This window comes from Triturus cristatus, chromosome 8, assembly GCF_964204655.1.
Source record: "Triturus cristatus chromosome 8, aTriCri1.1, whole genome shotgun sequence".
Taxonomy (NCBI): domain Eukaryota; kingdom Metazoa; phylum Chordata; class Amphibia; order Caudata; family Salamandridae; genus Triturus; species Triturus cristatus.
The window spans coordinates 57,466,553-57,537,660 of record NC_140591.1 but is presented as its reverse complement, the minus strand read 5'-3'; the positions used below and the strand labels follow the sequence as shown (position 1 = coordinate 57,537,660).

At 37.6% G+C, this 71,108-nt stretch overlaps 15 non-coding genes across 15 annotated transcripts; all 15 read right to left on the bottom strand.

The window, feature by feature from the left end:
* Window positions 1-4,347: 4,347 nt before the first annotated feature.
* TRNAF-GAA (transfer RNA phenylalanine (anticodon GAA)) lies at window positions 4,348-4,420 on the bottom strand. The gene has a single exon. It is a non-coding gene; the product is annotated as a tRNA-Phe (tRNA).
* Window positions 4,421-19,994: 15,574 nt separating this feature from the next.
* On the bottom strand, window positions 19,995-20,067 carry TRNAF-GAA (transfer RNA phenylalanine (anticodon GAA)). The gene has a single exon. It is a non-coding gene; the product is annotated as a tRNA-Phe (tRNA).
* A 4,592-nt stretch (window positions 20,068-24,659) lies between these two features.
* On the bottom strand, window positions 24,660-24,732 carry TRNAF-GAA (transfer RNA phenylalanine (anticodon GAA)). The gene has a single exon. It is a non-coding gene; the product is annotated as a tRNA-Phe (tRNA).
* A 1,684-nt stretch (window positions 24,733-26,416) lies between these two features.
* TRNAF-GAA (transfer RNA phenylalanine (anticodon GAA)) lies at window positions 26,417-26,489 on the bottom strand. The gene has a single exon. It is a non-coding gene; the product is annotated as a tRNA-Phe (tRNA).
* A 2,845-nt stretch (window positions 26,490-29,334) lies between these two features.
* Window positions 29,335-29,407, bottom strand: TRNAF-GAA (transfer RNA phenylalanine (anticodon GAA)). The gene has a single exon. It is a non-coding gene; the product is annotated as a tRNA-Phe (tRNA).
* A 1,675-nt stretch (window positions 29,408-31,082) lies between these two features.
* TRNAF-GAA (transfer RNA phenylalanine (anticodon GAA)) lies at window positions 31,083-31,155 on the bottom strand. The gene has a single exon. It is a non-coding gene; the product is annotated as a tRNA-Phe (tRNA).
* Window positions 31,156-35,745: 4,590 nt separating this feature from the next.
* TRNAF-GAA (transfer RNA phenylalanine (anticodon GAA)) lies at window positions 35,746-35,818 on the bottom strand. The gene has a single exon. It is a non-coding gene; the product is annotated as a tRNA-Phe (tRNA).
* A 1,096-nt stretch (window positions 35,819-36,914) lies between these two features.
* TRNAF-GAA (transfer RNA phenylalanine (anticodon GAA)) lies at window positions 36,915-36,987 on the bottom strand. The gene has a single exon. It is a non-coding gene; the product is annotated as a tRNA-Phe (tRNA).
* A 1,675-nt stretch (window positions 36,988-38,662) lies between these two features.
* Window positions 38,663-38,735, bottom strand: TRNAF-GAA (transfer RNA phenylalanine (anticodon GAA)). The gene has a single exon. It is a non-coding gene; the product is annotated as a tRNA-Phe (tRNA).
* A 2,255-nt stretch (window positions 38,736-40,990) lies between these two features.
* On the bottom strand, window positions 40,991-41,063 carry TRNAF-GAA (transfer RNA phenylalanine (anticodon GAA)). Its single transcript has one exon. It is a non-coding gene; the product is annotated as a tRNA-Phe (tRNA).
* A 4,579-nt stretch (window positions 41,064-45,642) lies between these two features.
* Window positions 45,643-45,715, bottom strand: TRNAF-GAA (transfer RNA phenylalanine (anticodon GAA)). Its single transcript has one exon. It is a non-coding gene; the product is annotated as a tRNA-Phe (tRNA).
* Window positions 45,716-46,811: 1,096 nt separating this feature from the next.
* On the bottom strand, window positions 46,812-46,884 carry TRNAF-GAA (transfer RNA phenylalanine (anticodon GAA)). Its single transcript has one exon. It is a non-coding gene; the product is annotated as a tRNA-Phe (tRNA).
* A 1,675-nt stretch (window positions 46,885-48,559) lies between these two features.
* TRNAF-GAA (transfer RNA phenylalanine (anticodon GAA)) lies at window positions 48,560-48,632 on the bottom strand. Its single transcript has one exon. It is a non-coding gene; the product is annotated as a tRNA-Phe (tRNA).
* A 14,526-nt stretch (window positions 48,633-63,158) lies between these two features.
* On the bottom strand, window positions 63,159-63,231 carry TRNAF-GAA (transfer RNA phenylalanine (anticodon GAA)). Its single transcript has one exon. It is a non-coding gene; the product is annotated as a tRNA-Phe (tRNA).
* Window positions 63,232-68,992: 5,761 nt separating this feature from the next.
* Window positions 68,993-69,065, bottom strand: TRNAF-GAA (transfer RNA phenylalanine (anticodon GAA)). The gene has a single exon. It is a non-coding gene; the product is annotated as a tRNA-Phe (tRNA).
* Window positions 69,066-71,108: the final 2,043 nt, after the last annotated feature.

Here is a 71,108-nt window from a genome sequence, read left to right as displayed (position 1 = left end):
TCATCTGAATACTGAAATCTGTGTTCAAGGAGAAGTGGAAGCTGATGCAGACAAGAGTTTACTTTACAAAAAAGCATGAAATAGGAAACATTTGTAGTCGAAGCTGAATGCAGAGAGGTGGAAGCAAATTTAGAAGGAGGACAGAAAGACAATTCTATGTTGAATTGATCATGTTGTCGATCAGTTGATCAAATATTTTGATAAATAAAGAAAGAAAAACTTGAGCTGATACCAAGAAATATTTTGTGAGAAGCAAGAAACCTCTCAGACTTTTCCGAAACCCAGCATTGAACAAGGGACTTTTAGATTTTCAATCTAACACTCTCCCAACTGAGCTATTTCATCCAGCTGGCCATTTTGGCTTTCTGTTGTATTTTTGATAATTGTTAAAGATAACTGCAGACCCTGGTCATTCTATCTGCATGTGCAGTTATGTGTTAAATTGTCCAATATTATTCAGCAGCTAAATTGGTCTGATGGGTGAATTTCCTTTTTAGGAGCCAAGTTAGTTAGAAGATGTTTGTAAACTATGAATGGACTTATACTCAGACACACAGACCTATATGGCGAGGGTAGGCAAACTAGGTCATCTGACTACTAACAGTTTTGTATAAGGGGAACTCGAGGCTGATGCAGGCAAAGCTTTACTTTCAATTAAAGGAAGAATTGGCAAATAAAGCAGGTAAAGTTGAATACAAGAGAGGTGGAAGCAAGTTTGACAGAAAGACAGAATGTAAAAAATATGTTGAAATGGTTGTCTTATCGATCAGCTTGATAAAAGGTTTTGATCATTATAAACAACGTCAATATGAGTTGACTCCAAATAGCATTTGTGGCATGCAAAGCAGAAGTTCAAAATGTGCCTAAACCCGGGATTGAACCAGGGACCTTTAGATCTTCAGTCTACTGCTCTCCCAACTGAGCTATTTCATCCAGCTGGCAATTTTGGCTTTCTGTTGTATTTTTTATAATTGTGAAAGATAAATGCAGAACCTGGTCACTCTATCTGCATGTGCAGTTATGTGTTAAATTGTCCAGTATTATTCAGTAGCTAAATTGGTCTGATGGGTGAATTTCCTTTTTAGGAGCCAAGTTAGTTAGATGATGTTTGTAAACTATGAATGGACTTATACTCAGAAACACAGACCTATATGGCGAGGGTCGGAAAGCTAGGTCATCTGACTACTAACAGTTTTGTATAAGGGGAACTGGAGGCTGATGCAGGAAAAGCTTTACTTTCAATTAAAGGAAGAATTGGGAAATAAAGGAGGCAAAGTTGAATACAAGAGAGGTGGAAGCAAGTTTGAAAGAAAGACAGAAAGTAAATAATATGTTGAATTAATTGTATTGTCGATTATCTTGATAAAAGGTTTTGATCATTATAAACAAAGTCAATATGAGTTGACTCAAAATAGTCTTTGTGGCATGCAAAGCAGAAGTTCAAAATGTGCCGAAACCCGGGACCTTTAGATCTTCAGTCTAACGCTCTCCCAACTGAGCTATTTCGGCCTGCCAGCAGCTGTAGTATTCAGCCTCTTTTTTTGAACAATCCCAGAACAGAGATGCAGAACCTGGATTTTCAATCTGAGGTTAGAGCTGTGTTTTAATGTGTCCTGCATTGTTCAGCAGCTAACTGGTGAAATGGGTGAGTCGCGTTTTTGGGATAAATGTTAGGTCGTTTTTCTTTTAAAACTCTGAGTGGACCAGCACTGTATTACACAGACGTATGTCGCCTGAGTAGGTAAGCTATGTCATCTCAATACTGACAACTTTGTTCAAGGAGAAGTGAAAGCTGATGCAGACAAGAGTTTACTTTGAAAAAAGTATAAAATGGGATAAATTCGTCATCAAAGCTGATGGCAAGAGAGGTGGAAGCAAGTTTAGAAGGAGGATAGAAAGACAACTTTTTGTTGAAGTTATCATGTTGTTGATCAGTTGATAAAATATTTTGAGAAATAAAGAAAAAAAAAATAGAGCTGATTTCAAGAAATATTTTGCAAGAATGTAGGATCCCCTCGCACTGTGCTGAAAGTCAGGATTGAATCAGGTACCTTAAGCTCTTCAGTCTAACGATCTCCCAACTGAGATATTTCAGCCAACAAGTCCCTGTGGCCTCCTGATGTATTATTAATAATTGTAGACGATACATACAGAACGTGGTCATTCTATTTTCGTTTATAGTTATGTGTTAAAGTGTCCAGTATCATTCAGCAGGTAACTTGGTCTGATGAGTGAATATCCTTTTTAGGGGACAAGGTAGGTAGAATGTTTTTTTTCTAAACTCTGAATTGACTTATACTCTGAAACACAGACCTATATGGCCAGGGTGTACAAGCTATGTCATCTGACTACTGACAGTTTTGTATAAGGGGAATTGGAGGCTGATGCAGGCAAAGCTTTACTTTAAAATAAAGCAAGAAGTTGCAAATAAATGAGGCATAGTTGAATACAAGAGAGGTGGAAGCAAGTTTGAAAGGAAGACAGAAAGTAAATAATATGTTGAATTGATTGTGTTGTTGATCAGATTGATAAAAGGTTTTGATAAAGAAGAGCATTGATTTAACTCCAAACAGCTTTTGTGACATGAAAAGTAGAAGTTGAAATTGTACCGAAGCCCAGGATTGAACCAGGGACCTTTAGATCTTCACTCTAACACTCTCCCAACTGAGCTATTTCAGCCTGCTGGTAGTTTGGGTCTTCATCCTTTCTTTTAAACTTCCCAAGAAAAGAGATGCTCAACCTCATGCTAGAGCTATGTTTTAAGATGTCCTGTATCATTCATCAGTTAACGGGTGCAATAGGAAAATAGCATTTTTCGGATCCAGGTTAGGTAGCTTTTTTTTTTACTCTGAATGGACTAGCACCATAGAGGTATTTGGCCTGAGTAGGTAAGCTATGTCATCTGAATACTGAAATCTGTGTTCAAGGAGAAGTGGAAGCTGATGCAGACAAGAGTTTACTTTACAAAAAAGCATGAAATAGGAAACATTTGTAGTCGAAGCTGAATGCAAGAGAGGTGGAAGCAAATTTAGAAGGAGGACAGAAAGACAACTCTATGTTGAATTGATCATGTTGTCGATCAGTTGATCAAATATTTTGATAAATAAAGAAAGAAAAACTTGAGCTGATACCAAGAAATATTTTGTGAGAAGCAAGAAACCTCTCAGACTTTTCCGAAACCCAGCATTGAAAAAGGGACTTTTAGATTTTCAATCTAACACTCTCCCAACTGAGCTATTTCATCTAGCTGGCCATTTTGGCTTTCTGTTGTATTTTTGATAATTGTTAAAGATAAATGCAGACCCTGGTCATTCTATCTGCATGTGCAGTTATGTGTTAAATTGTCCAATATTATTCCGCAGCTAAATTGGTCTGATGGGTGAATTTCCTTTTTAGGAGCCAAGTTAGTTAGAAGATGTTTGTAAACTATGAATGGACTTATACTCAGACTCACAGACCTATATGGCGAGGGTAGGCAAACTAGGTCATCTGACTACTAACAGTTTTGTATAAGGGGAACTCGAGGCTGATGCAGGCAAAGCTTTACTTTCAATTAAAGGAAGAATTGGCAAATAAAGCAGGTAAAGTTGAATACAAGAGAGGTGGAAGCAAGTTTGACAGAAAGACAGAATGTAAAAAATATGTTGAAATGGTTGTCTTATCGATCAGCTTGATAAAAGGTTTTGATCATTATAAACAACGTCAATATGAGTTGACTCCAAATAGCATTTGTGGCATGCAAAGCAGAAGTTCAAAATGTGCCTAAACCCGGGATTGAACCAGGGACCTTTAGATCTTCAGTCTACTGCTCTCCCAACTGAGCTATTTCATCCAGCTGGCAATTTTGGCTTTCTGTTGTATTTTTTATAATTGTTAAAGATAAATGCAGAACCTGGTCACTCTATCTGCATGTGCAGTTATGTGTTAAATTGTCCAGTATTATTCAGTAGCTAAATTGGTCTGATGGGTGAATTTCCTTTTTAGGAGCCAAGTTAGTTAGATGATGTTTGTAAACTATGAATGGACTTATACTCAGAAACACAGACCTATATGGCGAGGGTCGGCAAGCTAGGTCATCTGACTACTAACAGTTTTGTATAAGGGGAACTGGAGGCTGATGCAGGCAAAGCTTTACTTTCAATTAAAGGAAGATTTGGGAAATAAAGGAGGCAAAGTTGAATACAAGAGAGGTGGAAGCAAGTTTGAAAGAAAGACAGAAAGTAAATAATATGTTGAATTAATTGTATTGTCGATTATCTTGATAAAAGGTTTTGATCATTATAAACAAAGTCAATATGAGTTGACTCAAAATAGTCTTTGTGGCATGCAAAGCAGAAGTTCAAAATGTGCCAAAACCCGGGATCGAACCAGGGACCTTTAGATCTTCAGTCTAACGCTCTCCCAACTGAGCTATTTCGGCCTGCCAGCAGCTATAGTTTTCAGCCTCTTTTTTTGAACAATCCCAGAACAGAGATGCAGAACCTGGATTTTCAATCTGAGGTTAGAGCTGTGTTTTAATGTGTCCTGCATTGTTCAGCAGCTAACTGGTGAAATGGGTGAGTAGTGTTTTTGGGATAAATGTTAGGTCGTTTTTCTTTTAAAACTCTGAGTGGACCAGCACTGTATTACACAGACGTATGTCGCCTGAGTAGGTAAGCTATGTCATCTCAATACTGACAACTTTGTTCAAGGAGAAGTGAAAGCTGATGCAGACAAGAGTTTACTTTGAAAAAAGTATAAAATGGGATAAATTCGTCATCAAAGCTGATGGCAAGAGAGGTGGAAGCAAGTTTAGAAGGAGGACAGAAAGACAACTTTTTGTTGAAGTTATCATGTTGTTGATCAGTTGATAAAATATTTTGAGAAATAAAGAAAAAAACACTAGAGCTGATTTCAAGAAATATTTTGCAAGAATGTAGGATCCCCTCGCACTGTGCTGAAAGTCAGGATTGAATCAGGTACCTTAAGCTCTTCAGTCTAACGATCTCCCAACTGAGATATTTCAGCCAACAAGTCCCTGTGGCCTCCTGATGTATTATTAATAATTGTAGACGATACATACAGAACCTGGTCATTCTATTTTCGTTTATAGTTATGTGTTAAATTGACCAATATTATTCAGCAGCTAAATTGGTCTGATGGGTGAATTTCCTTTTTAGGAGCCAAGTTAGTTAGAAGATGTTTGTAAACTATGAATGGACTTATACTCAGACACACAGACCTATATGGCAAATAAATGAGGCATAGTTGAATACAAGAGAGGTGCAAGCAAGTTTGAAAGGAAGACAGAAAGTAAATAATATGTTGAATTGATTGTGTTGTTGATCAGATTGATAAAAGGTTTTGATAAAGAAGAGCGTTGATTTAACTCCAAACAGCTTTTGTGACATGAAAAGCAGAAGTCGAAATTGTGCCGAAACCCGGGATTGAACCAGGGACCTTTAGATCTTCAGTCTAACGCTCTCCCAACTGAGCTATTTCAGCCTGCTGGTAGTTTGGGTCTTCATCCTTTCTTTTAAACTTCCCAAGAAAATAGATGCTCAACCTCATGCTAGAGCTATGTTTTAAGATGTCCTGTATCATTCATCAGTTAACGGGTGCAATAGGTAAATAGCATTTTTCGGATCCAGGTTAGGTAGCTTTTTTTTTTACTCTGAATGGACTAGCACCATATTACACAGAGGTATTTGGCCTGAGTAGGTAAGCTATGTCATCTAAATACTGAAATCTGTGTTCAAGGAGAAGTGGAAGCTGATGCAGACAAGAGTTTACTTTACAAAAAAGCATGAAATAGGAAACATTTGTAGTCGAAGCTGAATGCAGAGAGGTGGAAGCAAATTTAGAAGGAGGACAGAAAGACAATTCTATGTTGAATTGATCATGTTGTCGATCAGTTGATCAAATATTTTGATAAATAAAGAAAGAAAAACTTGAGCTGATACCAAGAAATATTTTGTGAGAAGCAAGAAACCTCTCAGACTTTTCCGAAACCCAGCATTGAACAAGGGACTTTTAGATTTTCAATCTAACACTCTCCCAACTGAGCTATTTCATCCAGCTGGCCATTTTGGCTTTCTGTTGTATTTTTGATAATTGTTAAAGATAACTGCAGACCCTGGTCATTCTATCTGCATGTGCAGTTATGTGTTAAATTGTCCAATATTATTCAGCAGCTAAATTGGTCTGATGGGTGAATTTCCTTTTTAGGAGCCAAGTTAGTTAGAAGATGTTTGTAAACTATGAATGGACTTATACTCAGACACACAGACCTATATGGCGAGGGTAGGCAAACTAGGTCATCTGACTACTAACAGTTTTGTATAAGGGGAACTCGAGGCTGATGCAGGCAAAGCTTTACTTTCAATTAAAGGAAGAATTGGCAAATAAAGCAGGTAAAGTTGAATACAAGAGAGGTGGAAGCAAGTTTGACAGAAAGACAGAATGTAAAAAATATGTTGAAATGGTTGTCTTATCGATCAGCTTGATAAAAGGTTTTGATCATTATAAACAACGTCAATATGAGTTGACTCCAAATAGCATTTGTGGCATGCAAAGCAGAAGTTCAAAATGTGCCTAAACCCGGGATTGAACCAGGGACCTTTAGATCTTCAGTCTACTGCTCTCCCAACTGAGCTATTTAATCCAGCTGGCAATTTTGGCTTTCCGTTGTATTTTTTATAATTGTGAAAGATAAATGCAGAACCTGGTCACTCTATCTGCATGTGCAGTTATGTGTTAAATTGTCCAGTATTATTCAGTAGCTAAATTGGTCTGATGGGTGAATTTCCTTTTTAGGAGCCAAGTTAGTTAGATGATGTTTGTAAACTATGAATGGACTTATACTCAGAAACACAGACCTATATGGCGAGGGTCGGCAAGCTAGGTCATCTGACTACTAACAGTTTTGTATAAGGGGAACTGGAGGCTGATGCAGGAAAAGCTTTACTTTCAATTAGAGGAAGAATTGGGAAATAAAGGAGGCAAAGTTGAATACAAGAGAGGTGGAAGCAAGTTTGAAAGAAAGACAGAAAGTAAATAATATGTTGAATTAATTGTATTGTCGATTATCTTGATAAAAGGTTTTGATCATTATAAACAAAGTCAATATGAGTTGACTCAAAATAGTCTTTGTGGCATGCAAAGCAGAAGTTCAAAATGTGCCGAAACCCGGGATCTAACCAGGGACCTTTAGATCTTCAGTCTAACACTCTCCCAACTGAGCTATTTCGGCCTGCCAGCAGCTGTAGTATTCAGCCTCTTTTTTTGAACAATCCCAGAACAGAGATGCAGAACCTGGATTTTCAATCTGAGGTTAGAGCTGTGTTTTAATGTGTCCTGCATTGTTCAGCAGCTAACTGGTGAAATGGGTGAGTCGCGTTTTTGGGATAAATGTTAGGTCGTTTTTCTTTTAAAACTCTGAGTGGACCAGCACTGTATTACACAGACGTATGTCGCCTGAGTAGGTAAGCTATGTCATCTCAATACTGACAACTTTGTTCAAGGAGAAGTGAAAGCTGATGCAGACAAGAGTTTACTTTGAAAAAAGTATAAAATGGGATAAATTCGTCATCAAAGCTGATGGCAAGAGAGGTGGAAGCAAGTTTAGAAGGAGGATAGAATGACAACTTTTTGTTGAAGTTATCATGTTGTTGATCAGTTGATAAAATATTTTGATAAATAAAGAAAAAAAAACTAGAGCTGATTTCAAGAAATATTTTGCAAGAATGTAGGATCCCCTTGCACTGTGCTGAAAGTCAGGATTGAATCAGGTACCTTAAGCTCTTCAGTCTAACGATCTCCCAACTGAGGTATTTCAGCCAACAAGTCCCTGTGGCCTCCTGATGTATTATTAATAATTGTAGACGATACATACAGAACCTGGTCATTCTATTTTCGTTTATAGTTATGTGTTAAAGTGTCCAGTATCATTCAGCAGGTAACTTGGTCTGATGAGTGAATATCCTTTTTAGGGGACAATGTAGGTAGATTTTTTTTTTCTAAACTCTGAATTGACTTATACTCTGAAACACAGACCTATATGGCCAGGGTGTACAAGCTATGTCATCTGACTACTGACAGTTTTGTATAAGGGGAATTGGAGGCTGATGCAGGCAAAGCTTTACTTTAAAATAAAGCAAGAAGTTGCAAATAAATGAGGCATAGTTGAATACAAGAGAGGTGGAAGCAAGTTTGAAAGGAAGACAGAAAGTAAATAATATGTTGAATTGATTGTGTTGTTGATCAGATTGATAAAAGGTTTTGATAAAGAAGAGCATTGATTTAACTCCAAACAGCTTTTGTGACATGAAAAGTAGAAGTTGAAATTGTACCGAAGCCCAGGATTGAACCAGGGACCTTAAGATCTTCACTCTAACACTCTCCCAACTGAGCTATTTCAGCCTGCTGGTAGTTTGGGTCTTCATCCTTTCTTTTAAACTTCCCAAGAAAAGAGATGCTCAACCTCATGCTAGAGCTATGTTTTAAGATGTCCTGTATCATTCATCAGTTAACGGGTGCAATAGGAAAATAGCATTTTTCGGATCCAGGTTAGGTAGCTTTTTTTTTTACTCTGAATGGACTAGCACCATATTACACAGAGGTATTTGGCCTGAGTAGGTAAGCTATGTCATCTGAATACTGAAATCTGTGTTCAAGGAGAAGTGGAAGCTGATGCAGACAAGAGTTTACTTTACAAAAAAGCATGAAATAGGAAACATTTGTAGTCGAAGCTGAATGCAAGAGAGGTGGAAGCAAATTTAGAAGGAGGACAGAAAGACAACTCTATGTTGAATTGATCATGTTGTCGATCAGTTGATCAAATATTTTGATAAATAAAGAAAGAAAAACTTGAGCTGATACCAAGAAATATTTTGTAAGAAGCAAGAAACCTCTCAGACTTTTCCGAAACCCAGCATTGAAAAAGGGACTTTTAGATTTTCAATCTAACACTCTCCCAACTGAGCTATTTCATCTAGCTGGCCATTTTGGCTTTCTGTTGTATTTTTGATAATTGTTAAAGATAAATGCAGACCCTGGTCATTCTATCTGCATGTGCAGTTATGTGTTAAATTGTCCAATATTATTCCGCAGCTAAATTGGTCTGATGGGTGAATTTCCTTTTTAGGAGCCAAGTTAGTTAGAAGATGTTTGTAAACTATGAATGGACTTATACTCAGACTCACAGACCTATATGGCGAGGGTAGGCAAACTAGGTCATCTGACTACTAACAGTTTTGTATAAGGGGAACTCGAGGCTGATGCAGGCAAAGCTTTACTTTCAATTAAAGGAAGAATTGGCAAATAAAGCAGGTAAAGTTGAATACAAGAGAGGTGGAAGCAAGTTTGACAGAAAGACAGAATGTAAAAAATATGTTGAAATGGTTGTCTTATCGATCAGCTTGATAAAAGGTTTTGATCATTATAAACAACGTCAATATGAGTTGACTCCAAATAGCATTTGTGGCATGCAAAGCAGAAGTTCAAAATGTGCCTAAACCCGGGATTGAACCAGGGACCTTTAGATCTTCAGTCTACTGCTCTCCCAACTGAGCTATTTCATCCAGCTGGCAATTTTGGCTTTCTGTTGTATTTTGTATAATTGTTAAAGATAAATGCAGAACCTGGTCACTCTATCTGCATGTGCAGTTATGTGTTAAATTGTCCAGTATTATTCAGTAGCTAAATTGGTCTGATGGGTGAATTTCCTTTTTAGGAGCCAAGTTAGTTAGATGATGTTTGTAAACTATGAATGGACTTATACTCAGAAACACAGACCTATATGGCGAGGGTCGGCAAGCTAGGTCATCTGGCTACTAACAGTTTTGTATAAGGGGAACTGGAGGCTGATGCAGGCAAAGCTTTACTTTCAATTAAAGTAAGAATTGGGAAATAAAGGAGGCAAAGTTGAATACAAGAGAGGTGGAAGCAAGTTTGAAAGAAAGACAGAAAGTAAATAATATGTTGAATTAATTGTATTGTCGATTATCTTGATAAAAGGTTTTGATCATTATAAACAAAGTCAATATGAGTTGACTCAAAATAGTCTTTGCAGCATGCAAAGCAGAAGTTCAAAATGTGCCGAAACCCGGGATCGAACAAGGGACCTTTAGATCTTCCGTCTAACGCTCTCCCAACTGAGCTATATCGGCCTGCCAGCAGCTATAGTATTCAGCCTCTTTTTTTGAACAATCCCAGAACAGAGATGCAGAACCTGGATTTTCAATCTGAGGTTAGAGCTGTGTTTTAATGTGTCCTGCATTGTTCAGCAGCTAACTGGTGAAATGGGTGAGTAGCGTTTTTGGGATAAATGTTAGGTCGTTTTTCTTTTAAAACTCTGAGTGGACCAGCACTGTATTACACAGACGTATGTCGCCTGAGTAGGTAAGCTATGTCATCTCAATACTGACAACTTTGTTCAAGGAGAAGTGAAAGCTGATGCAGACAAGAGTTTACTTTGAAAAAAGTATACAATGGGATAAATTCGTCATCAAAGCTGATGGCAAGAGAGGTGGAAGCAAGTTTAGAAGGAGGACAGAAAGACAACTTTTTGTTGAAGTTATCATGTTGTTGATCAGTTGATAAAATATTTTGAGAAATAAAGAAAAAAAAACTAGAGCTGATTTCAAGAAATATTTTGCAAGAATGTAGGATCCCCTCGCACTGTGCTGAAAGTCAGGATTGAATCAGGTACCTTAAGCTCTTCAGTCTAACGATCTCCCAACTGAGATATTTCAGCCAACAAGTCCCTGTGGCCTCCTGATGTATTATTAATAATTGTAGACGATACATACAGAACCTGGTCATTCTATTTTCGTTTATAGTTATGTGTTAAAGTGTCCAGTATCATTCAGCAGGTAACTTGGTCTGATGAGTGAATATCCTTTTTAGGGGACAAGGTAGGTAGAATTTTTTTTTCTAAACTCTGAATTGACTTATACTCTGAAACACAGACCTATATGGCCAGGGTGTACAAGCTATGTCATCTGACTACTGACAGTTTTGTATAAGGGGAATTGGAGGCTGATGCAGGCAAAGCTTTACTTTAAAATAAAGCAAGAAGTTGCAAATAAATGAGGCATAGTTGAATACAAGAGAGGTGGAAGCAAGTTTGAAAGGAAGACAGAAAGTAAATAATATGTTGAATTGATTGTGTTGTTGATCAGATTGATAAAAGGTTTTGATAAAGAAGAGCGTTGATTTAACTCCAAACAGCTTTTGTGACATGAAAAGCAGAAGTTGAAATTGTGCCGAAACCCGGGATTACACCAGGGACCTTTAGATCTTCAGTCTAACGCTCTCCCAACTGAGATATTTCGGCCTGCTGGTAGTTTGGGTCTTCATCCTTTCTTTTAAACTTCCCAAGAAAAGAGATGCTCAACCTCATGCTAGAGCTATGTTTTAAGATGTCCTGTATCATTCATCAGTTAACGGGTGCAATAGGTAAATAGCATTTTTCGGATCCAGGTTAGGTAGCTTTTTTTTTTACTCTGAATGGACTAGCACCATATTACACAGAGGTATTTGGCCTGAGTAGGTAAGCTATGTCATCTGAATACTGAAATCTGTGTTCAAGGAGAAGTGGAAGCTGATGCAGACAAGAGTTTACTTTAGAAAAAAGCATGAAATAGGAAACATTTGTAGTCGAAGCTGAATGCAAGAGAGGTGGAAGCAAATTTAGAAGGAGGACAGAAAGACAATTCTATGTTTAATTGATCATGTTGTCGATCAGTTGATCAAATATTTTGATAAATAAAGAAAGAAAAACTTGAGCTGATACCAAGAAATATTTTGTGACAAGCAAGAAACCTCTCAGACTTTTCCGAAACCCAGCATTGAACAAGGGACTTTTAGATTTTCAATCTAACACTCTCCCAACTGAGCTATTTCATCCAGCTGGCCATTTTGGCTTTCTGTTGTATTTTTGATAATTGTTAAAGATAAATGCAGACCCTGGTCATTCTATCTGCATGTGCAGTTATGTGTTAATTTGTCCAATATTATTCAGCAGCTAAATTGGTCTGATGGGTGAATTTCCTTTTTAGGAGCCAAGTTAGTTAGAAGATGTTTGTAAACTATGAATGGACTTATACTCAGACACACAGACCTATATGGCGAGGGTAGGCAAACTAGGTCATCTGACTACTAACAGTTTTGTATAAGGGGAACTCGAGGCTGATGCAGGCAAAGCTTTACTTTCAATTAAAGGAAGAATTGGCAAATAAAGCAGGTAAAGTTGAATACAAGAGAGGTGGAAGCAAGTTTGACAGAAAGACAGAATGTAAAAAATATGTTGAAATGGTTGTCTTATCGATCAGCTTGATAAAAGGTTTTGATCATTATAAACAACGTCAATATGAGTTGACTCCAAATAGCATTTGTGGCATGCAAAGCAGAAGTTCAAAATGTGCCTAAACCCGGGATTGAACCAGGGACCTTTAGATCTTCAGTCTACTGCTCTCCCAATAGAGCTATTTCATCCAGCTGGCGATTTTGGCTTTCTGTTGTATTTTTTATAATTGTTAAAGATAAATGCAGAACCTGGTCACTCTATCTGCATGTGCAGTTATGTGTTAAATTGTCCAGTATTATTCAGTAGCTAAATTGGTCTGATGGGTGAATTTCCTTTTTAGGAGCCAAGTTAGTTAGATGATGTTTGTAAACTATGAATGGACTTATACTCAGAAACACAGACCTATATGGCGAGGGTCGGCAAGCTAGGTCATCTGGCTACTAACAGTTTTGTATAAGGGGAACTGGAGGCTGATGCAGGCAAAGCTTTACTTTCAATTAAAGTAAGAATTGGGAAATAAAGGAGGCAGAGTTGAATACAAGAGAGGTGGAAGCAAGTTTGAAAGAAAGACAGAAAGTAAATAATATGTTGAATTAATTGTATTGTCGATTATCTTGATAAAAGGTTTTGATCATTATAAACAAAGTCAATATGAGTTGACTCAAAATAGTCTTTGCAGCATGCAAAGCAGAAGTTCAAAATGTGCCGAAACCCGGGATCGAACAAGGGACCTTTAGATCTTCCGTCTAACGCTCTCCCAACTGAGCTATATCGGCCTGCCAGCAGCTATAGTATTCAGCCTCTTTTTTTGAACAATCCCAGAACAGAGATGCAGAACCTGGATTTTCAATCTGAGGTTAGAGCTGTGTTTTAATGTGTCCTGCATTGTTCAGCAGCTAACTGGTGAAATGGGTGAGTAGCGTTTTTGGGATAAATGTTAGGTCGTTTTTCTTTTAAAACTCTGAGTGGACCAGCACTGTATTACACAGACGTATGTCGCCTGAGTAGGTAAGCTATGTCATCTCAATACTGACAACTTTGTTCAAGGAGAAGTGAAAGCTGATGCAGACAAGAGTTTACTTTGAAAAAAGTATACAATGGGATAAATTCGTCATCAAAGCTGATGGCAAGAGAGGTGGAAGCAAGTTTAGAAGGAGGACAGAAAGACAACTTTTTGTTGAAGTTATCATGTTGTTGATCAGTTGATAAAATATTTTGAGAAATAAAGAAAAAAAAACTAGAGCTGATTTCAAGAAATATTTTGCAAGAATGTAGGATCCCCTCGCACTGTGCTGAAAGTCAGGATTGAATCAGGTACCTTAAGCTCTTCAGTCTAACGATCTCCCAACTGAGATATTTCAGCCAACAAGTCCCTGTGGCCTCCTGATGTATTATTAATAATTGTAGACGATACATACAGAACCTGGTCATTCTATTTTCGTTTATAGTTATGTGTTAAAGTGTCCAGTATCATTCAGCAGGTAACTTGGTCTGATGAGTGAATATCCTTTTTAGGGGACAAGGTAGGTAGAATTTTTTTTTCTAAACTCTGAATTGACTTATACTCTGAAACACAGACCTATATGGCCAGGGCGTACAAGCTATGTCATCTGACTACTGACAGTTTTGTATAAGGGGAATTGGAGGCTGATGCAGGCAAAGCTTTACTTTAAAATAAAGCAAGAAGTTGCAAATAAATGAGGCATAGTTGAATACAAGAGAGGTGGAAGCAAGTTTGAAAGGAAGACAGAAAGTAAATAATATGTTGAATTGATTGTGTTGTTGATCAGATTGATAAAAGGTTTTGATAAAGAAGAGCGTTGATTTAACTCCAAACAGCTTTTGTGACATGAAAAGCAGAAGTTGAAATTGTGCCGAAACCCGGGATTGAACCAGGGACCTTTAGATCTTCAGTCTAACGCTCTCCCAACTGAGCTATTTCAGCCTGCTGGTAGTTTGGGTCTTCATCCTTTCTTTTAAACTTCCCAAGAAAAGAGATGCTCAACCTCATGCTAGAGCTATGTTTTAAGATGTCCTGTATCATTCATCAGTTAACGGGTGCAATAGGTAAATAGCATTTTTCGGATCCAGGTTAGGTAGCTTTTTTTTTTACTCTGAATGGACTAGCACCATATTACACAGAGGTATTTGGCCTGAGTAGGTAAGCTATGTCATCTGAATACTGAAATCTGTGTTCAAGGAGAAGTGGAAGCTGATGCAGACAAGAGTTTACTTTAGAAAAAAGCATGAAATAGGAAACATTTGTAGTCGAAGCTGAATGCAAGAGAGGTGGAAGCAAATTTAGAAGGAGGACAGAAAGACAATTCTATGTTTAATTGATCATGTTGTCGATCAGTTGATCAAATATTTTGATAAATAAAGAAAGAAAAACTTGAGCTGATACCAAGAAATATTTTGTGACAAGCAAGATACCTCTCAGACTTTTCCGAAACCCAGCATTGAACAAGGGACTTTTAGATTTTCAATCTAACACTCTCCCAACTGAGCTATTTCATCCAGCTGGCCATTTTGGCTTTCTGTTGTATTTTTGATAATTGTTAAAGATAAATGCAGACCCTGGTCATTCTATCTGCATGTGCAGTTATGTGTTAATTTGTCCAATATTATTCAGCAGCTAAATTGGTCTGATGGGTGAATTTCCTTTTTAGGAGCCAAGTTAGTTAGAAGATGTTTGTAAACTATGAATGGACTTATACTCAGACACACAGACCTATATGGCGAGGGTAGGCAAACTAGGTCATCTGACTACTAACAGTTTTGTATAAGGGGAACTCGAGGCTGATGCAGGCAAAGCTTTACTTTCAATTAAAGGAAGAATTGGCAAATAAAGCAGGTAAAGTTGAATACAAGAGAGGTGGAAGCAAGTTTGACAGAAAGACAGAATGTAAAAAATATGTTGAAATGGTTGTCTTATCGATCAGCTTGATAAAAGGTTTTGATCATTATAAACAACGTCAATATGAGTTGACTCCAAATAGCATTTGTGGCATGCAAAGCAGAAGTTCAAAATGTGCAAAACCCGGGATTGAACCAGGGACCTTTAGATCTTCAGTCTACTGCTCTCCCAACTGAGCTATTTCATCCAGCTGGCAATTTTGGCTTTCTGTTGTATTTTTTATAATTGTTAAAGATAAATGCAGAACCTGGTCACTCTATCTGCATGTGCAGTTATGTGTTAAATTGTCCAGTATTATTCAGTAGCTAAATTGGTCTGATGGGTGAATTTCCTTTTTAGGAGCCAAGTTAGTTAGATGATGTTTGTAAACTATGAATGGACTTATACTCAGAAACACAGACCTATATGGCGAGGGTCGGCAAGCTAGGTCATCTGGCTACTAACAGTTTTGTGTAAGGGGAACTGGAGGCTGATGCAGGCAAAGCTTTACTTTCAATTAAAGTAAGAATTGGGAAATAAAGGAGGCAAAGTTGAATACAAGAGAGGTGGAAGCAAGTTTGAAAGAAAGACAGAAAGTAAATAATATGTTGAATTAATTGTATTGTCGATTATCTTGATAAAAGGTTTTGATCATTATAAACAAAGTCAATATGAGTTGACTCAAAATAGTCTTTGCAGCATGCAAAGCAGAAGTTCAAAATGTGCCGAAACCCGGGATCGAACAAGGGACCTTTAGAGCTTCCGTCTAACGCTCTCCCAACTGAGCTATATCGGCCTGCCAGCAGCTATAGTATTCAGCCTCTTTTTTTGAACAATCCCAGAACAGAGATGCAGAACCTGGATTTTCAATCTGAGGTTAGAGCTGTGTTTTAATGTGTCCTGCATTGTTCAGCAGCTAACTGGTGAAATGGGTGAGTAGCGTTTTTGGGATAAATGTTAGGTCGTTTTTCTTTTAAAACTCTGAGTGGACCAGCACTGTATTACACAGACGTATGTCGCCTGAGTAGGTAAGCTATGTCATCTCAATACTGACAACTTTGTTCAAGGAGAAGTGAAAGCTGATGCAGACAAGAGTTTACTTTGAAAAAAGTATACAATGGGATAAATTCGTCATCAAAGCTGATGGCAAGAGAGGTGGAAGCAAGTTTAGAAGGAGGACAGAAAGACAACTTTTTGTTGAAGTTATCATGTTGTTGATCAGTTGATAAAATATTTTGAGAAATAAAGAAAAAAAAACTACAGCTGATTTCAAGAAATATTTTGCAAGAATGTAGGATCCCCTCGCACTGTGCTGAAAGTCAGGATTGAATCAGGTACCTTAAGCTCTTCAGTCTAACGATCTCCCAACTGAGATATTTCAGCCAACAAGTCCCTGTGGCCTCCTGATGTATTATTAATAATTGTAGACGATACATACAGAACCTGGTCATTCTATTTTCGTTTATAGTTATGTGTTAAAGTGTCCAGTATCATTCAGCAGGTAACTTGGTCTGATGAGTGAATATCCTTTTTAGGGGACAAGGTAGGTAGAATTTTTTTTTCTAAACTCTGAATTGACTTATACTCTGAAACACAGACCTATATGGCCAGGGTGTACAAGCTATGTCATCTGACTACTGACAGTTTTGTATAAGGGGAATTGGAGGCTGATGCAGGCAAAGCTTTACTTTAAAATAAAGCAAGAAGTTGCAAATAAATGAGGCATAGTTGAATACAAGAGAGGTGGAAGCAAGTTTGAAAGGAAGACAGAAAGTAAATAATATGTTGAATTGATTGTGTTGTTGATCAGATTGATAAAAGGTTTTGATAAAGAAGAGCGTTGATTTAACTCCAAACAGCTTTTGTGACATGAAAAGCAGAAGTTGAAATTGTGCCGAAACCCGGGATTACACCAGGGACCTTTAGATCTTCAGTCTAACGCTCTCCCAACTGAGATATTTCGGCCTGCTGGTAGTTTGGGTCTTCATCCTTTCTTTTAAACTTCCCAAGAAAAGAGATGCTCAACCTCATGCTAGAGCTATGTTTTAAGATGTCCTGTATCATTCATCAGTTAACGGGTGCAATAGGTAAATAGCATTTTTCGGATCCAGGTTAGGTAGCTTTTTTTTTTACTCTGAATGGACTAGCACCATATTACACAGAGGTATTTGGCCTGAGTAGGTAAGCTATGTCATCTGAATACTGAAATCTGTGTTCAAGGAGAAGTGGAAGCTGATGCAGACAAGAGTTTACTTTAGAAAAAAGCATGAAATAGGAAACATTTGTAGTCGAAGCTGAATGCAAGAGAGGTGGAAGCAAATTTAGAAGGAGGACAGAAAGACAATTCTATGTTTAATTGATCATGTTGTCGATCAGTTGATCAAATATTTTGATAAATAAAGAAAGAAAAACTTGAGCTGATACCAAGAAATATTTTGTGACAAGCAAGAAACCCCTCAGACTTTTCCGAAACCCAGCATTGAACAAGGGACTTTTAGATTTTCAATCTAACACTCTCCCAACTGAGCTATTTCATCCAGCTGGCCATTTTGGCTTTCTGTTGTATTTTTGATAATTGTTAAAGATAAATGCAGACCCTGGTCATTCTATCTGCATGTGCAGTTATGTGTTAATTTGTCCAATATTATTCAGCAGCTAAATTGGTCTGATGGGTGAATTTCCTTTTTAGGAGCCAAGTTAGTTAGAAGATGTTTGTAAACTATGAATGGACTTATACTCAGACACACAGACCTATATGGCGAGGGTAGGCAAACTAGGTCATCTGACTACTAACAGTTTTGTATAAGGGGAACTCGAGGCTGATGCAGGCAAAGCTTTACTTTCAATTAAAGGAAGAATTGGCAAATAAAGCAGGTAAAGTTGAATACAAGAGAGGTGGAAGCAAGTTTGATAGAAAGACAGAATGTAAAAAATATGTTGAAATGGTTGTCTTATCGAATAGCTTGATGAAAGGTTTTGATCATTATAAACAACGTCAATATGAGTTGACTCCAAATAGCATTTGTGGCATGCAAAGCAGAAGTTCAAAATGTGCCTAAACCCGGGTTTGAACCAGGGACCTTTAGATCTTCAGTCTACTGCTCTCCCAACTGAGCTATTTCATCCAGCTGGCAATTTCGGCTTTCTGTTGTGTTTTTTATAATTGTTAAAGATAAATGCAGAACCTGGTCACTCTATCTGCATGTGCAGTTATGTGTTAAATTGTCCAGTATTATTCAGTAGCTAAATTGGTCTGATGGGTGAATTTCCTTTTTAGGAGCCAAGTTAGTTAGATGATGTTTGTAAACTATGAATGGACTTATACTCAGAAACACAGACCTATATGACGAGGGTCGGCAAGCTAGGTCATCTGACTACTAACAGTTTTGTATAAGGGGAACTGGAGGCTGATGCAGGCAAAGCTTTACTTTCAATTAAAGGAAGAATTGGGAAATAAAGGAGGCAAAGTTGAATACAAGAGAGGTGGAAGCAAGTTTGAAAGAAAGACAGAAAGTAAATAATATGTTGAATTAATTGTATTGTCGATTATCTTGATAAAAGGTTTTGATCATTATAAACAAAGTCAATATGAGTTGACTCAAAATAGTCTTTGTGGCATGCAAAGCAGAAGTTCAAAATGTGCCGAAACCCAGGATCGAACCAGGGACCTTTAGATCTTCAGTCTAACGCTCTCCCAACTGAGCTATTTTGGCCTGCCAGCAGCTATAGTATTCAGCCTCTTTTTTTTAACAATCCCAGAACAGAGTTGCAGAACCTGGATTTTCAATCTGAGGTTAGAGCTGTGTTTTAATGTGTCCTGCATTGTTCAGCAGCTAACTGGTGAAATGGGTGAGTAGCGTTTTTGGGATAAATGTTAGGTCGTTTTTCTTTTAAAACTCTGAGTGGACCAGCACTGTATTACACAGACGTATGTCGCCTGAGTAGGTAAGCTATGTCATCTCAATACTGACAACTTTGTTCAAGGAGAAGTGAAAGCTGATGCAGACAAGAGTTTACTTTGAAAAAAGTATAAAATGGGATAAATTCGTCATCAAAGCTGATGGCAAGAGAGGTGGAAGCAAGTTTAGAAGGAGGACAGAAAGACAACTTTTTGTTGAAGTTATCATGTTGTTGATCAGTTGATAAAATATTTTGAGAAATGAAGAAAAAAAAACTAGAGCTGATTTCAAGAAATATTTTGCAAGAATGTAGGATCCCCTCGCACTGTGCTGAAAGTCAGGATTGAATCAGGTACCTTAAGCTCTTCAGTCTAACGATCTCCCAACAGAGATATTTCAGCCAACAAGTCCCTGTGGCCTCCTGATGTATTATTAATAATTGTAGACGATACATACAGAACCTGGTCATTCTATTTTCGTTTATAGTTATGTGTTAAAGTGTCCAGTATCATTCAGCAGGTAACTTGGTCTGATGAGTGAATATCCTTTTTAGGGGACAAGGTAGGTAGAATTTTTTTTTCTAAACTCTGAATTGACTTATACTCTGAAACACAGACCTATATGGCCAGGGTGTACAAGCTATGTCATCTGACTACTGACAGTTTTGTATAAGGGGAATTGGAGGCTGATGCAGGCAAAGCTTTACTTTAAAATAAAGCAAGAAGTTGCAAATAAATGAGGCATAGTTGAATACAAGAGAGGTAGAAGCAAGTTTGAAAGGAAGACAGAAAGTAAATAATATGTTGAATTGATTGTGTTGTTGATCAGATTGATAAAAGGTTTTGATAAAGAAGAGTTTTGATTTAACTCCAAACAGCTTTTGTGACATGAAAAGCAGAAGTTGAAATTGTGCCGAAACCCGGGATTGAACCAGGGACCTTTAGATCTTCAGTCTAACGCTCTCCCAACTGAGCTATTTCGGCCTGCTGGTAGTTTGGGTCTTCATCCTTTCTTTTAAACTTTCCAAGAAAATAGATGCTCAACCTCATGCTAGAGCTATGTTTTAAGATGTCCTGTATCATTCATCAGTTAACGGGTGCAATATGTAAATAGCATTTTTCGGATCCAGGTTAGGTAGCTTTTTTTTTTACTCTGAATGGACTAGCACCATATTACACAGAGGTATTTGGCCTGAGTAGGTAAGCAATGTCATCTGAATACTGAAATCTGTGTTCAAGGAGAAGTGGAAGCTGATGCAGACAAGAGTTTACTTTAGAAAAAAGCATGAAATAGGAAACATTTGTAGTCGAAGCTGAATGCAAGAGAGGTGGAAGCAAATTTAGAAGGAAGACAGAAAGACAATTCTATGTTGAATTGATCATGTTGTCGATCAGTTGATCAAATATTTTGATAAATAAAGAAAGAAAAACTTGAGCTGATACCAAGAAATACTTTGTGAGAAGCAAGAAACCTCTCAGACTTTTCCGAAACCCAGCATTGAACAAGGGACTTTTAGATTTTCAATCTAACACTCTCGCAACTGAGCTATTTCATCCAGCTGGCCATTTTGGCTTTCTGTTGTATTTTTGATAATTGTTAAAGATAAATGCAGACCCTGGTCATTCTATCTGCATGTGCAGTTATGTGTTAAATTGTCCAATATTATTCAGCAGCTAAATTGGTCTGATGGGTGAATTTCCTTTTTAGGAGCCAAGTTAGTTAGAAGATGTTTGTAAACTATGAATGGACTTATACTCAGACACACAGACCTATATGGCGAGGGTAGGCAAACTAGGTCATCTGACTACTAACAGTTTTGTATAAGGGGAACTCGAGGCTGATGCAGGCAAAGCTTTACTTTCAATTAAAGGAAGAATTGGCAAATAAAGCAGGTAAAGTTGAATACAAGAGAGGTGGAAGCAAGTTTGACAGAAAGACAGAATGTAAAAAATATGTTGAAATGGTTGTCTTATCGAATAGCTTGATGAAAGGTTTTGATCATTATAAACAACGTCAATATGAGTTGACTCCAAATAGCATTTGTGGCATGCAAAGCAGAAGTTCAAAATGTGCCTAAACCCGGGATTGAACCAGGGACCTGAAGTTCTTCAGTCTACTGCTCTCCCAACTGAGCTATTTCATCCAGCTGGCAATTTCGGCTTTCTGTTGTATTTTTTATAATTGTTAAAGATAAATGCAGAACCTGGTCACTCTATCTGCATGTGCAGTTATGTGTTAAATTGTCCAGTATTATTCAGTAGCTAAATTGGTCTGATGGGTGCATTTCCTTTTTAGGAGCCAAGTTAGTTAGATGATGTTTGTAAACTATGAATGGACTTATACTCAGAAACACAGACCTATATGACGAGGGTCGGCAAGCTAGGTCATCTGACTACTAACAGTTTTGTATAAGGGGAACTGGAGGCTGATGCAGGCAAAGCTTTACTTTCAATTAAAGGAAGAATTGGGAAATAAAGGAGGCAAAGTTGAATACAAGAGAGGTGGAAGCAAGTTTGAAAGAAAGACAGAAAGTAAATAATATGTTGAATTAATTGTATTGTCGATTATCTTGATAAAAGGTTTTGATCATTATAAACAAAGTCAATATGAGTTGACTCAAAATAGTCTTTGTGGCATGCAAAGCAGAAGTTCAAAATGTGCCGAAACCCGGGATCGAACCAGGGACCTTTAGATCTTCAGTCTAACGCTCTCCCAACTGAGCAATTTCGGCCTGCCAGCAGCTATAGTATTCAGCCTCTTTTTTTGAACAATCCCAGAACAGAGATGCAGAACCTGGATTTTCAATCTGAGGTTAGAGCTGTGTTTTAATGTGTCCTGCATTGTTCAGCAGCTAACTGGTGAAATGGGTGAGTAGCGTTTTTGGGATAAATGTTAGGTCGTTTTTCTTTTAAAACTCTGAGTGGACCAGCACTGTATTACACAGACGTATGTCGCCTGAGTAGGTAAGCTATGTCATCTCAATACTGACAACTTTGTTCAAGGAGAAGTGAAAGCTGATGCAGACAAGAGTTTACTTTGAAAAAAGTATAAAATGGGATAAATTCGTCATCAAAGCTGATGGCAAGAGAGGTGGAAGCAAGTTTAGAAGGAGGTCAGAAAGACAACTTTTTGTTGAAGTTATCATGTTGTTGATCAGTTGATAAAATATTTTGAGAAATGAAGAAAAAAAAACTAGAGCTGATTTCAAGAAATATTTTGCAAGAATGTAGGATCCCCTCGCACTGTGCTGAAAGTCAGGATTGAATCAGGTACCTTAAGCTCTTCAGTCTAACGAGCTCCCAACTGAGATATTTCAGCCAACAAGTCCCTGTGGCCTCCTGATGTATTATTAATAATTGTAGACGATACATACAGAACCTGGTCATTCTATTTTCCTTTACAGTTATGTGTTAAAGTGTCCAGTATCATTCAGCAGGTAACTTGGTCTGATGAGTGAATATCCTTTTTAGGGGACAAGGTAGGTAGAATTTTTTTTTCTAAACTCTGAATTGACTTATACTCTGAAACACAGACCTATATGGCCAGGGTGTACAAGCTATGTCATCTGACTACTGACAGTTTTGTATAAGGGGAATTGGAGGCTGATGCAGGCAAAGCTTTACTTTAAAATAAAGCAAGAAGTTGCAAATAAATGAGGCATAGTTGAATACAAGAGAGGTGGAAGCAAGTTTGAAAGGAAGACAGAAAGTAAATAATATGTTGAATTGATTGTGTTGTTGATCAGATTGATAAAAGGTTTTGATAAAGAAGAGCGTTGATTTATCTCCAAACAGCTTTTGTGACATGAAAAGCAGAAGTTGAAATTGTGCCGAAACCTGGGATTGAACCAGGGACCTTTAGATCTTCAGTCTAACGCTCTCCCAACTGTGCTATTTCGTCCTGCTGGTAGTTTGGGTCTTCATCCTTTCTTTTAAACTTCCCAGGAAAATAGATGCTCAACCTCATGCTAGAGCTATGTTTTAAGATGTCCTGTATCATTCATCAGTTAACGGGTGCAATAGGTAAATAGCATTTTTCGGATCCAGGTTAGGTAGCTTTTTTTTTTACTCTGAATGGACTAGCACCATATTACACAGAGGTATTTGGCCTGAGTAGGTAAGCTATGTCATCTGAATACTGAAATCTGTGTTCAAGGAGAAGTGGAAGCTGATGCAGACAAGAGTTTACTTTAGAAAAAAGCATGAAATAGGAAACATTTGTAGTCGAAGCTGAATGCAAGAGAGGTGGAAGCAAATTTAGAAGGAGGACAGAAAGACAATTCTATGTTTAATTGATCATGTTGTCGATCAGTTGATCAAATATTTTGATAAATAAAGAAAGAAAAACTTGAGCTGATACCAAGAAATATTTTGTGACAAGCAAGAAACCTCTCAGACTTTTCCGAAACCCAGCATTGAACAAGGGACTTTTAGATTTTCAATCTAACACTCTCCCAACTGAGCTATTTCATCCAGCTGGCCATTTTGGCTTTCTGTTGTATTTTTGATAATTGTTAAAGATAAATGCAGACCCTGGTCATTCTATCTGCATGTGCAGTTATGTGTTAAATTGTCCAATATTATTCAGCAGCTAAATTGGTCTGATGGGTGAATTTCCTTTTTAGGAGCCAAGTTAGTTAGAAGATGTTTGTAAACTATGAATGGACTTATACTCAGACACACAGACCTATATGGCGAGGGTAGGCAAACTAGGTCATCTGACTACTAACAGTTTTGTATAAGGGGAACTCGAGGCTGATGCAGGCAAAGCTTTACTTTCAATTAAAGGAAGAATTGGCAAATAAAGCAGGTAAAGTTGAATACAAGAGAGGTGGAAGCAAGTTTGACAGAAAGACAGAATGTAAAAAATATGTTGAAATGGTTGTCTTATCGATCAGCTTAATAAAAGGTTTTGATCATTATAAACAACGTCAATATGAGTTGACTCCAAATAGCATTTGTGGCATGCAAAGCAGAAGTTCAAAATGTGCCTAAACCCGGGATTGAACCAGGGACCTTTAGATCTTCAGTCTACTGCTCTCCCAACTGAGCTATTTCATCCAGCTGGCAATTTTGGCTTTCTGTTGTATTTTTTATAATTGTTAAAGATAAATGCAGAACCTGGTCACTTTATCTGCATGTGCAGTTATGTGTTAAATTGTCCAGTATTATTCAGTAGCTAAATTGGTCTGATGGGTGAATTTCCTTTTTAGGAGCCAAGTTAGTTAGATGATGTTTGTAAACTATGAATGGACTTATACTCAGAAACACAGACCTATATGGCGAGGGTCGGCAAGCTAGGTCATCTGACTACTAACAGTTTTGTATAAGGGGAACTGGAGGCTGATGCAGGCAAAGCTTTACTTTCAATTAAAGGAAGAATTGGGAAATAAAGGAGGCAAAGTTGAATACAAGAGAGGTGGAAGCAAGTTTGAAAGAAAGACAGAAAGTAAATAATATGTTGAATTAATTGTATTGTCGATTATCTTGATAAAAGGTTTTGATCATTATAAACAAAGTCAATATGAGTTGACTCAAAATAGTCTTTGTGGCATGCAAAGCAGAAGTTCAAAATGTGCCGAAACCCGGGATCGAACCAGGGACCTTTAGATCTTCAGTCTAACGCTCTCCCAACTGAGCTATTTCGGCCTGCCCGCAGCTATAGTATTCAGCCTCTTTTTTTGAACAATCCCAGAACAGAGATGCAGAACCTGGATTTTCAATCTGAGGTTAGAGCTGTGTTTTAATGTGTCCTGCATTGTTCAGCAGCTAACTGGTGAAATGGGTGAGTAGCGTTTTTGGGATAAATGTTAGGTCGTTTTTCTTTTAAAACTCTGAGTGGACCAGCACTGTATTACACAGCCGTATGTCGCCTGAGTAGGTAAGCTATGTCATCTCAATACTGACAACTTTGTTCAAGGAGAAGTGAAAGCTGATGCAGACAAGAGTTTACTTTGAAAAAAGTATAAAATGGGATAAATTCGTCATCAAAGCTGATGGCAAGAGAGGTGGAAGCAAGTTTAGAAGGAGGACAGAAAGACAACTTTTTGTTGAAGTTATCATGTTGTTGATCAGTTGATAAAATATTTTGAGAAATAAAGAAAAAAAAACTAGAGCTGATTTCAAGAAATATTTTGCAAGAATGTAGGATCCCCTCGCACTGTGCTGAAAGTCAGGATTGAATCAGGTACCTTAAGCTCTTCAGTCTAACGATCTCCCAACTGAGATATTTCAGCCAACAAGTCCCTGTGGCCTCCTGATGTATTATTAATAATTGTAGACGATACATACAGAACCTGGTCATTCTATTTTCGTTTATAGTTATGTGTTAAATTGTCCAATATTATTCAGCAGCTAAATTGGTCTGATGGGTGAATTTCCTTTTTAGGAGCCAAGTTAGTTAGAAGATGTTTGTAAACTATGAATGGACTTATACTCAGACACACAGACCTATATGGCGAGGGTAGGCAAACTAGGTCATCTGACTACTAACAGTTTTGTATAAGGGGAACTCGAGGCTGATGCAGGCAAAGCTTTACTTTCAATTAAAGGAAGAATTGGGAAATAAAGGAGGTAAAGTTGAATACAAGAGAGGTGGAAGCAAGTTTGACAGAAAGACAGAATGTAAAAAATATGTTGAAATGGTTGTCTTATCGATCAGCTTGATAAAAGGTTTTGATCATTATAAACAACGTCAATATGAGTTGACTCCAAATAGCATTTGTGGCATGCAAAGCAGAAGTTCAAAATGTGCCTAAACCCGGGATAGAACCAGGGACCTTTAGATCTTCAGTCTACTGCTCTCCCAACTGAGCTATTTCATCCAGCTGGCAATTTTGGCTTTCTGTTGTATTTTTTATAATTGTTAAAGATAAATGCAGAACCTGGTCACTTTATCTGCATGTGCAGTTATGTGTTAAATTGTCCAGTATTATTCAGTAGCTAAATTGGTCTGATGGGTGAATTTCCTTTTTAGGGGACAAGGTAGGTAGAATTTTTTTTTCTAAACTCTGAATTGACTTATACTCTGAAACACAGACCTATATGGCCAGGGTGTACAAGCTATGTCATCTGACTACTGACAGTTTTGTATAAGGGGAATTGGAGGCTGATGCAGGCAAAGCTTTACTTTAAAATAAAGCAAGAAGTTGCAAATAAATGAGGCATAGTTGAATACAAGAGAGGTGGAAGCAAGTTTGAAAGGAAGACAGAAAGTAAATAATATGTTGAATTGATTGTGTTGTTGATCAGATTGATAAAAGGTTTTGATAAAGAAGAGCGTTGATTTAACTCCAAACAGCTTTTGTGACATGAAAAGCAGAAGTTGAAATTGTGCCGAAACCCGGGATTGAACCAGGGACCTTTAGATCTTCAGTCTAACGCTCTCCCAACTGAGCTATTTCGGCCTGCTGGAAGTTTGGGTCTTCATCCTTTCTTTTAAACTTCCCAAGAAAAGAGATGCTCAACCTCATGCTAGAGCTATGTTTTAAGATGTCCTGTATCATTCATCAGTTAACGGGTGCAATAGGTAAATAGCATTTTTCGGATCCAGGTTAGGTAGCTTTTTTTTTTACTCTGAATGGACTAGCACCATATTATACAGAGGTATTTGGCCTGAGTAGGTAAGCTATGTCATCTGAATACTGAAATCTGTGTTCAAGGAGAAGTGGAAGCTGATGCAGACAAGAGTTTACTTTACAAAAAAGCATGAAATAGGAAACATTTGTAGTCGAAGCTGAATGCAAGAGAGGTGGAAGCAAATTTAGAAGGAGGACAGAAAGACAATTCTATGTTGAATTGATCATGTTGTCGATCAGTTGATCAAATATTTTGATAAATAAAGAAAGAAAAACTTGAGCTGATACCAAGAAATATTTTGTGAGAAGCAAGAAACCTCTCAGACTTTTCCGAAACCCAGCATTGAACAAGGGACTTTTAGATTTTCAATCTAACACTCTCCCAACTGAGCTATTTCATCCAGCTGGCCATTTTAGCTTTCTGTTGTATTTTTGATAATTGTTAAAGATAAATGCAGACCCTGGTCATTCTATCTGCATGCGCAGTTATGTGTTAAATTGTCCAATATTATTCAGCAGCTAAATTGGTCTGATGGGTGAATTTCCTTTTTAGGAGCCAAGTTAGTTAGAAGATGTTTGTAAACTATGAATGGACTTATACTCAGACACACAGACCTATATGGCGAGGGTAGGCAAACTAGGTCATCTGACTACTAACAGTTTTGTATAAGGGGAACTCGAGGCTGATGCAGGCAAAGCTTTACTTTCAATTAAAGGAAGAATTGGCAAATAAAGCAGGTAAAGTTGAATACAAGAGAGGTGGAAGCAAGTTTGACAGAAAGACAGAATGTAAAAAATATGTTGAAATGGTTGTCTTATCGATCAGCTTGATAAAAGGTTTTGATCATTATAAACAACGTCAATATGAGTTGACTCCAAATAGCATTTGTGGCATGCAAAGCAGAAGTTCAAAATGTGCCTAAACACGGGATTGAACCAGGGACCTTTAGATCTTCAGTCTACTGCTATCCCCACTGAGCTATTTCATCCAGCTGGCACTTTTGGATTTCTGTTGTATTTTTTATAATTGTTAAAGATAAATGCAGAACCTGGTCACTCTATCTGCATGTGTAGTTATGTGTTAAATTGTCCAGTATTATTCAGTAGCTAAATTGGTCTGATGGGTGAATTTCCTTTTTAGGAGCCAAGTTAGTTAGATGATGTTTGTAAACTATGAATGGACTTATACTCAGAAACAAAGACCTATATGGCGAGGGTCGGCAAGCTAGGTCATCTGACTACTAACAGTTTTGTATAAGGGGAACTGGAGGCTGATGCAGGCAAAGCTTTACTTTCAATTAAAGGAAGAATTGGGAAATAAAGGAGGCAAAGTTGAATACAAGAGAGGTGGAAGCAAGTTTGAAAGAAAGACAGAAAGTAAATAATATGTTGAATTATTTGAATTGTCGATTATCTTGATAAAAGGTTTTGATCATTATAAACAAAGTCAATATGAGTTGACTCAAAATAGTCTTTGTGGCATGCAAAGCAGAAGTTCAAAATGTGCTGAAACCCGGGATCGAACCAGGGACCTTTAGATCTTCAGTCTAACGCTCTCCCAACTGAGCTATTTCGGCCTGCCAGCAGCTATAGTATTCAGCCTCTTTTTTTGAACAATCCCAGAACAGAGATGCAGAACCTGGATTTTCAATCTGAGGTTAGAGCTGTGTTTTAATGTGTCCTGCATTATTCAGCAGCTAACTGGTGAAATGGGTGAGTAGCGTTTTTGGGATAAATGTTAGGTCGTTTTTCTGTTAAAACTCTGAGTGGACCAGCACTGTATTACACAGACGTATGTCGCCTGAGTAGGTAAGCTATGTCATCTCAATACTGACAACTTTGTTCAAGGAGAAGTGAAAGCTGATGCAGACAAGAGTTTACTTTGAAAAAAGTATAAAATGGGATAAATTCGTCATCAAAGCTGATGGCAAGAGAGGTGGAAGCAAGTTTAGAAGGAGGACAGAAAGACAACTTTTTGTTGAAGTTATCATGTTGTTGATCAGTTGATAAAATATTTTGAGAAATAAAGAAAAAAAAACTAGAGCTGATTTCAAGAAATATTTTGCAAGAATGTAGGATCCCCTCGCACTGTGCTGAAAGTCAGGATTGAATCAGGTACCTTAAGCTCTTCAGTCTAACGATCTCCCAACTGAGATATTTCAGCCAACAAGTCCCTGTGGCCTCCTGATGTATTATTAATAATTGTAGACGATACATACAGAACCTGGTCATTCTATTTTCGTTTATAGTTATGTGTTAAAGTGTCCAGTATCATTCAGCAGGTAACTTGGTCTGATGAGTGAATATCCTTTTTAGGGGACAAGGTAGGTAGAATTTTTTTTTCCTAAACTCTGAATTGACTTATACTCTGAAACACAGACCTATATGGCCAGGGTGTACAAGCTATGTCATCTGACTACTAACAGTTTTGTATAAGGGGAATTGGAGGCTGATGCAGGCAAAGCTTTACTTTAAAATAAAGCAAGAAGTTGCAAATAAATGAGGCATAGTTGAATACAAGAGAGGTGGAAGCAAGTTTGAAAGGAAGACAGAAAGTAAATAATATGTTGAATTGATTGTGTTGTTGATCAGATTGATAAAAGGTTTTGATAAAGAAGAGCGTTGATTTAACTCCAAACAGCTTTTGTGACATGAAAAGCAGAAGTTGAAATTGTGCCGAAACCCGGGATTGAACCAGGGACCTTTAGATCTTCAGTCTAACGCTCTCCCAACTGAGCTATTTCGGCCTGCTGGTAGTTTGGGTCTTCATCCTTTCTTTTAAACTTTTCAAGAAAATAGATGCTCAACCTCATGCTAGAGCTATGTTTTAAGATGTCCTGTATCATTCATCAGTTAACGGGTGCAATATGTAAATAGCATTTTTCGGATCCAGGTTAGGTAGCTTTTTTTTTTACTCTGAATGGACTAGCACCATATTACACAGAGGTATTTGGCCTGAGTAGGTAAGCTATGTCATCTGAATACTGAAATCTGTGTTCAAGGAGAAGTGGAAGCTGATGCAGACAAGAGTTTACTTTACAAAAAAGCATGAAATAGGAAACATTTGTAGTCGAAGCTGAATGCAAGAGAGGTGGAAGCAAATTTAGAAGGTGGACAGAAAGACAATTCTATTTTGAATTGATCATGTTGTCGATCAGTTGATCAAATATTTTGATAAATAAAGAAAGAAAAACTTGAGCTGATACCAAGAAATATTTTGTGAGAAGCAAGAAACCTCTCAGACTTTTCCGAAACCCAGCATTGAACAAGGGACTTTTAGATTTTCAATCTAACACTCTCCCAACTGAGCTATTTCATCCAGCTGGCCATTTTGGCTTTCTGTTGTATTTTTGATAATTGTTAAAGATAAATGCAGACCCTGGTCATTCTATCTGCATGTGCAGTTATGTGTTAAATTGTCCAATATTATTCAGCAGCTAAATTGGTCTGATGGGTGAATTTCCTTTTTAGGAGCCAAGTTAGTTAGAAGATGTTTGTAAACTATGAATGGACTTATACTCAGACACACAGACCTATATGGCGAGGGTAGGCAAACTAGGTCATCTGACTACTAACAGTTTTGTATAAGGGGAACTCGAGGCTGATGCAGGCAAAGCTTTACTTTCAATTAAAGGAAGAATTGGCAAATAAAGCAGGTAAAGTTGAATACAAGAGAGGTGGAAGCAAGTTTGATAGAAAGACAGAATGTAAAAAATATGTTGAAATGGTTGTCTTATCGAATAGCTTGATGAAAGGTTTTGATCATTATAAACAACGTCAATATGAGTTGACTCCAAATAGCATTTGTGGCATGCAAAGCAGAAGTTCAAAATGTGCCTAAACCCGGGTTTGAACCAGGGACCTTTAGATCTTCAGTCTACTGCTCTCCCAACTGAGCTATTCCATCCAGCTGGCAATTTCGGCTTTCTGTTGTATTTTTTATAATTGTTAAAGATAAATGCAGAACCTGGTCACTCTATCTGCATGTGCAGTTATGTGTTAAATTGTCCAGTATTATTCAGTAGCTAAATTGGTCTGATGGGTGAATTTCCTTTTTAGGAGCCAAGTTAGTTAGATGATGTTTGTAAACTATGAATGGACTTATAATCAGAAACACAGACCTATATGACGAGGGTCGGCAAGCTAGGTCATCTGACTACTAACAGTTTTGTATAAGGGGAACTGGAGGCTGATGCAGGCAAAGCTTTACTTTCAATTAAAGGAAGAATTGGGAAATAAAGGAGGCAAAGTTGAATACAAGAGAGGTGGAAGCAAGTTTGAAAGAAAGACAGAAAGTAAATAATATGTTGAATTAATTGTATTGTCGATTATCTTGTTAAAAGGTTTTGATCATTATAAACAAAGTCAATATGAGTTGACTCAAAATAGTCTTTTTGGCATGCAAAGCAGAAGTTCAAAATGTGCCGAAACCCGGGATCGAACCAGGGACCTTTAGATCTTCAGTCTAACGCTCTCCCAACTGAGCTATTTCGGCCTGCTGGTAGTTTGGGTCTTCATCCTTTCTTTTAAACTTCCCAAGAAAAGAGATGCTCAACCTCATGCTAGAGCTATGTTTTAAGATGTCCTGTATCATTCATCAGTTAACAGGTGCAATAGGTAAATAGCATTTTTCGGATCCAGGTTAGGTAGCTTTTTTTTTTACTCTGAATGGACTAGCACCATATTACACAGAGGTATTTGGCCTGAGTAGGTAAGCTATGTCATCTGAATACTGAAATCTGTGTTCAAGGAGAAGTGGAAGCTGATGCAGACAAGAGTTTACTTTAGAAAAAAGCATGAAATAGGAAACATTTGTAGTCGAAGCTGAATGCAAGAGAGGTGGAAGCAAATTTAGAAGGAGGACAGAAAGACAATTCTATGTTTAATTGATCATGTTGTCGATCAGTTGATCAAATATTTTGATAAATAAAGAAAGAAAAACTTGAGCTGATACCAAGAAATATTTTGTGACAAGCAAGAAACCTCTCAGACTTTTCCGAAACCCAGCATTGAACAAGGGACTTTTAGATTTTCAATCTAACACTCTCCCAACTGAGCTATTTCATCCAGCTGGCCATTTTGGCTTTCTGTTGTATTTTTGATAATTGTTAAAGATAAATGCAGACCCTGGTCATTCTATCTGCATGTGCAGTTATGTGTTAATTTGTCCAATATTATTCAGCAGCTAAATTGGTCTGATGGGTGAATTTCCTTTTTAGGAGCCAAGTTAGTTAGAAGATGTTTGTAAACTATGAATGGACTTATACTCAGACACACAGACCTATATGGCGAGGGTAGGCAAACTAGGTCATCTGACTACTAACAGTTTTGTATAAGGGGAACTCGAGGCTGATGCAGGCAAAGCTTTACTTTCAATTAAAGGAAGAATTGGCAAATAAAGCAGGTAAAGTTGAATACAAGAGAGGTGGAAGCAAGTTTGACAGAAAGACAGAATGTAAAAAATATGTTGAAATGGTTGTCTTATCGATCAGCTTGATAAAAGGTTTTGATCATTATAAACAACGTCAATATGAGTTGACTCCAAATAGCATTTGTGGCATGCAAAGCAGAAGTTCAAAATGTGCAAAACCCGGGATTGAACCAGGGACCTTTAGATCTTCAGTCTACTGCTCTCCCAACTGAGCTATTTCATCCAGCTGGCAATTTTGGCTTTCTGTTGTATTTTTTATAATTGTTAAAGATAAATGCAGAACCTGGTCACTCTATCTGCATGTGCAGTTATGTGTTAAATTGTCCAGTATTATTCAGTAGCTAAATTGGTCTGATGGGTGAATTTCCTTTTTAGGAGCCAAGTTAGTTAGATGATGTTTGTAAACTATGAATGGACTTATACTCAGAAACACAGACCTATATGGCGAGGGTCGGCAAGCTAGGTCATCTGGCTACTAACAGTTTTGTATAAGGGGAACTGGAGGCTGATGCAGGCAAAGCTTTACTTTCAATTAAAGTAAGAATTGGGAAATAAAGGAGGCAAAGTTGAATACAAGAGAGGTGGAAGCAAGTTTGAAAGAAAGACAGAAAGTAAATAATATGTTGAATTAATTGTATTGTCGATTATCTTGATAAAAGGTTTTGATCATTATAAACAAAGTCAATATGAGTTGACTCAAAATAGTCTTTGCAGCATGCAAAGCAGAAGTTCAAAATGTGCCGAAACCCGGGATCGAACAAGGGACCTTTAGATCTTCCGTCTAACGCTCTCCCAACTGAGCTATATCGGCCTGCCAGCAGCTATAGTATTCAGCCTCTTTTTTTGAACAATCCCAGAACAGAGATGCAGAACCTGGATTTTCAATCTGAGGTTAGAGCTGTGTTTTAATGTGTCCTGCATTGTTCAGCAGCTAACTGGTGAAATGGGTGAGTAGCGTTTTTGGGATAAATGTTAGGTCGTTTTTCTTTTAAAACTCTGAGTGGACCAGCACTGTATTACACAGACGTATGTCGCCTGAGTAGGTAAGCTATGTCATCTCAATACTGACAACTTTGTTCAAGGAGAAGTGAAAGCTGATGCAGACAAGAGTTTACTTTGAAAAAAGTATACAATGGGATAAATTCGTCATCAAAGCTGATGGCAAGAGAGGTGGAAGCAAGTTTAGAAGGAGGACAGAAAGACAACTTTTTGTTGAAGTTATCATGTTGTTGATCAGTTGATAAAATATTTTGAGAACTAAAGAAAAAAAAACTAGAGCTGATTTCAAGAAATATTTTGCAAGAATGTAGGATCCCCTCGCACTGTGCTGAAAGTCAGGATTGAATCAGGTACCTTAATCTCTTCAGTCTAACGATCTCCCAACTGAGATATTTCAGCCAACAAGTCCCTGTGGCCTCCTGATGTATTATTAATAATTGTAGACGATACATACAGAACCTGGTCATTCTATTTTCGTTTATAGTTATGTGTTAAAGTGTCCAGTATCATTCAGCAGGTAACTTGGTCTGATGAGTGAATATCCTTTTTAGGGGACAAGGTAGGTATAATTTTTTTTTCTAAACTCTGAATTGACTTATACTCTGAAACACAGACCTATATGGCCAGGGTGTACAAGCTATGTCATCTGACTACTGACAGTTTTGTATAAGGGGAATTGGAGGCTGATGCAGGCAAAGCTTTACTTTAAAATAAAGCAAGAAGTTGCAAATAAATGAGGCATAGTTGAATACAAGAGAGGTGGAAGCAAGTTTGAAAGGAAGACAGAAAGTAAATAATATGTTGAATTGATTGTGTTGTTGATCAGATTGATAAAAGGTTTTGATAAAGAAGAGCGTTGATTTAACTCCAAACAGCTTTTGTGACATGAAAAGCAGAAGTTGAAATTGTGCCGAAACCCGGGATTGAACCAGTGACCTTTAGATCTTCAGTCTAACGCTCTCCCAACTGAGCTATTTCGGCCTGCTGGTAGTTTGGGTCTTCATCCTTTCTTTTAAACTTCCCAAGAAAAGAGATGCTCAACCTCATGCTAGAGCTATGTTTTAAGATGTCCTGTATCATTCATCAGTTAACGGGTGCAATAGGTAAATAGCATTTTTCGGATCCAGGTTAGGTAGCTTTTTTTTTTACTCTGAATGGACTAGCACCATATTACACAGAGGTATTTGGCCTGAGTAGGTAAGCTATGTCATCTGAATACTGAAATCTGTGTTCAAGGAGAAGTGGAAGCTGATGCAGACAAGAGTTTACTTTAGAAAAAAGCATGAAATAGGAAACATTTGTAGTCGAAGCTGAATGCAAGAGAGGTGGAAGCAAATTTAGAAGGAGGACAGAAAGACAATTCTATGTTTAATTGATCATGTTGTCGATCAGTTGATCAAATATTTTGATAAATAAAGAAAGAAAAACTTGAGCTGATACCAAGAAATATTTTGTGACAAGCAAGAAACCCCTCAGACTTTTCCGAAACCCAGCATTGAACAAGGGACTTTTAGATTTTCAATCTAACACTCTCCCAACTGAGCTATTTCATCCAGCTGGCCATTTTGGCTTTCTGTTGTATTTTTGATAATTGTTAAAGATAAATGCAGACCCTGGTCATTCTATCTGCATGTGCAGTTATGTGTTAATTTGTCCAATATTATTCAGCAGCTAAATTGGTCTGATGGGTGAATTTCCTTTTTAGGAGCCAAGTTAGTTAGAAGATGTTTGTAAACTATGAATGGACTTATACTCAGACACACAGACCTATATGGCGAGGGTAGGCAAACTAGGTCATCTGACTACTAACAGTTTTGTATAAGGGGAACTCGAGGCTGATGCAGGCAAAGCTTTACTTTCAATTAAAGGAAGAATTGGCAAATAAAGCAGGTAAAGTTGAATACAAGAGAGGTGGAAGCAAGTTTGACAGAAAGACAGAATGTAAAAAATATGTTGAAATGGTTGTCTTATCGATCAGCTTGATAAAAGGTTTTGATCATTATAAACAACGTGAATATGAGTTGACTCCAAATAGCATTTGTGGCATGCAAAGCAGAAGTTCAAAATGTGCAAAACCCGGGATTGAACCAGGGACCTTTAGATCTTCAGTCTACTGCTCTCCCAACTGAGCTATTTCATCCAGCTGGCAATTTTGGCTTTCTGTTGTATTTTTTATAATTGTTAAAGATAAATGCAGAACCTGGTCACTCTATCTGCATGTGCAGTTATGTGTTAAATTGTCCAGTATTATTCAGTAGCTAAATTGGTCTGATGGGTGAATTTCCTTTTTAGGAGCCAAGTTAGTTAGATGATGTTTGTAAACTATGAATGGACTTATACTCAGAAACACAGACCTATATGGCGAGGGTCGGCAAGCTAGGTCATCTGACTACTAACAGTTTTGTATAAGGGGAACTGGAGGCTGATGCAGGCAAAGCTTTACTTTCAATTAAAGGAAGAATTGGGAAATAAAGGAGGCAAAGTTGAATACAAGAGAGGTGGAAGCAAGTTTGAAAGAAAGACAGAAAGTAAATAATATGTTGAATTAATTGTATTGTCGATTATCTTGATCAAAGGTTTTGATCATTATAAACAAAGTCAATATGAGTTGACTCAAAATAGTCTTTGCAGCATGCAAAGCAGAAGTTCAAAATGTGCCGAAACCCGGGATCGAACCAGGGACCTTTAGATCTTCAGTCTAACGCTCTCCCAACTGAGCTATATCGGCCTGCCAGCAGCTATAGTATTCAGCCTCTTTTTTTGAACAATCCCAGAACAGAGATGCAGAACCTGGATTTTCAATCTGAGGTTAGAGCTGTGTTTTAATGTGTCCTGCATTGTTCAGCAGCTAACTGGTGAAATGGGTGAGTAGCGTTTTTGGGATAAATGTTAGGTTGTTTTTCTTTTAAAACTCTGAGTGGACCAGCACTGTATTACACAGACGTATGTCGCCTGAGTAGGTAAGCTATGTCATCTCAATACTGACAACTTTGTTCAAGGAGAAGTGAAAGCTGATGCAGACAAGAGTTTACTTTGAAAAAAGTATACAATGGGATAAATTCGTCATCAAAGCTGATGGCAAGAGAGGTGGAAGCAAGTTTAGAAGGAGGACAGAAAGACAACTTTTTGTTGAAGTTATCATGTTGTTGATCAGTTGATAAAATATTTTGAGAAATAAAGAAAAAAAAACTAGAGCTGATTTCAAGAAATATTTTGCAAGAATGTAGGATCCCCTCGCACTGTGCTGAAAGTCAGGATTGAATCAGGTACCTTAAGCTCTTCAGTCTAACGATCTCCCAACTGAGATATTTCAGCCAACAAGTCCCTGTGGCCTCCTGATGTATTATTAATAATTGTAGACGATACATACAGAACGTGGTCATTCTATTTTCATTTATAGTTATGTGTTAAAGTGTCCAGTATCATTCAGCAGGTAACTTGGTCTGATGAGTGAATATCCTTTTTAGGGGACAAGGTAGGTAGAATTTTTTTTTCTAAACTCTGAATTGACTTATACTCTGAAACACAGACCTATATGGCCAGGGTGTACAAGCTATGTCATCTGACTACTGACAGTTTTGTATAAGGGGAATTGGAGGCTGATGCAGGCAAAGCTTTACTTTAAAATAAAGCAAGAAGTTGCAAATAAATGAGGCATAGTTGAATACAAGAGAGGTGGAAGCAAGTTTGAAAGGAAGACAGAAAGTAAATAATATGTTGAATTGATTGTGTTGTTGATCAGATTGATAAAAGGTTTTGATAAAGAAGAGCGTTGATTTAACTCCAAACAGCTTTTGTGACATGAAAAGCAGAAGTCGAAATTGTGCCGAAACCCGGGATTGAACCAGGGACCTTTAGATCTTCAGTCTAACGCTCTCCCAACTGAGCTATTTCGGCCTGCTGGTAGTTTGGGTCTTCATCCTTTCTTTTAAACTTCCCAAGAAAAGAGATGCTCAACCTCATGCTAGAGCTATGTTTTAAGATGTCCTGTATCATTCATCAGTTAACGGGTGCAATAGGTAAATAGCATTTTTCGGATCCAGGTTAGGTAGCTTTTTTTTTTACTCTGAATGGACTAGCACCATATTATACAGAGGTATTTGGCCTGAGTAGGTAAGCTATGTCATCTGAATACTGAAATCTGTGTTCAAGGAGAAGTGGAAGCTGATGCAGACAAGAGTTTACTTTAGAAAAAAGCATGAAATAGGAAACATTTGTAGTCGAAGCTGAATGAAAGAGAGGTGGAAGCAAATTTAGAAGGAGGACAGAAAGACAATTCTATGTTGAATTGATCATGTTGTCGATCAGTTGATCAAATATTTTGATAAATAAAGAAAGAAAAACTTGAGCTGATACCAAGAAATACTTTGTGAGAAGCAAGAAACCCCTCAGACTTTTCCGAAACCCAGCATTGAACAAGGGACTTTTAGATTTTCAATCTAACACTCTCCCAACTGAGCTATTTCATCCAGCTGGCCATTTTGGCTTTCTGTTGTATTTTTGATAATTGTTAAAGATAAATGCAGACCCTGGTCATTCTATCTGCATGTGCAGTTATGTGTTAAATTGTCCAATATTATTCAGCAGCTAAATTGGTCTGATGGGTGAATTTCCTTTTTAGGAGCCAAGTTAGTTAGAAGATGTTTGTAAACTATGAATGGACTTATACTCAGACACACAGACCTATATGGCGAGGGTAGGCAAACTAGGTCATCTGACTACTAACAGTTTTGTATAAGGGGAACTCGAGGCTGATGCAGGCAAAGCTTTACTTTCAATTAAAGGAAGAATTGGCAAATAAAGCAGGTAAAGTTGAATACAAGAGAGGTGGAAGCAAGTTTGACAGAAAGACAGAATGTAAAAAATATGTTGAAATGGTTGTCTTATCGATCAGCTTGATAAAAGGTTTTGATCATTATAAACAACGTCAATATGAGTTGACTCCAAATAGCATTTGTGGCATGCAAAGCAGAAGTTCAAAATGTGCCTAAACCCGGGATTGAACCAGGGACCTTTAGATCTTCAGTCTACTGCTCTCCCAACTGAGCTATTTCATCCAGCTGGCAATTTCGGCTTTCTGTTGTATTTTTTATAATTGTTAAAGATAAATGCAGAACCTGGTCACTCTATCTGCATGTGCAGTTATGTGTTAAATTGTCCAGTATTATTCAGTAGCTAAATTGGTCTGATGGGTGAATTTCCTTTTTAGGAGCCAAGTTAGTTAGATGATGTTTGTAAACTATGAATGGACTTATACTCAGAAACACAGACCTATATGACGAGGGTCGGCAAGCTAGGTCATCTGACTACTAACAGTTTTGTATAAGGGGAACTGGAGGCTGATGCAGGCAAAGCTTTACTTTCAATTAAAGGAAGAATTGGGAAATAAAGGAGGCAAAGTTGAATACAAGAGAGGTGGAAGCAAGTTTGAAAGAAAGACAGAAAGTAAATAATATGTTGAATTAATTGTATTGTCGATTATCTTGATAAAAGGTTTTGATCATTATAAACAAAGTCAATATGAGTTGACTCAAAATAGTCTTTGTGGCATGCAAAGCAGAAGTTCAAAATGTGCCGAAACCCGGGATCGAACCAGGGACCTTTAGATCTTCAGTCTAACGCTCTCCCAACTGAGCTATTTCGGCCTGCCAGCAGCTATAGTATTCAGCCTCTTTTTTTGAACAATCCCAGAACAGAGTTGCAGAACCTGGATTTTCAATCTGAGGTTAGAGCTGTGTTTTAATGTGTCCTGCATTGTTCAGCAGCTAACTGGTGAAATGGGTGAGTAGCGTTTTTGGGATAAATGTTAGGTCATTTTTCTTTTAAAACTCTGAGTGGACCAGCACTGTATTACACAGACGTATGTCGCCTGAGTAGGTAAGCTATGTCATCTCAATACTGACAACTTTGTTCAAGGAGAAGTGAAAGCTGATGCAGACAAGAGTTTACTTTGAAAAAAGTATAAAATGGGATAAATTCGTCATCAAAGCTGATGGCAAGAGAGTTGGAAGCAAGTTTAGAAGGAGGACAGAAAGACAACTTTTTGTTGAAGTTATCATGTTGTTGATCAGTTGATAAAATATTTTGAGAAATGAAGAAAAAAAAACTAGAGCTGATTTCAAGAAATATTTTGCAAGAATGTAGGATCCCCTCGCACTGTGCTGAAAGTCAGGATTGAATCAGGTACCTTAAGCTCTTCAGTCTAACGAGCTCCCAACTGAGATATTTCAGCCAACAAGTCCCTGTGGCCTCCTGATGTATTATTAATAATTGTAGACGATACATACAGAACCTGGTCATTCTATTTTCCTTTACAGTGATGTGTTAAAGTGTCCAGTATCATTCAGCAGGTAACTTGGTCTGATGAGTGAATATCCTTTTTAGGGGACAAGGTAGGTAGAATTTTTTTTTCTAAACTCTGAATTGACTTATACTCTGAAACACAGACCTATATGGCCAGGGTGTACAAGCTATGTCATCTGACTACTGACAGTTTTGTATAAGGGGAATTGGAGGCTGATGCAGGCAAAGCTTTACTTTAAAATAAAGCAAGAAGTTGCAAATAAATGAGGCATAGTTGAATACAAGAGAGGTGGAAGCAAGTTTGAAAGGAAGGCAGAAAGTAAATAATATGTTGAATTGATTGTGTTGTTGATCAGATTGATAAAAGGTTTTGATAAAGAAGAGCGTTGATTTAACTCCAAACAGCTTTTGTGACATGAAAAGCAGAAGTTGAAATTGTGCCGAAACCTGGGATTGAACCAGGGACCTTTAGATCTTCAGTCTAACGCTCTCCCAACTGAGCTATTTCGTCCTGCTGGTAGTTTGGGTCTTCATCCTTTCCTTTAAACTTCCCAAGAAAATAGATGCTCAACCTCATGCTAGAGCTATGTTTTAAGATGTCCTGTATCATTCATCAGTTAACGGGTGCAATAGGTAAATAGCATTTTTCGGATCCAGGTTAGGTAGCTTTTTTTTTTACTCTGAATGGACTAGCACCATATTACACAGAGGTATTTGGCCTGAGTAGGTAAGCTATGTCATCTGAATACTGAAATCTGTGTTCAAGGAGAAGTGGAAGCTGATGCAGACAAGAGTTTACTTTAGAAAAAAGCATGAAATAGGAAACATTTGTAGTCGAAGCTGAATGCAAGAGAGGTGGAAGCAAATTTAGAAGGAGGACAGAAAGACAATTCTATGTTTAATTGATCATGTTGTCGATCAGTTGATCAAATATTTTGATAAATAAAGAAAGAAAAACTTGAGCTGATACCAAGAAATATTTTGTGAGAAGCAAGAAACCTCTCAGACTTTTCCGAAACCCAGCATTGAACAAGGGACTTTTAGATTTTCAATCTAACACTCTCCCAACTGAGCTATTTCATCCAGCTGGCCATTTTGGCTTTCTGTTGTATTTTTGATAATTGTTAAAGATAAATGCAGACCCTGGTCATTCTATCTGCATGTGCAGTTATGTGTTAATTTGTCCAATATTATTCAGCAGCTAAATTGGTCTGATGGGTGAATTTCCTTTTTAGGAGCCAAGTTAGTTAGAAGATGTTTGTAAACTATGAATGGACTGATACTCAGACACACAGACCTATATGCGAGGGTAGGCAAACTAGGTCATCTGACTACTAACAGTTTTGTATAAGGGGAACTGGAGGCTGATGCAGGCAAAGCTTTACTTTCAATTAAAGGAAGAATTGGGAAATAAAGGAGGCAAAGTTGAATACAAGAGAGGTGGAAGCAAGTTTGAAAGAAAGACAGAAAGTAAATAATATGTTGAATTAATTGTATTGTCGATTATCTTGTTAAAAGGTTTTGATCATTATAAACAAAGTCAATATGAGTTGACTCAAAATAGTCTTTTTGGCATGCAAAGCAGAAGTTCAAAATGTGCCGAAACCCGGGATCGAACCAGGGACCTTTAGATCTTCAGTCTAACGCTCTCCCAACTGAGCTATTTCGGCCTGGGTCTTCATCCTTTCTTTTAAACTTCCCAAGAAAAGAGATGCTCAACCTCATGCTAGAGCTATGTTTTAAGATGTCCTGTATCATTCATCAGTTAACAGGTGCAATAGGTAAATAGCATTTTTCGGATCCAGGTTAGGTAGCTTTTTTTTTTACTCTGAATGGACTAGCACCATATTACACAGAGGTATTTGGCCTGAGTAGGTAAGCTATGTCATCTGAATACTGAAATCTGTGTTCAAGGAGAAGTGGAAGCTGATGCAGACAAGAGTTTACTTTAGAAAAAAGCATGAAATAGGAAACATTTGTAGTCGAAGCTGAATGCAAGAGAGGTGGAAGCAAATTTAGAAGGAGGACAGAAAGACAATTCTATGTTTAATTGATCATGTTGTCGATCAGTTGATCAAATATTTTGATAAATAAAGAAAGAAAAACTTGAGCTGATACCAAGAAATATTTTGTGACAAGCAAGAAACCTCTCAGACTTTTCCGAAACCCAGCATTGAACAAGGGACTTTTAGATTTTCAATCTAACACTCTCCCAACTGAGCTATTTCATCCAGCTGGCCATTTTGGCTTTCTGTTGTATTTTTGATAATTGTTAAAGATAAATGCAGACCCTGGTCATTCTATCTGCATGTGCAGTTATGTGTTAATTTGTCCAATATTATTCAGCAGCTAAATTGGTCTGATGGGTGAATTTCCTTTTTAGGAGCCAAGTTAGTTAGAAGATGTTTGTAAACTATGAATGGACTTATACTCAGACACACAGACCTATATGGCGAGGGTAGGCAAACTAGGTCATCTGACTACTAACAGTTTTGTATAAGGGGAACTCGAGGCTGATGCAGGCAAAGCTTTACTTTCAATTAAAGGAAGAATTGGCAAATAAAGCAGGTAAAGTTGAATACAAGAGAGGTGGAAGCAAGTTTGACAGAAAGACAGAATGTAAAAAATATGTTGAAATGGTTGTCTTATCGATCAGCTTGATAAAAGGTTTTGATCATTATAAACAACGTCAATATGAGTTGACTCCAAATAGCATTTGTGGCATGCAAAGCAGAAGTTCAAAATGTGCAAAACCCGGGATTGAACCAGGGACCTTTAGATCTTCAGTCTACTGCTCTCCCAACTGAGCTATTTCATCCAGCTGGCAATTTTGGCTTTCTGTTGTATTTTTTATAATTGTTAAAGATAAATGCAGAACCTGGTCACTCTATCTGCATGTGCAGTTATGTGTTAAATTGTCCAGTATTATTCAGTAGCTAAATTGGTCTGATGGGTGAATTTCCTTTTTAGGAGCCAAGTTAGTTAGATGATGTTTGTAAACTATGAATGGACTTATACTCAGAAACACAGACCTATATGGCGAGGGTCGGCAAGCTAGGTCATCTGGCTACTAACAGTTTTGTATAAGGGGAACTGGAGGCTGATGCAGGCAAAGCTTTACTTTCAATTAAAGTAAGAATTGGGAAATAAAGGAGGCAAAGTTGAATACAAGAGAGGTGGAAGCAAGTTTGAAAGAAAGACAGAAAGTAAATAATATGTTGAATTAATTGTATTGTCGATTATCTTGATAAAAGGTTTTGATCATTATAAACAAAGTCAATATGAGTTGACTCAAAATAGTCTTTGCAGCATGCAAAGCAGAAGTTCAAAATGTGCCGAAACCCGGGATCGAACAAGGGACCTTTAGATCTTCCGTCTAACGCTCTCCCAACTGAGCTATATCGGCCTGCCAGCAGCTATAGTATTCAGCCTCTTTTTTTGAACAATCCCAGAACAGAGATGCAGAACCTGGATTTTCAATCTGAGGTTAGAGCTGTGTTTTAATGTGTCCTGCATTGTTCAGCAGCTAACTGGTGAAATGGGTGAGTAGCGTTTTTGGGATAAATGTTAGGTCGTTTTTCTTTTAAAACTCTGAGTGGACCAGCACTGTATTACACAGACGTATGTCGCCTGAGTAGGTAAGCTATGTCATCTCAATACTGACAACTTTGTTCAAGGAGAAGTGAAAGCTGATGCAGACAAGAGTTTACTTTGAAAAAAGTATACAATGGGATAAATTCGTCATCAAAGCTGATGGCAAGAGAGGTGGAAGCAAGTTTAGAAGGAGGACAGAAAGACAACTTTTTGTTGAAGTTATCATGTTGTTGATCAGTTGATAAAATATTTTGAGAACTAAAGAAAAAAAAACTAGAGCTGATTTCAAGAAATATTTTGCAAGAATGTAGGATCCCCTCGCACTGTGCTGAAAGTCAGGATTGAATCAGGTACCTTAATCTCTTCAGTCTAACGATCTCCCAACTGAGATATTTCAGCCAACAAGTCCCTGTGGCCTCCTGATGTATTATTAATAATTGTAGACGATACATACAGAACCTGGTCATTCTATTTTCGTTTATAGTTATGTGTTAAAGTGTCCAGTATCATTCAGCAGGTAACTTGGTCTGATGAGTGAATATCCTTTTTAGGGGACAAGGTAGGTATAATTTTTTTTTCTAAACTCTGAATTGACTTATACTCTGAAACACAGACCTATATGGCCAGGGTGTACAAGCTATGTCATCTGACTACTGACAGTTTTGTATAAGGGGAATTGGAGGCTGATGCAGGCAAAGCTTTACTTTAAAATAAAGCAAGAAGTTGCAAATAAATGAGGCATAGTTGAATACAAGAGAGGTGGAAGCAAGTTTGAAAGGAAGACAGAAAGTAAATAATATGTTGAATTGATTGTGTTGTTGATCAGATTGATAAAAGGTTTTGATAAAGAAGAGCGTTGATTTAACTCCAAACAGCTTTTGTGACATGAAAAGCAGAAGTTGAAATTGTGCCGAAACCCGGGATTGAACCAGTGACCTTTAGATCTTCAGTCTAACGCTCTCCCAACTGAGCTATTTCGGCCTGCTGGTAGTTTGGGTCTTCATCCTTTCTTTTAAACTTCCCAAGAAAAGAGATGCTCAACCTCATGCTAGAGCTATGTTTTAAGATGTCCTGTATCATTCATCAGTTAACGGGTGCAATAGGTAAATAGCATTTTTCGGATCCAGGTTAGGTAGCTTTTTTTTTTACTCTGAATGGACTAGCACCATATTACACAGAGGTATTTGGCCTGAGTAGGTAAGCTATGTCATCTGAATACTGAAATCTGTGTTCAAGGAGAAGTGGAAGCTGATGCAGACAAGAGTTTACTTTAGAAAAAAGCATGAAATAGGAAACATTTGTAGTCGAAGCTGAATGCAAGAGAGGTGGAAGCAAATTTAGAAGGAGGACAGAAAGACAATTCTATGTTTAATTGATCATGTTGTCGATCAGTTGATCAAATATTTTGATAAATAAAGAAAGAAAAACTTGAGCTGATACCAAGAAATATTTTGTGACAAGCAAGAAACCCCTCAGACTTTTCCGAAACCCAGCATTGAACAAGGGACTTTTAGATTTTCAATCTAACACTCTCCCAACTGAGCTATTTCATCCAGCTGGCCATTTTGGCTTTCTGTTGTATTTTTGATAATTGTTAAAGATAAATGCAGACCCTGGTCATTCTATCTGCATGTGCAGTTATGTGTTAATTTGTCCAATATTATTCAGCAGCTAAATTGGTCTGATGGGTGAATTTCCTTTTTAGGAGCCAAGTTAGTTAGAAGATGTTTGTAAACTATGAATGGACTTATACTCAGACACACAGACCTATATGGCGAGGGTAGGCAAACTAGGTCATCTGACTACTAACAGTTTTGTATAAGGGGAACTCGAGGCTGATGCAGGCAAAGCTTTACTTTCAATTAAAGGAAGAATTGGCAAATAAAGCAGGTAAAGTTGAATACAAGAGAGGTGGAAGCAAGTTTGACAGAAAGACAGAATGTAAAAAATATGTTGAAATGGTTGTCTTATCGATCAGCTTGATAAAAGGTTTTGATCATTATAAACAACGTGAATATGAGTTGACTCCAAATAGCATTTGTGGCATGCAAAGCAGAAGTTCAAAATGTGCAAAACCCGGGATTGAACCAGGGACCTTTAGATCTTCAGTCTACTGCTCTCCCAACTGAGCTATTTCATCCAGCTGGCAATTTTGGCTTTCTGTTGTATTTTTTATAATTGTTAAAGATAAATGCAGAACCTGGTCACTCTATCTGCATGTGCAGTTATGTGTTAAATTGTCCAGTATTATTCAGTAGCTAAATTGGTCTGATGGGTGAATTTCCTTTTTAGGAGCCAAGTTAGTTAGATGATGTTTGTAAACTATGAATGGACTTATACTCAGAAACACAGACCTATATGGCGAGGGTCGGCAAGCTAGGTCATCTGACTACTAACAGTTTTGTATAAGGGGAACTGGAGGCTGATGCAGGCAAAGCTTTACTTTCAATTAAAGGAAGAATTGGGAAATAAAGGAGGCAAAGTTGAATACAAGAGAGGTGGAAGCAAGTTTGAAAGAAAGACAGAAAGTAAATAATATGTTGAATTAATTGTATTGTCGATTATCTTGATCAAAGGTTTTGATCATTATAAACAAAGTCAATATGAGTTGACTCAAAATAGTCTTTGCAGCATGCAAAGCAGAAGTTCAAAATGTGCCGAAACCCGGGATCGAACCAGGGACCTTTAGATCTTCAGTCTAACGCTCTCCCAACTGAGCTATATCGGCCTGCCAGCAGCTATAGTATTCAGCCTCTTTTTTTGAACAATCCCAGAACAGAGATGCAGAACCTGGATTTTCAATCTGAGGTTAGAGCTGTGTTTTAATGTGTCCTGCATTGTTCAGCAGCTAACTGGTGAAATGGGTGAGTAGCGTTTTTGGGATAAATGTTAGGTTGTTTTTCTTTTAAAACTCTGAGTGGACCAGCACTGTATTACACAGACGTATGTCGCCTGAGTAGGTAAGCTATGTCATCTCAATACTGACAACTTTGTTCAAGGAGAAGTGAAAGCTGATGCAGACAAGAGTTTACTTTGAAAAAAGTATACAATGGGATAAATTCGTCATCAAAGCTGATGGCAAGAGAGGTGGAAGCAAGTTTAGAAGGAGGACAGAAAGACAACTTTTTGTTGAAGTTATCATGTTGTTGATCAGTTGATAAAATATTTTGAGAAATAAAGAAAAAAAAACTAGAGCTGATTTCAAGAAATATTTTGCAAGAATGTAGGATCCCCTCGCACTGTGCTGAAAGTCAGGATTGAATCAGGTACCTTAAGCTCTTCAGTCTAACGATCTCCCAACTGAGATATTTCAGCCAACAAGTCCCTGTGGCCTCCTGATGTATTATTAATAATTGTAGACGATACATACAGAACGTGGTCATTCTATTTTCATTTATAGTTATGTGTTAAAGTGTCCAGTATCATTCAGCAGGTAACTTGGTCTGATGAGTGAATATCCTTTTTAGGGGACAAGGTAGGTAGAATTTTTTTTTCTAAACTCTGAATTGACTTATACTCTGAAACACAGACCTATATGGCCAGGGTGTACAAGCTATGTCATCTGACTACTGACAGTTTTGTATAAGGGGAATTGGAGGCTGATGCAGGCAAAGCTTTACTTTAAAATAAAGCAAGAAGTTGCAAATAAATGAGGCATAGTTGAATACAAGAGAGGTGGAAGCAAGTTTGAAAGGAAGACAGAAAGTAAATAATATGTTGAATTGATTGTGTTGTTGATCAGATTGATAAAAGGTTTTGATAAAGAAGAGCGTTGATTTAACTCCAAACAGCTTTTGTGACATGAAAAGCAGAAGTCGAAATTGTGCCGAAACCCGGGATTGAACCAGGGACCTTTAGATCTTCAGTCTAACGCTCTCCCAACTGAGCTATTTCGGCCTGCTGGTAGTTTGGGTCTTCATCCTTTCTTTTAAACTTCCCAAGAAAAGAGATGCTCAACCTCATGCTAGAGCTATGTTTTAAGATGTCCTGTATCATTCATCAGTTAACGGGTGCAATAGGTAAATAGCATTTTTCGGATCCAGGTTAGGTAGCTTTTTTTTTTACTCTGAATGGACTAGCACCATATTATACAGAGGTATTTGGCCTGAGTAGGTAAGCTATGTCATCTGAATACTGAAATCTGTGTTCAAGGAGAAGTGGAAGCTGATGCAGACAAGAGTTTACTTTAGAAAAAAGCATGAAATAGGAAACATTTGTAGTCGAAGCTGAATGAAAGAGAGGTGGAAGCAAATTTAGAAGGAGGACAGAAAGACAATTCTATGTTGAATTGATCATGTTGTCGATCAGTTGATCAAATATTTTGATAAATAAAGAAAGAAAAACTTGAGCTGATACCAAGAAATACTTTGTGAGAAGCAAGAAACCCCTCAGACTTTTCCGAAACCCAGCATTGAACAAGGGACTTTTAGATTTTCAATCTAACACTCTCCCAACTGAGCTATTTCATCCAGCTGGCCATTTTGGCTTTCTGTTGTATTTTTGATAATTGTTAAAGATAAATGCAGACCCTGGTCATTCTATCTGCATGTGCAGTTATGTGTTAAATTGTCCAATATTATTCAGCAGCTAAATTGGTCTGATGGGTGAATTTCCTTTTTAGGAGCCAAGTTAGTTAGAAGATGTTTGTAAACTATGAATGGACTTATACTCAGACACACAGACCTATATGGCGAGGGTAGGCAAACTAGGTCATCTGACTACTAACAGTTTTGTATAAGGGGAACTCGAGGCTGATGCAGGCAAAGCTTTACTTTCAATTAAAGGAAGAATTGGCAAATAAAGCAGGTAAAGTTGAATACAAGAGAGGTGGAAGCAAGTTTGACAGAAAGACAGAATGTAAAAAATATGTTGAAATGGTTGTCTTATCGATCAGCTTGATAAAAGGTTTTGATCATTATAAACAACGTCAATATGAGTTGACTCCAAATAGCATTTGTGGCATGCAAAGCAGAAGTTCAAAATGTGCCTAAACCCGGGATTGAACCAGGGACCTTTAGATCTTCAGTCTACTGCTCTCCCAACTGAGCTATTTCATCCAGCTGGCAATTTCGGCTTTCTGTTGTATTTTTTATAATTGTTAAAGATAAATGCAGAACCTGGTCACTCTATCTGCATGTGCAGTTATGTGTTAAATTGTCCAGTATTATTCAGTAGCTAAATTGGTCTGATGGGTGAATTTCCTTTTTAGGAGCCAAGTTAGTTAGATGATGTTTGTAAACTATGAATGGACTTATACTCAGAAACACAGACCTATATGACGAGGGTCGGCAAGCTAGGTCATCTGACTACTAACAGTTTTGTATAAGGGGAACTGGAGGCTGATGCAGGCAAAGCTTTACTTTCAATTAAAGGAAGAATTGGGAAATAAAGGAGGCAAAGTTGAATACAAGAGAGGTGGAAGCAAGTTTGAAAGAAAGACAGAAAGTAAATAATATGTTGAATTAATTGTATTGTCGATTATCTTGATAAAAGGTTTTGATCATTATAAACAAAGTCAATATGAGTTGACTCAAAATAGTCTTTGTGGCATGCAAAGCAGAAGTTCAAAATGTGCCGAAACCCGGGATCGAACCAGGGACCTTTAGATCTTCAGTCTAACGCTCTCCCAACTGAGCTATTTCGGCCTGCCAGCAGCTATAGTATTCAGCCTCTTTTTTTGAACAATCCCAGAACAGAGTTGCAGAACCTGGATTTTCAATCTGAGGTTAGAGCTGTGTTTTAATGTGTCCTGCATTGTTCAGCAGCTAACTGGTGAAATGGGTGAGTAGCGTTTTTGGGATAAATGTTAGGTCATTTTTCTTTTAAAACTCTGAGTGGACCAGCACTGTATTACACAGACGTATGTCGCCTGAGTAGGTAAGCTATGTCATCTCAATACTGACAACTTTGTTCAAGGAGAAGTGAAAGCTGATGCAGACAAGAGTTTACTTTGAAAAAAGTATAAAATGGGATAAATTCGTCATCAAAGCTGATGGCAAGAGAGTTGGAAGCAAGTTTAGAAGGAGGACAGAAAGACAACTTTTTGTTGAAGTTATCATGTTGTTGATCAGTTGATAAAATATTTTGAGAAATGAAGAAAAAAAAACTAGAGCTGATTTCAAGAAATATTTTGCAAGAATGTAGGATCCCCTCGCACTGTGCTGAAAGTCAGGATTGAATCAGGTACCTTAAGCTCTTCAGTCTAACGAGCTCCCAACTGAGATATTTCAGCCAACAAGTCCCTGTGGCCTCCTGATGTATTATTAATAATTGTAGACGATACATACAGAACCTGGTCATTCTATTTTCCTTTACAGTGATGTGTTAAAGTGTCCAGTATCATTCAGCAGGTAACTTGGTCTGATGAGTGAATATCCTTTTTAGGGGACAAGGTAGGTAGAATTTTTTTTTCTAAACTCTGAATTGACTTATACTCTGAAACACAGACCTATATGGCCAGGGTGTACAAGCTATGTCATCTGACTACTGACAGTTTTGTATAAGGGGAATTGGAGGCTGATGCAGGCAAAGCTTTACTTTAAAATAAAGCAAGAAGTTGCAAATAAATGAGGCATAGTTGAATACAAGAGAGGTGGAAGCAAGTTTGAAAGGAAGGCAGAAAGTAAATAATATGTTGAATTGATTGTGTTGTTGATCAGATTGATAAAAGGTTTTGATAAAGAAGAGCGTTGATTTAACTCCAAACAGCTTTTGTGACATGAAAAGCAGAAGTTGAAATTGTGCCGAAACCTGGGATTGAACCAGGGACCTTTAGATCTTCAGTCTAACGCTCTCCCAACTGAGCTATTTCGTCCTGCTGGTAGTTTGGGTCTTCATCCTTTCCTTTAAACTTCCCAAGAAAATAGATGCTCAACCTCATGCTAGAGCTATGTTTTAAGATGTCCTGTATCATTCATCAGTTAACGGGTGCAATAGGTAAATAGCATTTTTCGGATCCAGGTTAGGTAGCTTTTTTTTTTACTCTGAATGGACTAGCACCATATTACACAGAGGTATTTGGCCTGAGTAGGTAAGCTATGTCATCTGAATACTGAAATCTGTGTTCAAGGAGAAGTGGAAGCTGATGCAGACAAGAGTTTACTTTAGAAAAAAGCATGAAATAGGAAACATTTGTAGTCGAAGCTGAATGCAAGAGAGGTGGAAGCAAATTTAGAAGGAGGACAGAAAGACAATTCTATGTTTAATTGATCATGTTGTCGATCAGTTGATCAAATATTTTGATAAATAAAGAAAGAAAAACTTGAGCTGATACCAAGAAATATTTTGTGAGAAGCAAGAAACCTCTCAGACTTTTCCGAAACCCAGCATTGAACAAGGGACTTTTAGATTTTCAATCTAACACTCTCCCAACTGAGCTATTTCATCCAGCTGGCCATTTTGGCTTTCTGTTGTATTTTTGATAATTGTTAAAGATAAATGCAGACCCTGGTCATTCTATCTGCATGTGCAGTTATGTGTTAATTTGTCCAATATTATTCAGCAGCTAAATTGGTCTGATGGGTGAATTTCCTTTTTAGGAGCCAAGTTAGTTAGAAGATGTTTGTAAACTATGAATGGACTGATACTCAGACACACAGACCTATATGCGAGGGTAGGCAAACTAGGTCATCTGACTACTAACAGTTTTGTATAAGGGGAACTCGAGGCTGATGCAGGCAAAGCTTTACTTTCAATTAAAGGAAGAATTGGCAAATAAAGCAGGTAAAGTTGAATACAAGAGAGGTGGAAGCAAGTTTGACAGAAAGACAGAATGTAAAAAATGTGTTGAAATGGTTGTCTTATCGATCAGCTTGATAAAAGGTTTTGATCATTATAAACAACGTCAATATGAGTTGACTCCAAATAGCATTTGTGGCATGCAAAGCAGAAGTTCAAAATGTGCCTAAACCCGGGATTGAACCAGGGACCTTTAGATCTTCAGTCTACTGCTCTCCCAACTGAGCCATTTCATCCAGCTGGCAATTTTGGCTTTCTGTTGTATTTTTTATAATTGTTAAAGATAAATGCAGAACCTGGTCACTCTATCTGCTTGTGCAGTTATGTGTTAAATTGTCCAGTATTATTCAGTAGCTAAATTGGTCTGATGGGTGAATTTCCTTTTTAGGAGCCAAGTTAGTTAGATGATGTTTGTAAACTATGAATGGACTTATACTCAGAAACACAGACCTATATGGCGAGGGTCGGCAAGCTAGGTCATCTGACTACTAACAGTTTTGTATAAGGGGAACTGGAGGCTGATGCAGGCAAAGCTTTACTTTCAATTAAAGGAAGAATTGGGAAATAAAGGAGGCAAAGTTGAATACAAGAGAGGTGGAAGCAAGTTTGAAAGAAAGACAGAAAGTAAATAATATGTTGAATTAATTGTATTGTCGATTATCTTGATAAAAGGTTTTGATCATTATAAACAAAGTCAATATGAGTTGACTCAAAATAGTCTTTGCAGCATGCAAAGCAGAAGTTCAAAATGTGCCGAAACCCGGGATCGAACCAGGGACCTTTAGACCTTCAGTCTAACGCTCTCCCAACTGAGCTATATCGGCCTGCCAGCAGCTATAGTATTCAGCCTCTTTTTTTGAACAATCCCAGAACAGAGATGCAGAACCTGGATTTTCAATCTGAGGTTAGAGCTGTGTTTTAATGTGTCCTGCATTGTTCAGCAGCTAACTGGTGAAATGGGTGAGTAGCGTTTTTGGGATAAATGTTAGGTCGTTTTTCTTTTAAAACTCTGAGTGGACCAGCACTGTATTACACAGACGTATGTCGCCTGAGTAGGTAAGCTATGTCATCTCAATACTGACAACTTTGTTCAAGGAGAAGTGAAAGCTGATGCAGACAAGAGTTTACTTTAGAAAAAAGCATGAAATAGGAAACATTTGTAGTCGAAGCTGAATGAAAGAGAGGTGGAAGCAAATTTAGAAGGAGGACAGAAAGACAATTCTATGTTGAATTGATCATGTTGTCGATCAATTGATCAAATATTTTGATAAATAAAGAAAGAAAAACTTGAGCTGATACCAAGAAATATTTTGTGAGAAGCAAGAAACCTCTCAGACTTTTCCGAAACCCAGCATTGAACAAGGGACTTTTAGATTTTCAATCTAACACTCTCCCAACTGAGCTATTTCATCCAGCTGGCCATTTTAGCTTTCTGTTGTATTTTTGATAATTGTTAAAGATAAATGCAGACCCTGGTCATTCTATCTGCATGCGCAGTTATGTGTTAAATTGTCCAATATTATTCAGCAGCTAAATTGGTCTGATGGGTGAATTTCCTTTTTAGGAGCCAAGTTAGTTAGAAGATGTTTGTAAACTATGAATGGACTTATACTCAGACACACAGACCTATATGGCGAGGGTAGGCAAACTAGGTCATCTGACTACTAACAGTTTTGTATAAGGGGAACTCAAGGCTGATGCAGGCAAAGCTTTACTTTCAATTAAAGGAAGAATTGGCAAATAAAGCAGGTAAAGTTGAATACAAGAGAGGTGGAAGCAAGTTTGACAGAAAGACAGAATGTAAAAAATATGTTGAAATGGTTGTCTTATCGATCAGCTTGATCAAAGGTTTTGATCATTATAAACAATGTCAATATGAGTTGACTCCAAATAGCATTTGTGGCATGCAAAGCAGAAGTTCAAAATGTGCCTAAACCCGGGATTGAACCAGGGACCTTTAGATCTTCAGTCTACTGCTCTCCCCACTGAGCTATTTCATCCAGCTGGCAATTTTGGATTTCTGTTGTATTTTTTATAATTGTTAAAGATAAATGCAGAACCTGGTCACTCTATCTGCATGTGCAGTTATGTGTTAAATTGTCCAGTATTATTCAGTAGCTAAATTGGTCTGATGGGTGAATTTCCTTTTTAGGAGCCAAGTTAGTTAGATGATGTTTGTAAACTATGAATGGACTTATACTCAGAAACAAAGACCTATATGGTGAGGGTCGGCAAGCTAGGTCATCTGACTACTAACAGTTTTGTATAAGGGGAACTGGAGGCTGATGCAGGCAAAGCTTTACTTTCAATTAAAGGAAGAATTGGGAAATAAAGGAGGCAAAGTTGAATACAAGAGAGGTGGAAGCAAGTTTGAAAGAAAGACAGAAAGTAAATAATATGTTGAATTAATTGTATTGTCGATTATCTTGATAAAAGGTTTTGATCATTATAAACAAAGTCAATATGAGTTGACTCAAAATAGTCTTTGTGGCATGCAAAGTAGAAGTTCAAAATGTGCCGAAACCCGGGATCAAACCAGGGACCTTTAGATCTTCAGTCTAACGCTCTCCCAACTGAGCTATTTCAGCCTGCCAGCAGCTATAGTATTCAGCCTCTTTTTTTGAACAATCCCAGAACAGAGATGCAGAACCTGGATTTTCAATCTGAGGTTAGAGCTGTGTTTTAATGTGTCCTGCATTGTTCAGCAGCTAACTGGTGAAATGGGTGAGTAGCGTTTTTAGGATAAATGTTAGGTCGTTTTTCTTTTAAAACTCTGAGTGGACCAGCACTGTATTACACAGACGTATGTCGCCTGAGTAGGTAAGCTATGTCATCTCAATACTGACAACTTTTTTTAAGGAGAAGTGAAAGCTGATGCAGACAAGAGTTTACTTTGAAAAAAGTCTAAAAACTGATAAATTCGTCATCAAAGCTGATGGCAAGAGATGTGGAAGCAAGTTTAGAAGGAGGACAGAAAGACAACTTTTTGTTGAAGTTATCATGTTGTTGATCAGTTGATAAAATATTTTGAGAAATAAAGAAAAAAAAACTAGAGCTGATTTCAAGAAATATTTTGCAAGAATGTAGGATCCCCTCGCACTGTGCCGAAACCCGGGATTGAACCATGGACCTTAATCTCTTCAGTCTAACGATCTCCCAACTGAGCTATTTCGGCCTGCCAGCACCTATAGTATTCAGCCTCTTTTTTTGAACAATCCCAGAACAGAGATGCAGAACCTGGATTTTCAATGTGAGGTTAGAGCTGTGTTTTCATGTGTCCTGCATTGTTCAGCAGCTAACTGGTGAAATGGGTGAGTAGCGTTTTTGGGATAAATGTTAGGTCGTTTTTCTTTTAAAACTCTGAGTGGACCAGCACTGTATTACACAGACGTATGTTGCCTGAGTAGGTAAGCTATGTCATCTCAATACTGACAACTTTGTTCAAGGAGAAGTGAAAGCTGATGCAGACAAGAGTTTACTTTGAAAAAAGTATAAAATGGGATAAATTCGTCATCAAAGCTGATGGCAAGAGAGGTGGAAGCAAGTTTAGAAGGAGGACAGAAAGACAACTTTTTGTTGAAGTTATCATGTTGTTGATCAGTTGATAAACTATTTTGAGAAATAAAGAAAAAAAAACTAGAGCTGATTTCAAGAAATATTTTGCAAGAATGTAGGATCCCCTCGCACTGTGCTGAAAGTCAGGATTGAATCAGGTACCTTAAGCTCTTCAGTCTAACGATCTCCCAACTGAGATATTTCAGCCAACAAGTCCCTGTGGCCTCCTGATGTATTATTAATAATTGTAGATGATACATACAGAACCTGGTCATTTTATTTTCGTTTATAGTTATGTGTTAAAGTGTCCAGTATCATTCAGCAGTTAACTTGGTCTGATGAGTGAATATCCTTTTTAGGGGACAAGGTAGGTAGAATTTTTTTTTCTAAACTCTGAATTGACTTATACTCTGAAACACACACCTATATGGCCAGGGTGTACAAGCTATGTCATCTGACTACTGACAGTTTTGTATAAGGGGAATTGGAGGCTGATGCAGGCAAAGCTTTACTTTAAAATAAAGCAAGAAGTTGCAAATAAATGAGGCATAGTTGAATACAAGAGAGGTGGAAGCAAGTTTGAAAGGAAGACAGAAAGTAAATATTATGTTGAATTGATTGTGTTGTTGATCAGATTGATAAAAGGTTTTGATAAAGAAGAGCGTTGATTTAACTCCAAACAGCTTTTGTGACATGAAAAGCAGAAGTTGAAATTGTGCCGAAACCCGGGATTGAACCAGGGACCTTTAGATCTTCAGTCTAACGCTCTCCCAACCGAGCTATTTCGGCCTGCTGGTAGTTTGGGTCTTCATCCTTTCTTTTAAACTTCCCAAGAAAATAGATGCTCAACCTCATGCTAGAGCTATGTTTTAAGATGTCCTGTATCATTCATCAGTTAACGGGTGCAATAGGTAAATAGCATTTTTCGGATTCAGGTTAGGTAGCTTTTGTTTTTTACTCTGAATGGACTAGCACCATATTACACAGAGGTATTTGGCCTGAGTAGGTAAGCTATGTCATCTGAATACTGAAATCTGTGTTCAAGGAGAAGTGGAAGCTGATGCAGACAAGAGTTTACTTTAGAAAAAAGCATGAAATAGGAAACATTTGTAGTCGGAGCTGAATGCAAGAGAGGTGGAAGCAAATTTAGAAGGAGGACAGAAAGACAATTCTATGTTGAATTGATCATGTTGTCGATCAGTTGATCAAATATTTTGATAAATAAAGAAAGAAAAACTTGAGCTGATACCAAGAAATATTTTGTGAGAAGCAAGAAACCTCTCAGACTTTTCCGAAACCCAGCATTGAACAAGGGACTTTTAGATTTTCAATCTAACACTCTCCCAATGGGGCTATTTCATCCAGCTGTCCATTTTGGCTTTCTGTTGTATTTTTGATAATTGTTAAAGATAAATGCAGACCCTGGTCATTCTATCTGCATGTGCAGTTATGTGTTAAATTGTCCAATATTAATCAGCAGCTAAATTGGTCTGATGGGTGAATTTCCTTTTTAGGAGCCAAGTTAGTTAGAAGATGTTTGTAAACTATGAATGGACTTATACTCAGACACACAGACCTATATGGCGAGGGTAGGCAAACTAGGTCATCTGACTACTAACAGTTTTGTATAAGGGGAACTCGAGGCTGATGCAGGCAAAGCTTTACTTTCAATTAAAGGAAGAATTGGCAAATAAAGCAGGTAAAGTTGAATACAAGAGAGGTGGAAGCAAGTTTGACAGAAAGACAGAATGTAAAAAATATGTTGAAATGGTTGTCTTATCGATCAGCTTGATAAAAGGTTTTGATCATTATAAACAACGTCAATATGAGTTGACTCCAAATAGCATTTGTGGCATGCAAAGCAGAAGTTCAAAATGTGCCTAAACCCGGGATTGAACCAGGGACCTTTAGATCTTTAGTCTACTGCTCTCCCAACTGAGCTATTTCATCCAGCTGGCAATTTTGGCTTGCTGTTGTATTTTTTATAATTGTTAAAGATAAATGCAGAACCTGGTCACTCTATCTGCATGTGCAGTTATGTGTAAAATTGTCCAGTATTATTCAGTAGCTAAATTGGTCTGATGGGTGAATTTCCTTTTTAGGAGCCAAGTTAGTTAGATGATGTTTGTAAACTATGAATGGACTTATACTCAGAAACACAGACCTATATGCCGAGGGTCGGCAAGCTAGGTCATCTGACTACTAACAGTTTTGTATAAGGGGAACTGGAGGCTGATGCAGGCAAAGCTTTACTTTCAATTAAAGGAAGAATTGGGAAATAAAGGAGGCAAAGTTGAATACAAGAGAGGTGGAAGCAAGTTTGAAAGAAAGACAGAAAGTAAATAATATGTTGAATTAATTGTATTGTCGATTATCTTGATAAAAGGTTTTGATCATTATAAACAAAGTCAATATGAGTTGACTCAAAATAGTCTTTGTGGCATGCAAAGCAGAAGTTCAAAATGTACCGAAACCCGGGATCTTTAGATCTTCAGTCTAACGCTCTCCCAACTGAGCTATTTCGGCCTGCCAGCAGCTCTAGTATTCAGCGTCTTTTTTTTAACAATCCCAGAACAGAGATGCAGAACCTGGATTTTCAATCTGAGGTTAGAGCTGTGTTTTAATGTGTCCTGCATTGTTCAGCAGCTAACTGGTGAAATGGGTGAGTAGAGTTTTTGGGATAAATGTTAGGTCGTTTTTCTTTTAAAACTCTGAGTGGACCAGCACTGTATTACACAGACGTATGTCGCCTGAGTAGGTAAGCTATGTCATCTCAATACTGACAACTTTGTTTAAGGAGAAGTGAAAGCTGATGCAGACAAGAGTTTACTTTAGAAAAAAGCATGAAATAGGAAACATTTGTAGTCGAAGCTGAATGAAAGAGAGGTGGAAGCAAATTTAGAAGGAGGACAGAAAGACAATTCTATGTTGAATTGATCATGTTGTCGATCAATTGATCAAATATTTTGATAAATAAAGAAAGAAAAACTTGAGCTGATACCAAGAAATATTTTGTGAGAAGCAAGAAACCTCTCAGACTTTTCCGAAACCCAGCATTGAACAAGGGACTTTTAGATTTTCAATCTAACACTCTCCCAACTGAGCTATTTCATCCAGCTGGCCATTTTAGCTTTCTGTTGTATTTTTGATAATTGTTAAAGATAAATGCAGACCCTGGTCATTCTATCTGCATGCGCAGTTATGTGTTAAATTGTCCAATATTATTCAGCAGCTAAATTGGTCTGATGGGTGAATTTCCTTTTTAGGAGCCAAGTTAGTTAGAAGATGTTTGTAAACTATGAATGGACTTATACTCAGACACACAGACCTATATGGCGAGGGTAGGCAAACTAGGTCATCTGACTACTAACAGTTTTGTATAAGGGGAACTCAAGGCTGATGCAGGCAAAGCTTTACTTTCAATTAAAGGAAGAATTGGCAAATAAAGCAGGTAAAGTTGAATACAAGAGAGGTGGAAGCAAGTTTGACAGAAAGACAGAATGTAAAAAATATGTTGAAATGGTTGTCTTATCGATCAGCTTGATCAAAGGTTTTGATCATTATAAACAATGTCAATATGAGTTGACTCCAAATAGCATTTGTGGCATGCAAAGCAGAAGTTCAAAATGTGCCTAAACCCGGGATTGAACCAGGGACCTTTAGATCTTCAGTCTACTGCTCTCCCCACTGAGCTATTTCATCCAGCTGGCAATTTTGGATTTCTGTTGTATTTTTTATAATTGTTAAAGATAAATGCAGAACCTGGTCACTCTATCTGCATGTGCAGTTATGTGTTAAATTGTCCAGTATTATTCAGTAGCTAAATTGGTCTGATGGGTGAATTTCCTTTTTAGGAGCCAAGTTAGTTAGATGATGTTTGTAAACTATGAATGGACTTATACTCAGAAACAAAGACCTATATGGTGAGGGTCGGCAAGCTAGGTCATCTGACTACTAACAGTTTTGTATAAGGGGAACTGGAGGCTGATGCAGGCAAAGCTTTACTTTCAATTAAAGGAAGAATTGGGAAATAAAGGAGGCAAAGTTGAATACAAGAGAGGTGGAAGCAAGTTTGAAAGAAAGACAGAAAGTAAATAATATGTTGAATTAATTGTATTGTCGATTATCTTGATAAAAGGTTTTGATCATTATAAACAAAGTCAATATGAGTTGACTCAAAATAGTCTTTGTGGCATGCAAAGTAGAAGTTCAAAATGTGCCGAAACCCGGGATCAAACCAGGGACCTTTAGATCTTCAGTCTAACGCTCTCCCAACTGAGCTATTTCAGCCTGCCAGCAGCTATAGTATTCAGCCTCTTTTTTTGAACAATCCCAGAACAGAGATGCAGAACCTGGATTTTCAATCTGAGGTTAGAGCTGTGTTTTAATGTGTCCTGCATTGTTCAGCAGCTAACTGGTGAAATGGGTGAGTAGCGTTTTTAGGATAAATGTTAGGTCGTTTTTCTTTTAAAACTCTGAGTGGACCAGCACTGTATTACACAGACGTATGTCGCCTGAGTAGGTAAGCTATGTCATCTCAATACTGACAACTTTTTTTAAGGAGAAGTGAAAGCTGATGCAGACAAGAGTTTACTTTGAAAAAAGTCTAAAAACTGATAAATTCGTCATCAAAGCTGATGGCAAGAGATGTGGAAGCAAGTTTAGAAGGAGGACAGAAAGACAACTTTTTGTTGAAGTTATCATGTTGTTGATCAGTTGATAAAATATTTTGAGAAATAAAGAAAAAAAAACTAGAGCTGATTTCAAGAAATATTTTGCAAGAATGTAGGATCCCCTCGCACTGTGCCGAAACCCGGGATTGAACCATGGACCTTAATCTCTTCAGTCTAACGATCTCCCAACTGAGCTATTTCGGCCTGCCAGCACCTATAGTATTCAGCCTCTTTTTTTGAACAATCCCAGAACAGAGATGCAGAACCTGGATTTTCAATGTGAGGTTAGAGCTGTGTTTTCATGTGTCCTGCATTGTTCAGCAGCTAACTGGTGAAATGGGTGAGTAGCGTTTTTGGGATAAATGTTAGGTCGTTTTTCTTTTAAAACTCTGAGTGGACCAGCACTGTATTACACAGACGTATGTTGCCTGAGTAGGTAAGCTATGTCATCTCAATACTGACAACTTTGTTCAAGGAGAAGTGAAAGCTGATGCAGACAAGAGTTTACTTTGAAAAAAGTATAAAATGGGATAAATTCGTCATCAAAGCTGATGGCAAGAGAGGTGGAAGCAAGTTTAGAAGGAGGACAGAAAGACAACTTTTTGTTGAAGTTATCATGTTGTTGATCAGTTGATAAACTATTTTGAGAAATAAAGAAAAAAAAACTAGAGCTGATTTCAAGAAATATTTTGCAAGAATGTAGGATCCCCTCGCACTGTGCTGAAAGTCAGGATTGAATCAGGTACCTTAAGCTCTTCAGTCTAACGATCTCCCAACTGAGATATTTCAGCCAACAAGTCCCTGTGGCCTCCTGATGTATTATTAATAATTGTAGATGATACATACAGAACCTGGTCATTTTATTTTCGTTTATAGTTATGTGTTAAAGTGTCCAGTATCATTCAGCAGTTAACTTGGTCTGATGAGTGAATATCCTTTTTAGGGGACAAGGTAGGTAGAATTTTTTTTTCTAAACTCTGAATTGACTTATACTCTGAAACACACACCTATATGGCCAGGGTGTACAAGCTATGTCATCTGACTACTGACAGTTTTGTATAAGGGGAATTGGAGGCTGATGCAGGCAAAGCTTTACTTTAAAATAAAGCAAGAAGTTGCAAATAAATGAGGCATAGTTGAATACAAGAGAGGTGGAAGCAAGTTTGAAAGGAAGACAGAAAGTAAATATTATGTTGAATTGATTGTGTTGTTGATCAGATTGATAAAAGGTTTTGATAAAGAAGAGCGTTGATTTAACTCCAAACAGCTTTTGTGACATGAAAAGCAGAAGTTGAAATTGTGCCGAAACCCGGGATTGAACCAGGGACCTTTAGATCTTCAGTCTAACGCTCTCCCAACCGAGCTATTTCGGCCTGCTGGTAGTTTGGGTCTTCATCCTTTCTTTTAAACTTCCCAAGAAAATAGATGCTCAACCTCATGCTAGAGCTATGTTTTAAGATGTCCTGTATCATTCATCAGTTAACGGGTGCAATAGGTAAATAGCATTTTTCGGATCCAGGTTAGGTAGCTTTTGTTTTTTACTCTGAATGGACTAGCACCATATTACACAGAGGTATTTGGCCTGAGTAGGTAAGCTATGTCATCTGAATACTGAAATCTGTGTTCAAGGAGAAGTGGAAGCTGATGCAGACAAGAGTTTACTTTAGAAAAAAGCATGAAATAGGAAACATTTGTAGTCGGAGCTGAATGCAAGAGAGGTGGAAGCAAATTTAGAAGGAGGACAGAAAGACAATTCTATGTTGAATTGATCATGTTGTCGATCAGTTGATCAAATATTTTGATAAATAAAGAAAGAAAAACTTGAGCTGATACCAAGAAATATTTTGTGAGAAGCAAGAAACCTCTCAGACTTTTCCGAAACCCAGCATTGAACAAGGGACTTTTAGATTTTCAATCTAACACTCTCCCAATGGGGCTATTTCATCCAGCTGTCCATTTTGGCTTTCTGTTGTATTTTTGATAATTGTTAAAGATAAATGCAGACCCTGGTCATTCTATCTGCATGTGCAGTTATGTGTTAAATTGTCCAATATTAATCAGCAGCTAAATTGGTCTGATGGGTGAATTTCCTTTTTAGGAGCCAAGTTAGTTAGAAGATGTTTGTAAACTATGAATGGACTTATACTCAGACACACAGACCTATATGGCGAGGGTAGGCAAACTAGGTCATCTGACTACTAACAGTTTTGTATAAGGGGAACTCGAGGCTGATGCAGGCAAAGCTTTACTTTCAATTAAAGGAAGAATTGGCAAATAAAGCAGGTAAAGTTGAATACAAGAGAGGTGGAAGCAAGTTTGACAGAAAGACAGAATGTAAAAAATATGTTGAAATGGTTGTCTTATCGATCAGCTTGATAAAAGGTTTTGATCATTATAAACAACGTCAATATGAGTTGACTCCAAATAGCATTTGTGGCATGCAAAGCAGAAGTTCAAAATGTGCCTAAACCCGGGATTGAACCAGGGACCTTTAGATCTTTAGTCTACTGCTCTCCCAACTGAGCTATTTCATCCAGCTGGCAATTTTGGCTTGCTGTTGTATTTTTTATAATTGTTAAAGATAAATGCAGAACCTGGTCACTCTATCTGCATGTGCAGTTATGTGTAAAATTGTCCAGTATTATTCAGTAGCTAAATTGGTCTGATGGGTGAATTTCCTTTTTAGGAGCCAAGTTAGTTAGATGATGTTTGTAAACTATGAATGGACTTATACTCAGAAACACAGACCTATATGCCGAGGGTCGGCAAGCTAGGTCATCTGACTACTAACAGTTTTGTATAAGGGGAACTGGAGGCTGATGCAGGCAAAGCTTTACTTTCAATTAAAGGAAGAATTGGGAAATAAAGGAGGCAAAGTTGAATACAAGAGAGGTGGAAGCAAGTTTGAAAGAAAGACAGAAAGTAAATAATATGTTGAATTAATTGTATTGTCGATTATCTTGATAAAAGGTTTTGATCATTATAAACAAAGTCAATATGAGTTGACTCAAAATAGTCTTTGTGGCATGCAAAGCAGAAGTTCAAAATGTACCGAAACCCGGGATCTTTAGATCTTCAGTCTAACGCTCTCCCAACTGAGCTATTTCGGCCTGCCAGCAGCTCTAGTATTCAGCGTCTTTTTTTTAACAATCCCAGAACAGAGATGCAGAACCTGGATTTTCAATCTGAGGTTAGAGCTGTGTTTTAATGTGTCCTGCATTGTTCAGCAGCTAACTGGTGAAATGGGTGAGTAGAGTTTTTGGGATAAATGTTAGGTCGTTTTTCTTTTAAAACTCTGAGTGGACCAGCACTGTATTACACAGACGTATGTCGCCTGAGTAGGTAAGCTATGTCATCTCAATACTGACAACTTTGTTTAAGGAGAAGTGAAAGCTGATGCAGACAAGAGTTTACTTTGAAAAAAGTATAAAATGGGATAAATTCGTCATCAAAGCTGATGGCAAGAGAGGTGGAAGCAAGTTTAGAAGGAGGACAGAAAGACAACTTTTTGTTGAAGTTATCATGTTGTTGATCAGTTGATAAAATATTTTGAGAAATAAAGAAAAAAAAACTAGAGCTGATTTCAAGAAATATTTTGCAAAAATATAGGATCCCCTCGCACTTTGCCGAAACCCGGGATTGAACCAGGGACCTTAATCTCTTCAGTCTAACGATCTCCCAACTGAGATATTTCAGCCAACAAGTTCCTGTGGCCTCCTGATGTATTATTAATAATTGTAGACGATACATACAGAACCTGGTCATTCTATTTTCGTTTATAGTTATGTGTTAAAGTGTCCAGTATCATTCAGCAGGTAACTTGGTCTGATGAGTGAGTATCCTTTTTAGGGGACAAGGTAGGTAAAAAATTTTTTTCTAAACTCTGAATTGACTTATACTCTGAAACACAGACCTATATGGCCAGGGTGTACAAGCTATGTCATCTGACTACTGACAGTTTTGTATAAGGGGAATTGGAGGCTGATGCAGGCTAAGCTTTACTTTAAAATAAAGCAAGAAGTTGCAAATAAATGAGGCATAGTTGAATACAAGAGAGGTGGAAGCAAGTTTGAAAGGAAGACAGAAAGTAAATAATATGTTGAATTGATTGTGTTGTTGATCAGATTGATAAAAGGTTTTGATAAAGAAGAGCGTTGATTTAACTCCAAACAGCTTTTGTGACATGAAAAGCAGAAGTTGAAATTGTGCCGAAACCCGGGATTGAACCAGGGACCTTTAGATCTTCAGTCTAACGCTCTCCCAACTGAGCTATTTCGGCCTGCTGGTTGTTTGGGTCTTCATCCTTTCTTTTAAACTTCCCGAGAAAATAGATGCTCAACCTCATGCTAGAGCTATGTTTTAAAATGTCCTGTATCATTCATCAGTTAACGGGTGCAATAGGTAAATAGCATTTTTCGGATCCAGGTTAGGTAGCTTTTTTTTTTACTCTGAATGGACTAGCACAATATTACACAGAGGTATTTGGCCTGAGTAGGTAAGCTATGTCATCTGAATACTGAAATCTGTGTTCAAGGAGAAGTGGAAGCTGATGCAGACAAGAGTTTACTTTACAAAAAAGCATGAAATAGGAAACATTTGTAGTCGAAGCTGAATGCAAGAGAGGTGGAAGCAAATTTAGTAGGAGGACAGAAAGACAATTCTATGTTGAATTTATCATGTTGTCGATCAGTTGATCAAATATTTTGATAAATAAAGAAAGAAAAACTTGAGCTGATACCAAGAAATATTTTGTGAGAAGCAAGAAACCTCTCAGACTTTTCCGAAACCCAGCATTGAACAAGGGACTTTTAGATTTTCAATCTAACACTCTCCCAACTGAGCTATTTCATCCAGCAGGCCATTTTGGCTTTCTGTTGTATTTTTGATAATTGTTAAAGATAAATGCAGACCCTGGTCATTCTATCTGCATGTGCAGTTATGTGTTAAATTGTCCAATATTATTCAGCAGCTAAATTGGTCTGATGGGTGAATTTCCTTTTTAGGAGCCAAGTTAGTTAGAAGATGTTTGTAAACTATGAATGGACTTATACTCAGACACACAGACCTATATGGCGAGGGTAGGCAAACTAGGTCATCTGACTACTAACAGTTTTGTATAAGGGGAACTCGAGGCTGATGCAGGCAAAGCTTTACTTTCAATTAAAGGAAGAATTGGCAAATAAAGCAGGTAAAGTTGAATACAAGAGAGGTGGAAGCAAGTTTGACAGAAAGACAGAATGTAAAAAATATGTTGAAATGGTTGTCTTATCGATCAGCTTGATAAAAGGTTTTGATCATTATAAACAACGTCAATATGAGTTGACTCCAAATAGCATTTGTGGCATGTAAAGCAGAAGTTCAAAATGTGCCTAAACCCAGAATTGAACCAGGGACCTTTAGATCTTCAGTCTACTGCTCTCCCAACTGAGCTATTTCATCCAGCTGGCAATTTTGGCTTTCTGTTGTATTTTTTATAATTGTTAAAGATAAATGCAGAACCTGGTCACTCTATCTGCTTGTGCAGTTATGTGTTAAATTGTCCAGTATTATTCAGTAGCTAAATTGGTCTGATGGGTGAATTTCCTTTTTAGGAGCCAAGTTAGTTAGATGATGTTTGTAAACTATGAATGGACTTATACTCAGAAACACAGACCTATATGGCGAGGGTCGGCAAGCTAGGTCATCTGACTACTAACAGTTTTGTATAAGGGGAACTGGAGGCTGATGCAGGCAAAGCTTTACTTTCAATTAAAGGAAGAATTGGGAAATAAAGGAGGCAAAGTTGAATACAAGAGAGGTGGAAGCAAGTTTGAAAGAAAGACAGAAAGTAAATAATATGTTGAATTAATTGTATTGTCGATTATCTTGATAAAAGGTTTTGATCATTATAAACAAAGTCAATATGAGTTGACTCAAAATAGTCTTTGCAGCATGCAAAGCAGAAGTTCAAAATGTGCCGAAACCCGGGATCGAACCAGGGACCTTTAGATCTTCAGTCTAACGCTCTCCCAAGTGAGCTATATCGGCCTGCCAGCAGCTATAGTATTCAGCCTCTTTTTTTGAACAATCCCAGAACAGAGATGCAGAACCTGGATTTTCAATCTGAGGTTAGAGCTGTGTTTTAATGTGTCCTGCATTGTTCAGCAGCTAACTGGTGAAATGGGTGAGTAGCGTTTTTGGGATAAATGTTAGGTCGTTTTTCTTTTAAAACTCTGAGTGGACCAGCACTGTATTACACAGACGTATGTCGCCTGAGTAGGTAAGCTATGTCATCTCAATACTGACAACTTTGTTCAAGGAGAAGTGAAAGCTGATGCAGACAAGAGTTTACTTTGAAAAAAGTATACAATGGGATAAATTCGTCATCAAAGCTGATGGCAAGAGAGGTGGAAGCAAGTTTAGAAGGAGGACAGAAAGACAACTTTTTGTTGAAGTTATCATGTTGTTGATCAGTTGATAAAATATTTTGAGAAATAAAGAAAAAAAAACTAGAGCTGATTTCAAGAAATATTTTGCAAGAATGTAGGATCCCCTCGCACTGTGCTGAAAGTCAGGATTGAATCAGGTACCTTAAGCTCTTCAGTCTAACGATCTCCCAACTGAGATATTTCAGCCAACAAGTCCCTGTGGCCTCCTGATGTATTATTAATAATTGTAGACGATACATACAGAACCTGGTCATTCTATTTTCGTTTATAGTTATGTGTTAAAGTGTCCAGTATCATTCAGCAGGTAACTTGGTCTGATGAGTGAATATCCTTTTTAGGGGACAAGGTAGGTAGAATTTTTTTTTCTAAACTCTGAATTGACTTATACTCTGAAACACAGACCTATATGGCCAGGGTGTACAAGCTATGTCATCTGACTACTGACAGTTTTGTATAAGGGGAATTGGAGGCTGATGCAGGCAAAGCTTTACTTTAAAATAAAGCAAGAAGTTGCAAATAAATGAGGCATAGTTGAATACAAGAGAGGTGGAAGCAAGTTTGAAAGGAAGACAGAAAGTAAATAATATGTTGAATTGATTGTGTTGTTGATCAGATTGATAAAAGGTTTTGATAAAGAAGAGTGTTGATTTAACTCCAAACAGCTTTTGTGACATGAAAAGCAGAAGTTGAAATTGTGCCGAAACCCGGGATTGAACCAGGGACCTTCAGATCTTCAGTCTAACGCTCTCCCAACTGAGCTATTTCAGCCTGCTGGTAGTTTGGGTCTTCATCCTTTCTTTTAAACTTCCCAAGAAAAGAGATGCTCAACCTCATGCTAGAGCTATGTTTTAAGATGTCCTGTATCATTCATCAGTTAACGGGTGCAATAGGTAAATAGCATTTTTCGGATCCAGGTTAGGTAGCTTTTTTTTTTACTCTGAATGGACTAGCACCATATTATACAGAGGTATTTGGCCTGAGTAGGTAAGCTATGTCATCTGAATACTGAAATCTGTGTTCAAGGAGAAGTGGAAGCTGATGCAGACAAGAGTTTACTTTAGAAAAAAGCATGAAATAGGAGACATTTGTAGTGGAAGCTGAATGAAAGAGAGGTGGAAGCAAATTTAGAAGGAGGACAGAAAGACAATTCTATGTTGAATTGATCATGTTGTCGATCAGTTGATCAAATATTTTGATAAATAAAGAAAGAAAAACTTGAGCTGATACCAAGAAATATTTTGTGAGAAGCAAGAAACCTCTCAGACTTTTCCGAAACCCAGCATTGAACAAGGGACTTTTAGATTTTCAATCTAACACTCTCCCAACTGAGCTATTTCATCCAGCTGGCCATTTTAGCTTTCTGTTGTATTTTTGATAATTGTTAAAGATAAATGCAGACCCTGGTCATTCTATCTGCATGCGCAGTTATGTGTTAAATTGTCCAATATTATTCAGCAGCTAAATTGGTCTGATGGGTGAATTTCCTTTTTAGGAGCCAAGTTAGTTAGAAGATGTTTGTAAACTATGAATGGACTTATACTCAGACACACAGACCTATATGGCGAGGGTAGGCAAACTAGGTCATCTGACTACTAACAGTTTTGTATAAGGGGAACTCAAGGCTGATGCAGGCAAAGCTTTACTTTCAATTAAAGGAAGAATTGGCAAATAAAGCAGGTAAAGTTGAATACAAGAGAGGTGGAAGCAAGTTTGACAGAAAGACAGAATGTAAAAAATATGTTGAAATGGTTGTCTTATCGATCAGCTTGATAAAAGGTTTTGATCATTATAAACAACGTCAATATGAGTTGACTCCAAATAGCATTTGTGGCATGCAAAGCAGAAGTTCAAAATGTGCCTAAACCCGGGATTGAACCAGGGACCTTTAGATCTTCAGTCTACTGCTCTCCCCACTGAGCTATTTCATCCAGCTGGCAATTTCGGATTTCTGTTGTATTTTTTATAATTGTTAAAGATAAATGCAGAACCTGGTCACTCTATCTGCATGTGCAGTTATGTGTTAAATTGTCCAGTATTATTCAGTAGCTAAATTGGTCTGATGGGTGAATTTCCTTTTTAGGAGCCAAGTTAGTTAGATGATGTTTGTAAACTATGAATGGACTTATACTCAGAAACAAAGACCTATATGGCGAGGGTCGGCAAGCTAGGTCATCTGACTACTAACAGTTTTGTATAAGGGGAACTGGAGGCTGATGCAGGCAAAGCTTTACTTTCAATTAAAGGAAGAATTGGGAAATAAAGGAGGCAAAGTTGAATACAAGAGAGGTGGAAGCAAGTTTGAAAGAAAGACAGAAAGTAAATAATATGTTGAATTAATTGTATTGTCGATTATCTTGATAAAAGGTTTTGATCATTATAAACAAAGTCAATATGAGTTGACTCAAAATAGTCTTTGTGGCATGCAAAGTAGAAGTTCAAAATGTGCCGAAACCCGGGATCAAACCAGGGACCTTTAGATCTTCAGTCTAACGCTCTCCCAACTGAGCTATTTCAGCCTGCCAGCAGCTATAGTATTCAGCCTCTTTTTTTGAACAATCCCAGAACAGAGATGCAGAACCTGGATTTTCAATCTGAGGTTAGAGCTGTGTTTTAATGTGTCCTGCATTGTTCAGCAGCTAACTGGTGAAATGGGTGAGTAGCATTTTTGGGATAAATGTTAGGTCGTTTTTCTTTTAAAACTCTGAGTGGACCAGCACTGTATTACACAGACGTATGTCGCCTGAGTAGGTAAGCTATGTCATCTCAATACTGACAACTTTGTTCAAGGAGAAGTGAAAGCTGATGCAGACAAGAGTTTACTTTGAAAAAAGTATAAAATGGGATAAATCCGTCATCAAAGCTGATGGCAAGAGAGGTGGAAGCAAGTTTAGAAGGAGGACAGAAAGACAACTTTTTGTTGAAGTTATCATGTTGTTGATCAGTTGATAAAATATTTTGAGAAATAAAGAAAAAAAAACTAGAGCTGATTTCAAGAAATATTTTGCAAGAATGTAGGATCCCCTCGCACTGTGCTGAAAGTCAGGATTGAATCAGGTACCTTAAGCTCTTCAGTCTAACGATCTCCCAACTGAGATATTTCAGCCAACAAGTCCCTGTGGCCTCCTGATGTATTATTAATAATTGTAGACGATACATACAGAACCTGGTCATTCTATTTTCGTTTATAGTTATGTGTTAAAGTGTCCAGTATCATTCAGCAGGTAACTTGGTCTGATGAGTGAATATCCTTTTTAGGGGACAAGGTAGGTAGAATTTTTTTTTCTAAACTCTGAATTGACTTATACTCTGAAACACAGACCTATATGGCCAGGGTGTACAAGCTATGTCATCTGACTACTGACAGTTTTGTATAAGGGGAATTGGAGGCTGATGCAGGCAAAGCTTTACTTTAAAATAAAGCAAGAAGTTGCAAATAAATGAGGCATAGTTGAATACAAGAGAGGTGGAAGCAAGTTTGAAAGGAAGACAGAAAGTAAATAATATGTTGAATTGATTGTGTTGTTGATCAGATTGATAAAAGGTTTTGATAAAGAAGAGCGTTGATTTAACTCCAAACAGCTTTTGTGACATGAAAAGCAGAAGTTGAAATTGTGCCGAAACCCGGGTTTGAACCAGGGACCTTTAGATCTTCAGTCTAACACTCTCCCAACTGAGCTATTTCGGCCTGCTGGTAGTTTGGGTCTTCATCCTTTCTTTTAAACTTCCCAAGAAAATAGATGCTCAACCTCATGCTAGAGCTATGTTTTAAGATTTCCTGTATCATTCATCAGTTAACGGGTGCAATAGGTAAATAGCATTTTTCGGATCCAGGTTAGGTAGCTTTTTTTTTTACTCTGAATGGACTAGCACCATATTACACAGAGGTATTTGGCCTGAGTAGGTAAGCTATGTCATCTGAATACTGAAATCTGTGTTCAAGGAGAAGTGGAAGCTGATGCAGACAAGAGTTTACTTTACAAAAAAGCATGACATAGGAAACATTTGTAGTCGAAGCTGAATGCAAGAGAGGTGGAAGCAAATTTAGAAGGAAGACAGAAAGACAATTCTATGTTGAATTGATCATGTTGTCGATCAGTTGATCAAATATTTTGATAAATAAAGAAAGAAAAACTTGAGCTGATACCAAGAAATACTTTGTGAGAAGCAAGAAACCTCTCAGACTTTTCCGAAACCCAGCATTGAACAAGGGACTTTTAGATTTTCAATCTAACACTCTCGCAACTGAGCTATTTCATCCAGCTGGCCATTTTGGCTTTCTGTTGTATTTTTGATAATTGTTAAAGATAAATGCAGACCCTGGTCATTCTATCTGCATGTGCAGTTATGTGTTAAATTGTCCAATATTATTCAGCAGCTAAATTGGTCTGATGGGTGAATTTCCTTTTTAGGAGCCAAGTTAGTTAGAAGATGTTTGTAAACTATGAATGGACTTATACTCAGACACACAGACCTATATGGCGAGGGTAGGCAAACTAGGTCATCTGACTACTAACAGTTTTGTATAAGGGGAACTCGAGGCTGATGCAGGCAAAGCTTTACTTTCAATTAAAGGAAGAATTGGCAAATAAAGCAGGTAAAGTTGAATACAAGAGAGGTGGAAGCAAGTTTGACAGAAAGACAGAATGTAAAAAATATGTTGAAATGGTTGTCTTATCGAATAGCTTGATGAAAGGTTTTGATCATTATAAACAACGTCAATATGAGTTGACTCCAAATAGCATTTGTGGCATGCAAAGCAGAAGTTCAAAATGTGCCTAAACCCGGGATTGAACCAGGGACCTGAAGTTCTTCAGTCTACTGCTCTCCCAACTGAGCTATTTCATCCAGCTGGCAATTTCGGCTTTCTGTTGTATTTTTTATAATTGTTAAAGATAAATGCAGAACCTGGTCACTCTATCTGCATGTGCAGTTATGTGTTAAATTGTCCAGTATTATTCAGTAGCTAAATTGGTCTGATGGGTGAATTTCCTTTTTAGGAGCCAAGTTAGTTAGATGATGTTTGTAAACTATGAATGGACTTATACTCAGAAACACAGACCTATATGGCGAGGGTCGGCAAGCTAGGTCATCTGACTACTAACAGTTTTGTATAAGGGGAACTGGAGGCTGATGCAGGCAAAGCTTTACTTTCAATTAAAGGAAGAATTGGGAAATAAAGGAGGCAAAGTTGAATACAAGAGAGGTGGAAGCAAGTTTGAAAGAAAGACAGAAAGTAAATAATATGTTGAATTAATTGTATTGTCGATTATCTTGATAAAAGGTTTTGATCATTATAAACAAAGTCAATATGAGTTGACTCAAAATAGTCTTTGTGGCATGCAAAGCAGAAGTTCAAAATGTGCCGAAACCCGGGATCGAACCAGGGACCTTTAGATCTTCACTCTAACGCTCTCCCAACTGAGCTATTTCGGCCTGCCAGCAGCTATCGTATTCAGCCTCTTTTTTTGAACAATCCCAGAACAGAGATGCAGAACCTGGATTTTCAATCTGAGGTTAGAGCTGTGTTTTAATGTGTCCTGCATTGTTCAGCAGCTAACTGGTGAAATGGGTGAGTAGCGTTTTTGGGATAAATGTTAGGTCGTTTTTCGTTTAAAACTCTGAGTGGACCAGCACTGTATTACACAGACGTATGTCGCCTGAGTAGGTAAGCTATGTCATCTCAATACTGACAACTTTGTTCAAGGAGAAGTGAAAGCTGATGCAGACA